This window comes from Grampus griseus (genome assembly GCF_964374135.1).
Source record: "Grampus griseus genome assembly, chromosome: 2".
NCBI classification, from domain to species: domain Eukaryota; kingdom Metazoa; phylum Chordata; class Mammalia; order Artiodactyla; family Delphinidae; genus Grampus; species Grampus griseus.
The window spans coordinates 64,521,017-64,593,105 of NC_139018.1; the positions used below are offsets into that span (position 1 = coordinate 64,521,017).

At 42.9% G+C, this 72,089-nt stretch overlaps 1 protein-coding gene across 1 annotated transcript; it reads left to right on the forward strand.

Annotated features, from left to right (window-relative positions):
• The first annotated feature begins 18,857 nt into the window (after positions 1-18,857).
• EGLN3 (egl-9 family hypoxia inducible factor 3) lies at positions 18,858-47,257 on the forward strand. The gene is made up of 5 exons (XM_082647592.1): positions 18,858-19,515; positions 41,028-41,147; positions 42,744-42,880; positions 44,640-44,713; positions 45,581-47,257. Exons 1-5 carry the CDS (start codon positions 19,159-19,161, stop codon positions 45,610-45,612), a joined length of 720 nt encoding a protein of 239 aa, XP_082503718.1. The 5' UTR covers positions 18,858-19,158; the 3' UTR covers positions 45,613-47,257.
• The last annotated feature ends 24,832 nt before the right edge of the window (positions 47,258-72,089 follow it).

The following is a 72,089-nucleotide window of genomic DNA, read 5'->3' on the forward strand; positions in this document are numbered from 1 at the left end:
GAAGGGGGCTGGTCTTGAACAGGCTAGTCACTGGGGTGGGAGAGAGCCAGGTGAGGATGTGTCTTAAGGTAGGTAAATCTGAAGAGGAGATGACAGGCAGTTGAGGGAGTTCCTGCTAATGCCTTCAGATTTTACTGTGAGACAAAGTTGGTTATGAGAGAGAGCAAGAGAGGTTAGGGGTAGGGTCATCAGGTCTAGTAAGTAAAAATAGAGGACATGTTAAATATTGCATGGGACATACTCACCCTAAATTGTATTCATTGTTTATCTAAAATTCCAATTTAACTGGGCATTCTATATTTTGTCTCACAGTCCTAGGTGGGGCCTTAAGAGAAAAGTGCAGCTCTGGAATCGTCATTGAGAGGATGAGCGAGCTGACCAAAGATTAGTACAAGGAGGGCTTAATTGAGGTTAGAAATCAGAAACCTCCTGGTGGTGGTTGAGGTGTTTCTCTAACGGAGCTCCGACGCTCGGGTACATTGGTATTCATACAGCCTATGATTACAAAAACGAGATATAAAGTATATGATAAAAGATGGAATTCAGCTAGCTTTCTCTTCTTTTTATGCCCACTATTTGTGCTTTCAGTAAAACCAAGGCAGCAGAAATTTTAAAAAGAAAGATGTGCTGATTATAGATTGGCATCCAAATCACAGAATATATTAACATAAGAATATTTTATTCTATGCTTCCCAAACATGCCATAATATATTCACCCAAAGAAATAAATCCCAAGCTGCACAAGCAAATTATAAACAAATGATAGAAGATGAAGCTTCCTCTCAAAAGAGGCTAAAGAACAGATAATTTAGAAAGAACAGATTTTATTGGAACGTCAATAGTTTTCATGACACAGATACTTAAACTACTCGTTTTCAACATACCCATATAAAGAAAATTATAAAAGGATTTTTTTTTTAAAGAAAGGATAATTTGACAGATGGAGTCTTTTTATGGGATCAGTAGAAGTGATAAAATTGAATAAATTACCAAGATTTTATCTCCATTTCTGTAATTCTCCCTAAAGATTTAGAGATGGCAGATTGAATCAACTGGGAAATAAATTTGCATGTTTATAACATGTCTAAAATAGGAATTAAAGACAAGAACTTCTATCCTGTTTTCAAGAGTGGTTTGTCTTGAGGAAACCTGCTTGTATGAGATCACACATTTCCTAACCAAGTATCAAGGCTCCTAGAAAGGACCTGCACCGCCAAGGTTACACAAACCCGGGTTCGGTGAACAATTTACCGTCTGTTATTATAATCATTGTCAAAGGACGAATAATAATAATGGAGAACTAAAAAATATTGGGGCAACTCAAAACATGAACTAAATTCTATGTAATTTTATATGTGAGATGATTGTCTTATGACCAGGCTAGACTAGATTTTATAATGTAAACTGAGCAAATCATTAAAAATTTAGGATGAAAAAAAAAAAAAATTTAGGATGCTTTATGCTTGTGTATCTAATTGTTCTGCAATGTGTTTAAAGCAGGACAACCCCCATGTCCAACTAAATCCATAGTGGGTAAAAAAAAAAGGATTTTAGGGTTTATTTTCCTATTGGGTGTTTTTCCTCTGTGTAGGCTCCCAATTCCAAATTTGCCTGGTTGCTCTGTGTGGATGAGAGATGTGTTGAGAGAATGTGTCCCCAGGGAAATAAGAAATTGGAAAGAAATCAGTGCCTCTAAACTAAGCACATTGATGTCTTCCTTTGAGGAAACATTAAGATGTCATTTGGATAAAACATGGCTCTAGAACAAACACGTTGTTGACCTGCTCTAGAGCGAAGCTGAGAACACAGTAGTAGGTGCGTTTTTCTTTTCCTTCTGCCAAGAGCAGAGCACATCTGCCAGCCCAGTTCACCTGGCTGAGGGCACATCCTACCCTCACCTGGAGACCTCCTGGTCTCTTCTTGGGCTGCCCAGCCAATGTCTTGCTGTAGCAGGGGACACTCGCTTCTTTATTGATGGCGTGGAAGGAGTGAGGCCTTGGAATCATACTGGGTATAAATCCCTATGCCATCACTCACCAACCATGTGACTTTGGGGAAGTCACTTTTCTGAGCCTCAGTTTCCACAGCTGTAAAACAAGGATGATAATTTGTAATTTGCAGAGCTGCCATGAAATTAAATGAAGCAGAATGTGTACAGGCCGTAGACGTTTCTGGCCTTCCTAGCGAAGGCACTGGCTCAGTATAAACGCCTCTAACCCCTCTTCCCCCCAAGTCCCCCACTGGGTTGCTTCAGTTCTGGTGCCAGGTTCTGAGAACAGCCTAATTCACCCTCCTTTTCTTTTTTTTCCTTCTCATCTCAGTGTCACCTCCTACCCTGGCCCCTCTCCAAATCCGGGGTCACGTGACATTGTCTGCCTCAAGCTTTGGGGATGTTCCTAGGCTAGGAATCTCAAGGGTGTCTTCTCTCTTTCCTTGTCCCTCTACACCTACTCCCCGACATTCTGACTTAGTGATCCCATCCATATTTGTGGCTTTACCTCATCTATAGGGAAGGCTCTCAAATCCATTTCATGCCCTGACTCCTCAGGCTAGGCTCTGCCCTCCCTGTTCCTAGATCTCAAGCATAGCACAGGGAGATCAGCTCGGTGCTTTGTGACCACCTAGAGGGGTGGGATGGGGAGGGTGGGAGGGAGGGAGATGCAAGAGGGAAGAGATATGGGAACATATGTATAGCTGATTCACTTTGTTATAAAGCAGAAACTAACACACCATTGTAAAGCAATTATATTCCAATAAAGATGTTAAAAAAAAAAAGGGGAAACTCTACCATCTGCACTTAGCCATTTTGCAGACGCAGCCTGTGAAGGCATGTTAACATCACCTGTTTATTGAGCACCTAGTGGGTCCATGTCTCTGCACCCGGATACAACATAGGAGGGAAAAGATGTGGTTCTTGTCCTCAGAGACTCCTGGGTCAAAGAGGGTTCCAGTGCCAAGTACGTGCACAGCATAGCTATAAACAGGTACCACTGGAAATAGAAAGTGATTTCCATGTAAACACTGTGTCACTGTGGCTTTTAATGCTATCAGTGGAGCCAAGAATAAACCATTGGCAGTACTATCACATGGGAGAAGATAATGGAAAGAAAGAAAGGAGGAAGGAAGGAAAAGAAGAAAGAGAAAGAAAAGAAAGGAAGGAAAGGAGAAAGAAAGGAAGGAAGGAGGGGAGGGAGGGAGGGAAAGAAAAGGAAAGGAAAGGAAGGATTTAAGAACAGAAAAGGAGAGAAGCCGTGAGAAAAGTGAAAAGCAGGGGTCTGTACAATGAATGTCTCCTAGTGGAACTCCCATATAATGCTGAGTTTCCTCTACAGTGTTTGCACCCAGGTGTGTTACACTTCTGCCTGAAAAATTCCAGGGACGGGAAACTCACCCATAAATACTCTTGGAGCCCATTCCATTGTGGACAGTGATAATTATTAGAATGTTCATCTAATAATGTAGAACCTAGCATTGCCTCCCTATCACTGTTTTCATTGGTTTTGGTTCCCCTCGCGTTCCTAAAGCCAAGCCACACTTCCCTCCCTGGGCTTCACAGCCTTCACCATCTGGGCCCTGTCTAGTTCTCCCACTTTATCGTGTGCTATTTCCTCCTTCGGCGCTGTTTGCTGGGGCTCCTTTCATTTCTAACACACCAAGCGCGTTCCTGCCTGAGAGCCTTCCGACCAGAGCTCTGTCTCCTGCTCTCTGCGTGAAATTTAGGCTTCAGCTCGAGTGCCACCTCTCTAGAGGAGCCTTCCCTACCAGCATAGCTAAAATAGCCCCCTCTGGGAGGCTAAATTTGATGACATTTAAAAAAAAACCCCAAAACCCTGATGACACAGCACCTATAAGCTAAGTCAAAAGCCAATAAAAAAATCTGGGAAAATATTTGCATATTAGGTATTACATGGCTAATTTGTTATTACATGGCCTTTAAAACAGAAAGGCTTTCTACAGTTCAGTAAGATAAACACCAGTTGGGCTATTGGTCTAATATGAAAAAAATGGGCAAAGGATATGAACAGTTCACGAAACAAACAACCAACATATGCTGCTCAAACATTTATAAAAGTACTCAAACTCACCTATGGTAAAAAAAAACGAAAAGAGAGAGAGATACTTTTTTTATCTATCAGATTGGCAAAGATAATATTGTATCAGCAAGGTTATGGCAACAGTAACCCTCATATCCTGCTGGTAAGAGTGTAAACTGGAAAAATTTTTATAGAGGGTGATATGATAATATTTATCTAAGTTACAAATGCACAAACCCTTTCATCCAGTGGTTTTTACTCCTAGAAATTTGCCCTACAGTTATGCTCCCGAGTGTGGAAATTGATATGGGTACAAAGGTACTCATGGCAGTGTTGCATGTAATAGCAAGAGGCTGGAAACAATACGTGGATCAATCAACTGGGGAATGGATAAGTAAATTACAGTGCATTCATACAGTAAAATAGTACGCAGTTATTAACAAGAATACGGCACATGGGTGGCACTAAGGTGCATTGAGTGTATTTTGTATTGGCTTGCAGGCATTTTTTATTTGTTTTTTTTTTGTTTTTTTTTTTTTGTACGCGGGCCTCTCACTGTTGTGGTCTTTCCCGTTGCGGAGCACAGGCTCCGGACGCGCAGGCTCAGCGGCCATGGCTCACGGGCCCAGCCGCTCCGTGGCATGTGGGATCTTCCCGGACTGGGGCACAATCCCGCATCCCCTCCATCGGCAGGCGGACTCTCAACCACTGTGCCACCAGGGAAGCCCTTGTTTTGTTTTTTTTAAAGAGAGCCCCTAAAATTGTATCAGCTTCAGGCCCTACGAAACCGGGATATTCCCCTGCAACACAGTGGGGAAACAGACACATTCCTGTCAATGACAGAGGTTTGCTCCACAGTGCTGGGAGGGGGAGGAGGATATGGAGGGATATAGGGGTGCGTGGGGATGGATCAGAGTGTGAAAAAGTTCCACAGGTGTCTACTATATATAAAATAGATAAACAACAAGGATCTACTGGATAGCACAGGGAACAATATTCAATATCTTATAATAACATACAATGCAAAGAATCTGAAAAAGAATATATATATATATATATCTGAATCACTTTGCCGTACACCTAAAACTAACACAACGTTGTAAATCAACTATACTTCAATGAAAAAAGAAGTTTCCCAGGTGATTCTGATATGCTCCACCCCTTTGACATTTACTACTACTCTGTGTTCAACCGCAAGTCCCCAGTGTTGTACAGCCCTTCCCATGTCCTAACTTCTTTTAATTTTTTAAAATTAAAAAAAATATATTTATTTTTTGGCTGAGCCATGCAGCATGCAGTATCTTAGTTCCCTGACCAGAGATCGAACCCGTGCCCCATTTATTTATAATAAATAAATATTATTATATTGGGTCATCACTGCTTGCGGGCTTTCTCTAGTTGCGGCGAGCGGGGGCTACTCTTTGTTGCAGTGACTTCTCAGGCTTCTCGTTGCAGTGACTTCTCTTGTTGCGGAGCACAGGCTCTAGGCGCATGGGCTTCCGTAGTTGTGGCACACGAGCTCAGTAGTTGTAGCTCACGGGCTCTAGAGCACAGGTTCAGTAGTTGTGGCGCACGGGCTTAGTTGCCCCGCGGCATGTGGGATCTTCGCGGACCAGGGCTCGAACCTGTGTCCCCTGCTTTGGCAGGCGGATTCTTAACCACTGTGCCACCAGAGAAGCCCAGAAGCACGGAGTCTTGACCACTGAACCGCCAGGGAAGTCCCCCTAACTTCTCCTTAAGGCTTCAGAGCCACTCGCACTGTCAGATGAAGACTGACCTATGCAGCTAACGTTCAGGTGGCCTCCATCCATCTCATCGACCTCCCTGCCTTCGTCAGCCTAGTTCCCTCGGCCCTTGAGGTGACCGTAGGATGCTGGGACCAGCCATCCTAACTCCAGAGTGGCTTCCTTTCCCGGGCTCTTCTGACCTCTGATTTGAAACACAGCTACTATTCACCTCGTGTTTAACGATAAGATGGCAATATATCACCCGAAATTTCCAGATCATCCTCGAAGTCTGTCAGTTCTGGAGGCAAGACGCCTCTAAACAGTTCTCATCTTCTAAAAATCACATGGCTATCCACTTTCTGTTTGTCTCCTTTTTGCCAGTTGTCAGAGAAACACGTGCTGCTGCTTGGGAAGTTTGGAGAAATTTTGAGGAAGGTAGAGAGTAAACCAGGCTGGCAGGAAAGACCCCAGTTACATAAATCAAGCAGTAAAGTATATACATGGATATGTGTAGTTGTATATACATATATATGTGTGGTTATATATAGATAACTATAGTTTTTTTTAAAAGTGAAGGAGGCAGAGAACTCTGAAAAATAGAGGGCAGACTCAGAAATAGCTCCACTCTGTTTAGTAGGACATGATTCCTTTCACTTTCCTAAATGTCCTCCTCCCCTCCCCTCCCCCTCTCTTCCTCCCTCCCCCCCTCCTTCCATCCATCCTTCTAATGACTAAAAACAGCTAAAAACATTCTGTAAAGCTTTTTCATTATTAATATGATTATGAGGTGTATCTCAGCCTCTGTCTTCACCTGATTTGCCTTGAGCCTTATAAAATGAAGGCACTCTGGGCAGTCCCCACATGGAAGATTCTAATTCAAATCTACAATGATTTGAGGAAAGCAATTTATTTTTTTTAAAAAGTGAATTGAACCTTGAATACAGTTGTATTGAGAGTGAACAAAAGAGATATGGAAGAAGCCATCCACTCTCCATCAATCAAGGAAGTTTTGTCAGAAACTCCACCCTCCGTCACCCTCCACTTCCCTTCCTGGTAGGAGCCAACACCCAGAAGAAAGCAGATGTAGCCCTGCGGCTGACTCAGAACTCTCAGGTTAGAGAAGACGGGCCCTGCTGCGTGCATCACACGGGAGAGACGCAGGTCTGCTTTGGGTAAAGCCTCAGGCTCTTGAGGAAGGAAGCCAGGAAGGTGTATCAGCAAAGCCCCCGAAGATTCTGGGCCTGTGATGAGGACCACAGAGGGGACCCGGCACCAGAACTCTGACTTTAGCCTCCTAGGGAGCTCACCAGCTTGTCACCTGGAGAAACTGGCAAAAGACAGCAGCCTCCACAGTGCGTTCCTGATGGCCTGGACAGCTGGCAGAGGCCCTGGGGCACTTTCCTGATGTCTGGGAACAAAATGGGTACACGAGTGTTCCAGAGGTTCCTGTGAAGACCTGCAACTGGGCAGAAGTACATCAAAGGCCTCTCAAGACGATCGATTGGACAGGAAGTCTCAAAAGGCATCTTTTTTTTTTTTTACTGAAAAGTGGTGGACACTCTGCTGAAGGATGAGAGTTCTTTCAAGAGAAAAATAGGCTCATGTCGTTGTATTTGCTGAAGGGTTGGCCCTTTAGGAGACGTGATGCTTACCACTCCCTCTCAAGTCCGAGCCCCAGTGTCTCCCCACAACGATCTCCAAAGCCTCTACCTGCTCTCTCCGGTGCCCACCCTCCCATCACATTCTCCACACAGCTGCCAGAGCCATCTTTTTATTTTGGCTGTACCATGAGGCTTGTGGGATCTCAGTTCCCCGACCAGGGATTGAACCCTGGCCACAGCAGTGAAAGCCCAGAATCCTCAAATGAAAAGGAAAATGAAACCATGCTCCCTCCACAGCTGAAAATTCTCTAACAGCACTTGATATCATTTTATGAACATAAATGAACAAACAAAGCCCAGGGATCAGCAAAGATGTTCTGGAATGGACCACAAAGTAAGTATTTCAGGCTTTGTCCATTATGGTGTCTGCTGTGCTGTTGTCCCCCAAAAGATGGGCTGCGCTAGAGTGAAGCAAGCCAGTTATCCAGTGAAACAAAGGAGATGGTCACTCTCAAGGCTGTGAAAGCAGCCACAGAAACACATAAAGAACTGGCATGGGGCTCCCCTGGTGGCGCAGTGGTTGGGGGTCCACCTGCCGATGCAGGGGACACGGGTTCGTGCCCCGGTCCGGGAGGATCCCACGTGCCGTGGAGCGGCTGGGCCCGTGAGCCATGGCCGCTGGGCCTGTGCGTCCGGAGCCTGTGTCCGCAACGGGAGAGGCCACATCAGTGAGAGGTCCGCATACAGCAAAAACAAAAAAGAACTGGCATGGCCATGTTCCATGAAAACCATATTTGGCCCCCAGGCTGCATGCACCAGGTTCTCAGGTCAGAGTCTGCATTTGCTCATCCTCTTCCTGGAATCCTCTTTCTCAGATTTTTGCATAGATGGCTCCAAGTGCTAGCTGACTCAGTAAACAGATTAAATGTATATTTGGAAAATCAGCGAAGAAAGAGCTCTAAAAATGAGAAAATATTTTGGAATGAATTTGATTTTAGATATTTCCCCCAAAGTATTCAAGTAGTTCTTACAGGGGTGAGGGAAGCAGAACTTCATTGACATTCTTTGCACTTACTTTAAGCCTTGATTGGCTTTTTATATTTTTAGTTGCCTGGGGGGGGGGCGGGGGCTGGGAAGGAGGGAGGCCACCCTAATCTTGTCGTGTTTAAAGCCTCTAAAGTCTCAGTGTGCCCCTGCTGCCTCCTTTTGGTCACTGTGGCCTCAGGTCAAGTGTTGCCTTCTCAGGGAAGGTTTCTCCAACCAGTGACTTGCTGGTGCCTCTTCACCACCTATTACGTTCTGCTGTTGTGTTTTCTCACAGCACATAATCACTGTCTGCAATTATTGTGCTTTTTTTCCTTTAATTAATTTATTTTATTTATTTATTTATTATTTTTGCCTGTGTTGGGTCTTTGCTGCTGCACACGGGCTTTTCTCTGATTGTGGCGAGTGGGGGCTACTCCTTGCTGCGGTGCGCAGGCTTCTCACTATGATGGCTTCTCTTCTTGTGGAGCACGGGCTCTAGGAGCACGGGTTCAGTAGTTGTGGCTTGTGGGCTCTAGAGCGCAGGCTCAGTAGTTGTGGCACATGGGCTTAGGTGCTCCGCGGCATGTGGGATCTTCCCGGACTAGGGCTTGAACCCGTGTCCCCTGCATTGGCAGGCGGATTCCCAACCACTGTGCCACCAGGGAAGCCCCTATTGTGCTTTTTTATGTGCGTCCTTGTTGACTGTCTGTTTCCCTTTCGCATGTGGGCCTCAGAAGCCCAGGAATCCTGTCTGCCTTGTTTACTCTGCATCCTGCACCTAGTACAGTGTCTGGCACCTGGAAGGCATGCAAGAAAATATTTGTTGACTGACTCAGTGACTGAATGAAAGAGCTCAAAGCGTTTTACGTATGAGGTCTGATCCTAGTTGAAATTCTCTGCTTGTCCATCATAGAACCTTAAAAGTGACTTGGAACCCAGCTTGGATAACCGAATCAGCTTTAGCTAATGGACTTAAATCAATTTAGGCAAAAGCCAATCTGTCAACAGAAGAATTTGGACCAAATGAGATTTGGTAGAACATTTTGCTACTATATCATGGAAAGATTTCTCAGTTCTTTATCTTTTATCCATTTGGTCTGTTTTTCCAAAATGTTTGCTTTTTACTTTCTACTTCTTAGATTTTAATGAACTTTTGGCTTATTGTCTAGGGAAACATAATTTAAACATCCAACAATAAAAATTTTATTGAGAAAACCAGATTTCCTTGAGTTCTGTGCATGAATATAGAAACAGTTAAATATGCAGTGCATATATAACAGTTAAATATTGAGTGTATGGTGAACATCTGACTTGTGTCAGGCATTGTTTTGGGCACTAGGATTGCTGTGGTGAACCCATTCTGCCTTCAGACTCCTGGGAGGAATAGATGTAAAACAGATTCAAACCAAAAAAAAGTCAAGTTTTGATAGGCACTAAAAAGGAAATAAACAGGGAGCTGAGATGGGCGATGCCTCCTCTTGTTCGGGTGATAAGAAAGGCCTTATGGAAGAAGTAACATGGAGGAAATGATGAGAAGCTGCCTTTATGGAGGGTAGGGAAAAGTGAATTGCAAGGTGAAAATACCACATTATGCAGCGTTACTAAGGTAGGAAAGAGAGCTTGGCTTATTTCAAGAACAACAAAAAAAAGGGGTGTGACTGGATCACGGTGGGTAAAGAAGATGAGGCACAATGAACTCGTCGCTGGGGCTTCCTGGGCCACAGTAATGAGTTTGGATTTTAAGTGCAGGGGTTTCACAAAGCAGAGTGATGCCAGCTTATTTAAGCCTAAGGAAGATTGCTCTGGCTTCCATGTAGAGAACAGATTGATGTGGGGCAAGTGTAAAAGTGGGGAGCCCTGAGAGAAGGCTGTTGCAGTAATCCACTCGGGAGATGATGGCAGTCTGGAATGGTTGTGGCAGTGAGACTGGGAAGGAGGAGAAGTTGGAGGTACAACTTGGCAGTCGAATTGAGAGGCGTTGTTGGTGAGTCCAATGTAGGAACTGAGAGTAGGCATATCAGTCAGTGTCCAGCTGGGAGAACAGAAATCATTCCAGGTATTTCAAGTGGAGGGAATTTGACCTAAGGAATCACTTACAAAAGTGTGGGATAGGTTGGAGGAACCAAAAGGAGAGGATGCAGTGACCTAGAGATAAGTATCTTCAAGAAGTCTTGGACCACTCCTAAGGCTGGAGATAAAATAGAGAAGTGCTGATGTTTTCAGAGCCCAGGAGTACCTGGCAGCTGACACCGCGGGAAGCTGCAGATGCTGTCGGCACTGGCCACTGCCCCAACCGTGGATGCTGTTGCTGGAGCTGCTGAAGGCCACTGCCACAGCCACTGTCAGAAACTTGCTTTTAAAGGGGGGTGTCTCTCCCTCCCTCATTTTATCCAGTTTCCCACCAGTGCTTCGTACTGGCAGCATTTAACTCGGCCGGCTGGCAAGGGAGTCTGGGAGATGCAGTTCACAGGATCCCAGCCACCTCCAACAGAGCAGCACACAGAATGGCAGGGCCTGTACTTAGCACGAGCAAGCCAACGGCCAGCACATGGAAGAACTAAAGGTTTGTTTTAAGTAGGAAAAACAATCTATATTTTATAAAAAAGTATGTATTATATTTCTTTTTTTTTTTTAACAAAAGCAATATGTGCCCGTTAGAAAATACAGGAGGGACTTCTCTGATGACTCAGTGGTTAAGAATCCACCTGCCACTGCAGGGGACATGGGTTCGAGCCCTGGTCCGGGAAGATCCCACATGCTGCGGAGAAACTAAGCCCGTGTGCCGCAACTACTGAGCCTGCACTGTAGAGCCCGTAAGCCACAACTACTGAGCCCACGTGCCACAGCTACTGAAGCCCGCATGCCTAGAACCTGTGCTCCGCAACAAGAGAAGCCACTGCAATGAGAAGCCCACACACCGCAATGAAGAGTAACCCCCGCTCTCCGCAACTAAAGACCGCACACAGCAACGGAGACCCAGTGCAGCCATTAAATAAATAAATAAATAAATAAATAAGGAAAACAATACAACGTAAAAACTTCCATATTCCCACCTACCCAAAAACAATCATTAATAACATCTTGATCTCAATCTCTCTCAAAAAGGGACTCTAACTCTACATTCAGTTTTGTAACCCACTGCACTAAATGTTTGCAATCAAACATTTGCTGGACGTTTACTTCGTTACAACTAGCTCCCAGGGTTGAATATTTATGTTCTATAAACATTTTCGGATTATAAATGTAAAAAAGGAATTATTGCCTGAAGACAAATTTGCAGTTTAAGAAAACAGTTCATGAAGAATACAGTCGTAAACTCTAATTTGAATATTAGGAGATTATTTGCTTAGGTAGAAAGAGAAAATAATTCTTTTAAATATAAGGTAGAATGTCAGGTCTTTCTTTAGACTGTTCATTTCCTTTTTTTGGGAAGAAGAAAACAGTAGAATTTCAGAGCTGGAAATGGAGACGAGCTTTAGCTACAGAATACACTAGAACTCTCCTGCTGCGCATCTGCCTGGTCTCCATAGAGTCAGACTTCTTGAGGAAGCTGGTCCTCTGAAGTGTGCAGAAGGGGTGACACGGAGACAAGGTGGCTTTAAGAGTGGGTGGTAGGGCTTCCCTGGTGGCGCACTGGTTGGGAGTCCGCTTGCCGATGCGGGGGATGCGGGTTCGTGCCCCGGTCCGGGAGGATCCCACGTGCCGCGGAGCGGCTGGGCCCGTGGGCCATGGCCGCTGAGCCTGCGCGTCCGGAGCCTATGCTCCGCAACGGGAGAGGCCACAGCAGTGAGAGGCCCGCATACCAAAAAAAAAAAAAAAAAAAGAGTGGGTGCTAATTATTATGGCTACAGGGTGACCATGTCTCTGGTGTTATCTGTTAGAATCCTTTTGACAACTAGTAGCAGAAAACCGTGACTTAAATTGGCTTTAAAAATGAGGAAATGCATTATCTCACATAACTGGAAGTCCAGAGGTAGGACAGGCTACCGGAATAGTAAGATGAGCCGCTCAGTGATGTCACCAAGGTCCCAAGTTCTTGCCACACTCTGTTCTGCCTTCCTCCTGAGACTGGCTCCCTTCAGGGTGACTAGATGGCTGCCAGAGGCCACAGAGCTGCCTGCCCTTCTCCATGTTCAGCAAGAAAATTAGACCCTTCCCTTCAATACAAATTCTTTTCAAGCAGACCAGTGGTTCCCAGTACTGCTGCACATTAAAGTCACCAGGAGTGCTGTATCATTTATTTATTTATTGTGATTATTTCATTTGTACTTTATTATTTCATTTGTACTTTATTATTTATTAATTGATGATGATGATATATTATTTATTTGCTATTTTATTTTTTTAACTGCAATACCTAGGCCTTTTCTCTAGAAATATTAGTCTGAGGTAGGGCCCAGCTGGAGGTCATGTTTAGAAGCTCCCAGCTGATTTTCATGTACAGCCAGGGCAGAGAACCACTGGTTTAGGATGGTTTAGGTCACCTGCCCACCCCTAGACTAACAGTCACCAGGGAGGGTAATGCCATGAACTGATTGGCTTAGAAAAGTGGACCTCCAAGTGTGACACTCCCCACTGCCCCCGGCCCCAGTCTCGACCAGCAGAAACAGCTCCCAGGACCCCGTCAGAGATGTAGATTCTCGGGCCTCACCCAGGACTATGGACTCAGAAACTCCAGGGGTGGGACCCAGAAGTTTGTGTTTTAACAAGCTTGCCATGTGATTCTGATGGATACTAATGTTTGAGGCCCACGGCCTGAGATCAGTCAGGCTCCTCTCTGGAGCTTGGGAGGAGATAAATAGGAGAACAAAATCGAGGTCTGTTAGAACGGTGAACCCCAGGACCCCGAGCCTTTTAACATTCCCTCCTCCCGCCGACAGACCAGAACAGGGCGGGGGATCCGCCACCTGAACCCCCAGACGCCTAGCTGTACAGAGAGGCCTCCCACCTGTGCCACCAAGCCTTAGCCACAGCAACAGGCTTCGCAGTGGGCCAAGCTAAGATGGGAAGAAAGCACGTGCTGTAGGTATCCATTCCTTCCTACCCTGGGGAACCTGGAAGTTTCTGTAGGTGCTAAAGGGCTGAAAAGACAGGCCTGGTATATACTCTCCTGAAAACCCTTTGAACTAATTTCAACTACTGTACAATTTCAACAGGATCCTGGGGGGGAAAAAAAGGCCATTCAGTAAAAACAAAAGAAATCTGAACACGATAAGGACTTTAGTTAACAATAATGTCACAATATTGGTTCATAAATTGTGACGAGTGTAACCATATTAATATCTGATGTCAATAGGGGAAACTGGGTATGCGGCACATGGGGACTATGTATAAATCTTCACAACTTTCCTGTAAATCTAGAACTATTCTAAAATAAGGTTATTTTAAATACAGCATATTAAGATGTGAAATTCTAATGAATGAAAACACCTTTGGAAAAAGCTTTATAAAATTAAGCAAAAAGAGTTCTTTAAAATATTCCATATTAATCTAAATTTGACACTGTTGTATTTTTATGATCGGTACCATGTTTTTAGCCGGAGAGAATGCTTTTTAGACGTTTTCAGCTTAAACAAAAGTTGAATTGGAAAATACTAATGAATATTCCTGATATGTCATACTTCCTAGGACCTGCACACAGCAGAATTATCAAAGAGCAATTGAGAGAGGCTTAAACTTGTTCATATGCTTAGAAATAATTAAGAACCAATCAAGTCCCATTCTTTGCCATCCCCTTAGACTTGGAAAGGAGTAGGATGGCTGGACTCCACAGGGAATGGGACATAATCCCATGCCTCTCTCTCTCAACCCAATTCATAGCAGTGAGCGCAAGCATAAGTTCCCTCAGGCACTCTCCTCTTGTTTCACCAGCTCCATTTAAATGAAATGGACATCTTGTGTCCTGAGGGGTGAGTCTCGCAATGGAATCCGGTGGATTGAGGTGTGGCTCATTACTGACTACTACTCTCAACAGACTGTACATCACTGAATTTATGTGGGATTCCTGGAAACACTGCGCCATAATTGGAACGGAGCAAGGAGCAAATCCTAATTTGTAGCTTGGAAGGTTCCTACCAATGTAGTCAACTAAATAGTTCGTGGTAAATTTTGCTTATTGTCCTTCTACACTAAGTATCAGTAAGGAAACCAAGAGTTAAAATTGTCATTGCAGGTGAACGTGCTATAATTAAGGGTTATAATAAAAAAGAGTACTTAAGGGCAAAAACGTTGCTATGTCAAGCAAGTGGCTCAAAATGATCCCCACCCCACCCCCAATCTTATCTCATTTGGAATCTCTTAGATTTTGTCCAGCATTGTCCTACTCTCTCACTGTGTGAACTTGGACAAGTTCCTTAGCCTCTCTACTCCTCATTTTTGTCATCTTCACAATAGTGAAAATAATAATTCCTTGGTAGTGTTAGAAGAATTCATAGAAATAGTGTTTGTAATACTTTTAGCACAGTGCCTGGAATATATGGTGTTAAAAAAAGTGTTTGATAAATCAAAAAATAAGATCATCCTTGCCCACACTAAAGCCATTCAATGTAATGATAAACCTCTTGATAATATGGCATGGCAAAAAACAGAAAAGGATACTCAGATGCCAGCTTGGAGGGAGGGAAACTCTGGCACAGAAAGATGTTGAAGGGGTGAAAGAAATGTAGGTGGTTTTCATCGGAAATAAAAAAGGATGTGATGTGATGGAACTCTCCCAAATTACCAGTAAAAATGTAAAATGGTGCAGCTGCTGTGTAAAACAGTGTGGCAGTTCCTCAAAAAATTAAATGTAAAATTACTATATGACCCACTCCTAGGTATATACCCAAGAGAATTGAAAGCAGGCACTCAGGTACTTACACATACATGCTCTTAACAGCATTACTCACAATAACCAAAAGGTGGAAACAACCCAAATGTCCATCGGCTTATGATGGATAGATAAATGTCATATATCCATGCAATGGAATATTAGCCATAAAAAGGAATGATACATGCTACAACATGAATGGACCTGGAAAACATTATACTAAGTGAAATAAGCCAGACATACAAGGTTACATATCCTATGACTCCACTTACAGGGAATATCCAGAAAAGGTGAATCCACTGATACTAAAAGCAGATTGGTGGTTGCCAGGGGCTGGGGAAGTGGGGAGTAACTGCTTACTGGATACAGGGTTTTCTTTGGGAATGGTGAAAATGTTTCGGAACTGGAGAGAGGTGGTGGTTGCACAATATTGTGAATGTACTAAATGCCACTGAATTGCACACTACTTTTGGTGAATTTTACCTCATCCAAAACAAAAACACAAAAACCCCCATACATACATAAACAGGACAAGAGCTGAATGCTCTCTTGTTGTGGTTGAGAACACAAAAGCATTCCAGGCTTCCCCTTCCACTGACCAGAGATTCCTTTCTTAGGGAAGTTACCTAATGTCCAGCCCCTCTGGGCCCTGGTTTCCTCATCAGTAGGAAAATGAAGTTGGACCACCAGGATCCCTTCCGATTCAAATTCCAAGGCAAAGAAATTCAGCTTCCTTCTTTTACCCTCTCTCATCCACATGCTTGAAAAATAAAAATGACTGCATCTGTACTGCAGATATACATTGGAAGGCAATTTATTGAAATTAATTTACAGGGAAATTAATTTTAGTTATTAACAGGAAAAGTATTTTAATATTTATTGTGATAATGATGCAAATGAACGGGCAAGTAACTAGAACAAATGCACTTGAACCATTAGCTTGGTGTTTGCCACTCTGATGTTCAGACGCCTCTGAGCCCATGCATGGCTCCAGCCTGTCTGCACCCCTCGGTGTAATCACACACTGTGCTTTTTGCCAGTCACTGGATCTAAGGCTGCTCTGCCAGATGCAGTGCTGGCAGCCCCGGGTTGATTAGGAGGCCCTTGATTGATTAAAGGGTGTCCTTGCCAAGTAGGCAAGAACCAGTCCCTGGTTCTTCTAAGGGATGGTTCTTACTTAGAATACCTTTCTAAGCTGCCCAGGCTTTGCAACCAGAGTAATCTAGAACAATTGAAAGATTGCAGTCACTAAAACTTGCTCACAGACTATGGCTCTGGTGACACCTGAACTAATTGTAACTTTATTCTAAAATTATGGCAATATTATTTGAATAGCGAGCCAAATTTACCAGTCCTGGGATTTAAAGTCCTGGGTCCACATGTTCATTCTGGGAGGTGGGGATGTAATTTTGTGTATTTTATTGACCACTACCTCCTCCACCTTCTACTGCGGATTTCTGGTCCTCTGTAAATCCCCTTATTATTCCTAGGAGTGTCAGAACCTTCAGAAAATTTTCAGCCAGCTATCAAGTCTGTCATTTCCCCCCTTTTAAATTCAAGGATATCTACTTCTGAGGTCTACAACAAACCCCGAAGCTGCAAAAAACACAAGCCACTGCCTACCAGGGCCCACATTCAGGCGGCCTCGGACGGCTCTTCTCCTGCCCCTGAAGGAGATCACTGGATGGGGCAAGGTATTGTGGCTATGCACGGTTCCAGCACAAGTCGGGGAAGGGCCTTCCTCTCTTTTGGTATTGCAGCTCCATTTTACTCCTTGCAGCAAACGAACAGTCCCCAGGTTTCGAACCCAGTCCCCAGTCCCTGAACATCCACCATGGCTGGATAGGGAGGCAAAGCCAGGAGACAAGTATCCTACAGAATGCCTGACTGACCCCTTCACTGGCCCCTGAGGTTTTGCTCTGAGCCAGTGAGCCAGGATGCTCTGCCTGACACTCTCCCAGTGACTTCTCTCTGGGGAGGCTCCCCCCACCTCCTTTCATGCAAATAGACCCTTGGGCAGGCTTCGTACAAGCCCAGACATGCCCCAATCCCACGTGGAGGTTGTCATGGCTCAGGGTCAGACACCAGGTTCCTGGTACCTATTTATTAGTCACTTACTATGTGCTACGTGCTGGGGGTCCAAGGATGACGGGCTTCTGTCATCCAGGAGCTGCTGTGGGAATTTAGATGGCAGCTCCTCGATGCTGACCAATCAAGCCGTTACCCCAGTTGGTGCACCTCCTGCCGAAAGGTCATACCAAGGGTGCCCACTATCACCATCTCGGCAGAGGACCTCTTCCCTGTATAACTAGGAGTTTCACCAAGTTTCCCATGGACCACTTCTTCAGGTTCTTACTTGATGACCATGCGCCTCTGTCTGCTTCTTTCCATCAGTAGCAGCAGCGTGCCTTTCCTGTTCTGCTCTTTGTTCTTGACCCAGACTTCACTCCATTTCTCCTTTCATATTTCTCCTCTCAGATGAAGAAAAGAGAGGACTATGGGCAGGAGAATAAACGTGTAAACGCTGTAGGGGATTGTGTACAAAATGATACCTGAAAAACCTGTACATTCTCCTTCTTCTTCTTCACAAATGTTAATTGTACTTTTATCTTTTACTCAGTTTATTTAAACTAAAACACAGAGACAGCTCACCCATTTTTTTGTTGTTCAACTTTATATAAGCCCTAATGCATTGTAACTTACAACTTAATGTGAGAACTGTACATTCTTTTGTTCAACCTACATGAAGAGCCCAAGTGCAAACTGATGTAAAATTTAAAATGGCTTTGCACGCAATTTATGAATCTTTTTCTCTGGAGTCTGTTCTCTGGTGTTCGGTAGGAAAGGGAATTTAAAAAAAATTCATTAAGCAATCAGCTTACCTTTGGATAAGTAAAAAGTCTTGTGGGACATACCTGTGTTAGCTGTTACATGAGAATGTGGTGAATTTTGAAGGCAGACCTTCAGAACATCATATTTTAGTAGGAAACTTGAAAGATAAGTGGATGAAAACATTCAGCAAAGAAAAATACAGTATTTTTAGGATTCAGTGAGATATGACCCAGTATTTCTTCATTGTACGCACCCCCCTTCATTGAGCTCATGGGGCCTTGAAGATAGTAGGGGTCAGGGAGATGCTTGTTAATTTTATTTAAAATTGGATTCCTCCCAGTCTCTCAGTGTCTTTGCACCTCCCGACCTGGGTCAAACAGCAGAGGAAAGGGGAATAAGGTACCAGGTAAAGCTAAAACGAGACCATTGCTAAAATATTTGTTTGTTCCTGGGTTTATTATTTTATTCAAAAGCCTGGGAGGTGACCAGCCTAGAATGTGGCAGTAAACTGTGCTGTTAATCCATTTGCATTTTCGGAGTTGGGATACAGGTTTTCAAGTTTGTTATGGGATTTTATGCAAAACAATATGCAAATCGATGGCATTCTAAAAATGCCGTCTGTTCTCCAGCCCCTCTCCTGGTCACAAACAAGGGAGGCTGGCGCCGGGCTCGCCGGGCTCCTTGGGCAAGGGGTAAACCCTGCTGGGTGACGGGCCGGGGGGGAAGGGCTGTCCCGGAGGCGGTCCTGGGGCGGAGCCTGGGCGGGGCCCGTGACGCGCGGAGTCGGCCTGCTCAGGGGCTGGACCTCAGCCTCTCCCCGCCTGGGGCCGCCGCCGCGCCAGTGGTGGCTCCGCGTTTCCAAAAGGGGCCCTCCGACTCCTCGCTGGGCCAGTCCGGCGCTGAGTCGTGGAGCCCCGCACAGCTCCCGCTGGTCCCTGAACAGGATCCCTGCTCCCCAGAGTTGCGAGCAACTTTCCCCTCTCCCTGGTGCCGCGGTGGCTCGGGGACCGTGGCCGCCGCAGGTAGCTGAACTCCGGGCCACTCTCCTTGCGCCTCGGCTGAGCGCGCTCGCGGGTCGCTCTCTCTCCGGGTGCACGCTGGGGGTCCCCGAGCTCGGCTCTGCGGGCGAGATGCCCCTAGGACATATCATGAGGCTGGATCTGGAGAAGATCGCCCTGGAGTACATCGTGCCCTGTCTGCACGAGGTCGGCTTCTGCTACCTGGACAACTTCCTGGGCGAGGTGGTGGGTGACTGTGTCCTGGAGCGAGTCAAGCAGCTGCACTGCAACGGGGCCCTGCGGGACGGCCAGCTGGCCGGGCCCCGCGCCGGCGTCTCCAAGCGGCACCTGCGGGGCGACCAGATCACGTGGATCGGGGGCAACGAGGAAGGCTGCGAGGCCATCAGCTTCCTCTTGTCCCTCATCGACAGGCTGGTCCTGTATTGCGGGAGCCGGCTGGGCAAATACTACGTCAAGGAAAGGTCCAAGGTAGGACGCGCGCGGGTGCCCGGCCGCTGCTGCAGCCCGCGGGGACTGGGGACGTTTGGAGTCCGTGGTCTGTCGCCTTGGCAGGGCTGCAAGCCAACTTTAGTTTTTAACCAAGAAGCAAGAAGTCCGCCTGGTTCCCCCTACACCTCCCACTCCCCCGCCCCACGTTGGGACAGGTTATTAGAAACGTTATGTATGGTCCGAGACATGAGAACTCATGATCTTAAATGTCTACTTTCAAGTCACCTAATATTGCCCGTCAGCCCTTCATTGTGTTCAGAGGGGATTCCAGCGAAAGCACTTTTAGAGAATTCTAGAGACAGTGTCATTTCACAGTGTGGCATTTGGCTTGTGGAGTTTGGCAGGTGTGGGAAGAGTTTGACCTGTGAAGGAGTAAGGCTCATCACCATCACTTTCTAGTGTTGCCCTTGGCTTTCTGCGCCCAGGACATTATTTGATCATCCACTTGAGTTGAAAATTCTCTCCTGGTGCTGAGCCCCAGCCCCCTTTCCTAACTATCAATTGCTGGGGAGATCCACTGAGAACAACCAGTTAAGTGATCAGAAGAGGGTAGTCAAGTACCTCTGGAAAGAAACCATGTTTTTGTTCAGATGGCCAGCAGTCACTCCCTGGGTGGTAATTTTTCTTGGAAACATTTACAGGTAGATTGGCAGAAATATGGGAACGCGGAGTACCATGATATTTGTGCGTGTACGTTACGTTGGGATAGTCGAGCTACTCAGTATTTTCTACAAATGATAATCCAGCACGTTTTTCAGGGCAGTTCTGAGAGTGATTTCGTACCTCTTTTATTGTGGACTGGTCAAGGGGCACTCAGAACTGTAGACAAGTTTTACTTTAACACAGTGAGGCAAAACATACTAGCGTGAGAAGGAAGGTGAACATTCACCTATGTACTACTCTGTCACACTGTATGTAGTATTCCTCAATTTGTGATAAAACATACCATCGTTGTCTCATTTGTCCCGTAAACTAAGAGGAATACTTTTAATAAAGGGCAAGTGGTAAAGACTGGAAGTGTATAGAAATGAAGGGGTTGGATTGGGCGAGTGGAATAGAGAAGAGATTGCTGTATACCTTTCAAGCCAGGAGGACATGGTTAGAATATCTGAAAGCACTGTTTTTAATAGAGTGCAAATAAAGTAAATCTTAGAAGAAAATGCTGCTTCCTAAATTTTACTGTGATTAGGGGAAAATTCAGTTAGCCGGACTCTGTAGAAGATTGATGGTAAAGTGTTTCTTTACTCTTGTGGCATCGTTTTGGTGATGGAGTAGAAAGCCATTTGTCTTGATTAGTTTTGTTTTTGCACTTGTTTTTTAAATGACCGTACCTTTGGGATGGGGTCAGGAGGGGACCAGCTATCCTCAGTGTTGAAGAGGTGTACATAGCTTCAACCTAGAACAGCAGGTGGCTTCTTATCAGTTTTTTAGAGTTTCTTTTAAATTTTGGTGTTAGGAAATTCACCCCTAGCATTCTAGGAACAGAATTTGCTCTGAGGGAGGGAGATCAGAATTCGTTGATAGAGGTCACTAACATATTTGAAAGTTAAGTTTTTTTGGGTTTTGTTCTTATTTTAGCTTTGACTTAATGGACAATGATAGGGTTTTAAGCTAGAATTTAACTCCACAAATTGAATGAAAAACACTGTGTACGTCTGGGTAAGGAAAACTAAAAGATCTCTAGAGATGATTTTTCAATTATGGGTTATCATCTGGGTAGAACAAATAACTTTTCAGTTAACCCTTTCAGAAGGTGACTGTGAATTGAAAAGAGAAAATTCATCTTTTGTCCACTGAAGAGACATCTGCCCGTACCTTGGTTTCCAGCTTTCTTTTAGTGGTTTGGCACAAAGTTCTTTATTTCTGCCCTTTAGAAAAATCACCTCTAAATTGGGATATTCCTTGGGCAGCTAAAACCAAATGTAAACCAGGCTTGAGCAAACAATTATTATATGTACTCAAAAAAAAAAAGTTTGGTTTGTTTGTATAAAGAAGTCTCCTTAGGAATGTCTTGTAGCCCTGGGTCTCTTACTTGAAGTTCATTATTAAAGCATTGTAGAAACATATTCCATTTCTATATGATTTATATTAGTTCCACCTTAATTTAACCTTATTTACTTCTCTTCCCTCAACTGAGTGCCTTACTCTGTGCTGTTTCCCAGAGTAGTGATACGGACCCAGTTTCCTGCTCCATCCTCGAAGCAGGTATTCAGTAAAAACTAAATTATTAAAAGGTAGAATTTGTACATTTATTTTAAACATTTATTTGTAACTTTTTATTATGGAAATTTTCAAACATATATAAATGTAGAGAGGCTAGTATAATGAGCTCCTATCACCCATTTTCAACAATTGCCAATATATACATTTACATATTTTCGACCAGTTTTTTTTTAGGTACTTTACCTTTCTTGGTGTTATGCTTGTTAATCCTAATGAAATACTTTTTTTCCCTGAACTTTTAAAGGTCATTGAAGCAGGTAATAATGCTCTTTATCTCAATGAAACAATCGCAGAGGCATTGGAAATAGAATAGGAATATAGTGGACCTAAAATTGAAATTGTGGAAGGGTATGGAAAGAAATATTAAAGTGTTCCCCTCCCTGCCACAAAAGGTGTTAACTGATCAGAATTTATCTACCTCCGCTTTGTTGGAGAAAAATCCAAGGGTGTTGAGGACTCTGGGGCAGATGTTTCTATGATATACAGCAGTATGGTGCCCCCTAACTTCAAGCACAATCATTGCTTTCAGGCTATGAAAAGATTTCTTATCTGTTACTCCCTATTGGAGAACTTAGATCATATCCAAGATAAATATTGGTCCTAATTTGCTCCTTTTGCTTTGGCTGCCTAGATCTTGGACATGGCTGTTTTCCAGAGAATGTGTAATTTATAGGACCCAGAGTGCCTCTGCTTGCAGCAGAAGTTACTAACTCTAATAATAATAACTACCTTTTAATGAGCCGTTGGCTCCGCCTGGTACTGTGCTAAGCACTTTTCAGACACTGTCTGACAGTCTTCAGAACCATAATCTTCGGCAAATTGAGTAATGAAATCATTTGTCCAAGGACACGAAGTCAGCAGTAAATGCAGTTTGTCATAGGGGTTAGGGTCTTGGACTTGGGGTGACTAACCTTGTGGCCACAGGTAAGTTGCACAGTTTTCACCAAAGGTGAAATGAGAGAGAATACCTTAAAGCTTTGGCGGGGGAAGGAGCATGAAATAAGCCAGTGTACATAAAATTCTTAGCAGAATTCTGAGCCTTCATAAATGTTCTAAGAGGAGATTTGGGAGTCTAACCCAGGTCTGTCTGAGCCCAGAGTTTGTGTTGTTGACTCTTAGGCTCCTACTTACCCTCCTTTCCTTCCCTTGGCAAATGTTCACTCAGCATGGGGTACCGTGCAGGGGTGGGGATACAAAGGTGGACAGGCATCGGCCCTGCCCCCTAGAGCTTACATTCACGTGTACTTTTGAACTGTAGGATCCTCTAGCGCACACTTGATGATCCTCAAGCTTAAAAAAGAAAAAAGACAAAACCCAAACATTGAAGTGGGTCAGTTAAGTACACCTGAAGAAGAGAATGGAATGCTGTGCTAATGTTTTCCTACTGTTATTTGCAGGAAAAGCATTTGTTAACCAGCTTGGTTGTTAGGATCCCCAACTGGAGTAGCTGTGGATGATTGGGTTATGGGGGTTGTATCAGCAGGTCAATCCTCCCCTGGAAACTGTACAGGGAAATGATGAAACAGCAGTACGTTGTAGATAACAGAAAATATGTTACAAATGGTGGATTTGTTCCTTTGCTGCTAGAACAAGAACAGTTTTGGCCCTTCCTTCTCCTGTGATATCAGGAATATTCATGACTCGATGGAGCTTAGCATGGTTGTGAACAACTTTAGACAAACCTGGGGTAATGAATTTCAGAGATCAGGATCTCTCTCAGGACCCAAGTGCAAGAAATGCAAGTGGGGTTCACAGAAGCCTGAAACCATGAACCAGGAACTAGAAAGTCCTTAACGTCCAGGAGAGCTGGTGTGTTAGTTCTTTTCTCTGGTGCTCTATGGCCCCCATCTTTGCTTCTCTGCTTGTACTCTTTATTTCTAGCCCTCTCTACCTTCCGTCCAGCTTTTGAGCGCACAGCTCAAGATGGCTACCCCACAGTGGCCATCTCAGCCTCAGTTTGAGTTCAACAGAGACTTGACTAACATTCTAGAATCCCTGTTTTCATCCCCCCTGAGAGAGGACCTGTCAACCTTGGGTGGGGATGGTTTGGGAGGGCATGTGGAATCATACATCACAAATACAGTTGCCAGGGCCCATGAGAGGTGCAGTTCTTAGAGCATGGGGTTTGGGGACTAGGCATCATACATGGTGTCTCTGCAATTAAAGTCTTAAAAATTTATCTGTGAATAAGGTATTTTAGGGCTTCCCTGGTGGCGCAGTGGTTAAGAATCCGCCTGCCAATGCAGGCGACACGGGTTCGAGCTCTGGTCCAGGAAGATCCCACATGCCGCGTAGCAACTAAGCCCACGCGCCGCATCTCCTGAAGCCCACACACCGCATCTACTGAAGCCCGCGCGCTCTAGAGCCTGTGCTCTGCAACAAGAGAAGCCACCGTAATGAGAAGCCTGCGCACCGCAACAAAGCGTAGCCCCCGCTCGCTGCAACTAGAGAAAGCCCGCGCACAGCAATGAAGACCCAGTGCAGCCAAAAATAAATTAATTAATTAAAAAAAATAAGGTATTTTAGGGGGAGGAGTTTGAAGCACTGGAACATCTTTCTATAAGGATGTGAGAATTCTTAATAAAAGGTTTTGTATTTTAGCTCTTGGAAGAAGGAAATAATTTACAGAATACAGCCTCAGTGACAGTGAAGCAAGTTTCTCCATAGGGTGAGTTTTCATAGTGTTCTTTGTCTATTTTGTTGAATGACACTTGGGAACAAAGAAAAGAAGGTGCATATGTGTGTTTCCTTTATAATTTCTTTTGTTCAATTTTGGGCCACTGGCCACTCCACCACGACCTTGTCTGCTTGCAGTGAAGCGGGAAATCGGGGGTATCAATTTAATTTATTCATTCACAAATCATTAAATGCCTTGCACTGCGGTAGATCTGTACATGGATGGGAGAAAGGAGGTGGAAAGGGATGATAAAGGCACCTAAAGAAGTAAGCTGAAAGTTGAGTGGCGTGAAATGGTTGTCACCAACTTTGTTTTCTCTTTTTCTGGTTAAACAGACCAGTTTTACACTGATTAGTCATTTTTGTTTCTCTTCTTTGGGCTTTGTCCAAGTTCTCTGTTTACTTAACATGAAGTGACTAAAATAAGTGACCACAACTATTAGGACTTTAATAATAAAGGTTTTTGGAGCTAGGGAGGTATCAGAAATTGCATTTGTCCAATTCCTCAATCATTCAGCAATTAGGTGGTTTTTGTATTTGGAGCAATGAGGTCTTGCATAGGTCCTTGAGGAGAGATTGGAGTAGGTCTTGGGCTTGAGCAAAGTGCTTTAATAGAGAAGGGGCTACCTTGGTTGGGGTTGCTTCATAAGTCAGGTGGACTGGGAGACACGGTCGGTAGGTTAAGTCAGCTGCATCAGTGTCTTATTTGGGAATTTTTTTTTTTAAGGAAAAGAGGAAAGTTGCTCTACTTTATTAACTACTTTAAGCTAAAGAAAACTAGGGCTAGGATGTATGTAGCTTCTTAAAATCAATCATGGTTCTTTAATTTACCAGGAATATCTTAAAACAGTTGCTTATCTCATTTGTCCATCTGGCTCTTTTTTTGAAGAAATTAGAATATGTTCACCGTTTTCAGAATTATTTATGTGGAAAATAGGTGTTAAAATTCAGATGGCCAGTGGTTTATAATTTTTAAATATAATTCTGACTTAAAATTGATTAGCACCCATTCTTAGGTGGGAATTAAGTAGCCAATCTGTGCACTCGACTTGTGGGTATCATGAATTATTTCCCTTTCTGACCTTACTCAGCTCAAGCAAAATTTGTAAATTCTTCCCTGATTCCCAACTCTGGCTAGAAAATTTTCAGATTTTATAAATAACAGGCAGTCTTGGAGTTGCGTGTTACAAATCTATACTGAAAACGCACCGTGTCTGGGAGACTTCTCTGATGAGCTTAAAACTAGGGGTGGAGTTTAACCCATGATAAGCAGGTCGCATCTGAGAAGCATCCTAGCACTTGAGGATAAAGTTCAGAGGGCATCTCGCCTTTGGACCATGTTTGCTCAGTTTGGCAAGACCTCTGATTTTGACTCACCTTTGTGGCCTCCAGTAAATTAAATGACAGTTTGACCCATGTCTACTGAACACCAAGGAGCAGCTTGCAGGTTAGCACTACGGAGAAGGTTATTAACTCTTCGTTAATTATTATAGCTACAGACTTGATAATTCCTTTGTAGCAGCACTTTGTAGCTGTTAACTAATATTGCTCTAAGAAATGAGTGTCATTTTTCTCCAGTGTTTGTCAAATGCCCATGTCCTGACAGTAATGATAGTTCAGAGGTATTCTGCTGGGCAACTGCCAGGGGTGCCCAGTGGGTAGCTGAATCCAGAGACACTGGAATTGTAAATTCGACAGACAAATCATTTTATGATGCCAGACCGAGGAATTTGGCTTTGGCAGATTGCCAGGAGCCGTTGCTTTGGCTCAGATTCAGAACTATGTGTCTGTTTGCCAGGCAAGATTAGTTAGCTTGGTTCTTTATACGTAGAAATTTGTACCCTGTTTCCCTCGATTATTTCAATCTTAAACCAATATGGCTCTTACCTTAATTTTGTATCTTCTTTTGATATTGATTTATAGGTGAGTCCCTATTCTTGTTTTTGGTGAGCTGGTAGTGACTGAGTGTCATTTTTACCCCCTGCCTCTGCCCAGTCCCAGCCTTACAGACCCATGGGTTTGTAGCTGTGTAATGCAGGCTTTCACATCTTGTGTTGGTTTCATTTGGTTCCTACTTACTGAGTGTCCTCCATGTTCAGTACAATGTTAATACCTCCTTAAATCAAACTAATTTTATTTTTATTTTTTATACTTTTTTTTTTTGCGATACGCGGGCCTCTCACTGTTGTGGCCTCTCCCGTTGCGGAGCACAGGCTCCGGACGTGCAGGCTCAGCGGCCATGGCTCACGGGCCCAGCCGCTCTGCGGCATGGGGGATCTTCCCGGACCGGGGCACAAACCCGTGTCCCCTGCATCGGCAGGCGGACTCTCAACCACTGCACCACCAGGGAAGCCCTTTATTTTTATACAATTTTTAAAGGTTACTTTCCATTTACAGTTACTACGAAATATTGGCTATATTCCCCATGTTGTACAATATGTCCTTGAACCTGTCTTACACCCAATAGTTTGTACCTCCTACTCCCCCACTCCCATTTTGGCCCTGCCCCCCTCCCCGCTGGTGACCACTAGTTTGTTCTCTGTATCTGTGAGTCTGCTTTTGTTTTGTTATATTTGTCCACTTGTTGTATTTTTTAGATTTCACATACAAGTGATTCATATGGTATTTGTCTTTTTCCATCTGACTTATCTCACTTAGCATAATGCCCTCCAAGTCCATCCATGTTACTGCAAATGGCAAAATTTCGTTCATTATTATGGCTGAGTAGTATTCCATTGTATATATACCACATCTTCTTTATCCATTCATCTGTGGATGGACAGTTGGGTTGCTTCCATATATTGGCTGTTGTAAAGAATGCTGCTATGAACGTTGAGGTTCATGTATCTTTTCAAAGTAGTATTTTCATTTTCTTTGGACATATACCCAGGAGTGGAATTGCTGGGTCATATGGTAGTTCTATTTTTAGTCAAACCAATTTTTCATTCTTTTGGAGATGCAATGATCACTGTTTCTCAAGTTCTGGAGTAAATGTACCTATCTCATATTAACTTTTATTTTTGTTTCCAAAATGAAGCCAAAATAATATCACCATATAAAAATAATTCCAAAATACAGAGATTCAAAGAATATGATAGTAGTCTTGATTATTTGCCAGTGGGAAGAAGACAAATGGAAAAACACAATTCCAGGTGGCAGTGACATCTAGTTTTGGTTCTCTTAGGGCAACTTGAAGTTGTTTTGAAGTATTCAGGATAATACTCTTCTTTCTGAACATTGCTTGGAAGTAAAGAGACACTGTTTTAAACAGTCTGAACATTTGGGGGGAGCTTGCTCTGTGTTCTCCAGACAAATAGATCACAGATCCTGCCTGTGCCCCTCCCTCCACATCCCCTCCCAGTTCTACTTATCTGTCTAGTCAAACCTGAGGGACTATTACTTAGAAATCTCAATACCTCACACAAAGTTGGCAGTGAGTCTTGTTTTTTTTTTTTTTTTGGATGGCTTCTTTCCTATTTATATTGTTTTGCAGTTTAATTTGATTGTTTGGAGTAGGTAAACAAAACTGTTTTAAACGTTGAAGGTTCATTCAGGAACGTGCAATATTATTGCTCAAAATTTGGCTCTTTTGTGCTGTTTTGGCTTTTTGAGGGTTTTTTTTAGGCTCCCTGTGGAACCTTAAGTTTTGTCTTTTTTTAAAAAACTAAATTTTGTTTCTCTTTCACAGTAGAAATCCTTGAGGAGGGAAGTATTTTAAAGATACCTACTTTAATCAGAAATCACCTGCTCTGGGCTTCCCTGGTGGCGCAGTGGTTGAGAGTCCACCTGCCGACGCAGGGGACACGGGTTCGTGCCCCGGTCCGGGAAGATCCCACATGCCGCGGAGCGGCTGGGTCCGTGAACCATGGCCGCTGAACCTGCGCGTCCGGAGCCTGTGCTCCGCAACGGGAGAGGCCACAGCAGTGAGAGGCCTGCGTACAGCAAAAAAAAAAAAAAAAAAAGAGAGCAATCACCTGCCCTTGGTTCTTGTTCTCCTTGTGATCCATTTTAATGAGCTTTGCCGGTGTTAAGCAGTGTAAAACCCAACGCTAATCAAGCAGTCTCCATGCTTAAAAAAACAAAACCAAAAACACACCCAACCGTGCTCTCTCCCCATTGTCCACCGTATATGTTGTGAATTTAGCGTGCCATTTAAGACCCTCCACGTCTGACCCCATCTGACCTTTCTACATTTAATCTCCCACTGACAGCCTTCCTTCCCTCCAGATCCCTGAAGTGCTAGAAACGGATTTGCCGGGCAAACCAAGCTTCCTCATTGTCTTCTCCTCAAAAATCCATCCTCCTGCCTTCTCCGTGAAGTTCCCTTCTGCTTCCTAGAACTCTGTGGGTGGCTCAACCCGGGCCACCCCAGTAGATTTATTTCTTTGCTGCTTACCCTGCCTGCCCCTTATGTACCTATAAATTCTTTGAAGGCAGAGACTATTAAGGTTGATATATATTTTTAGTGCCTCCAGTAGTCCTTTACTGTTGACTTAATTTCATCTTTAAAAGGAACTTTGATTTTAAGGATGTCAGGGTGTCAAAAAAAATAGCTATAAATATATATATATATATTTTTTAGAAATTTCATGTAATGTCTGAAACATTTATATTAACGTATTTCCATACAAATAACCTAAAGAAAGTTTAGTATTTGTTGGTTTTTTTTGTTTGTTTGGTTTTTTATACTGCAGGTTCTTATTAGTCATCAATTTTATACACAGCAGTGTACACATGTCAATCCCAGTCTCCCAATTCAGCACACCACCATCCCCACCCCACCGCGGTTTCCCCCCCTTGGTGTCCATACATTTGTTCTCTACATCTGTGTCTTAACTTCTGCCCTGCAAACCGGTTCATCTGTACCATTTTTCTAGGTTCCACATACATGCGTTAATATACGATATTTGTTTTTCTCTTTCTGACTTACTTCACTCTGTATGACAGTGTCTAGATCCATCCACGTCTCAACAAATGACTCAGTTTCGTTCCTTTTTATGGCTGAGTATATATATACCACATTCCGTTGTATATATGTACCACAACTTCTTCATCCATTCGTGCTATAAATATTTTGTTAGGCCAAAAAAGAAAAAAGAGAAAGAAAGGTTTTACAACTTCTTCCCTAATTTGGTGCTAAAGGGTTTAACTATTTTATTACATTAACAGGCTGTGAGGGACCATCTCAAAGGAGGGACTTTGGCTTTGTAAGGTTTTTTTTTCTTAGTTCTGATACTCTATGCTTGGCCCTAGAAAGTACCAAGTCACATCAGATCCTGGCAGCTCATACTTAGAGGTCTGCCTCAGAGAAGCCCGGGACCATGAGACTAGGACCCTGGCTTCTGGTCCTTGCTCAGACCCTGGCAGGCAGCATCTCAGGACCTTAATCTCCACTTCTTTAGGAACAAGGTCGATTTTTATTTTTGTATTTGAACTTAATTTGGTCAGTACCTTATTAGGCACTGGGGTGGACGTTTTACATTTTATTTTGTCTCGCTGTGATCTTTGGCAAGTCAGTTCTCTGAGCCTCACTGTCATCTATAACATGGGTCCAATAATATAAATCTACCTCCATATGATAAGGAATTCAATGAAAATTGAGACTATAATTTTATTTGAGAGGGCAAATAGGTGCTTTCAGTGCCTCTGATTGGATTCCTGAAGAAGAGATCTGACTCTATCCACAGTCACACACCCCAGCGCTGACAGGACAGTAATCCTCAACAATGCTACAGAGTTGCACTTGGAATGTTTCCTGCCAGTTTCAGGAATCGCGATGCAGAGGCTGTGCCAGAAACTGCCCTATAGGAATTCCTCTCACTTCCTGCTCTACCCACCACCGCCTGTTCTCCAAGGTAACTAGTGCAGGTGACTAATTCTAATTCCCCTTGACCTTTTATTATTTAGGGTGAGGCATTGCACGAAGACTCTTGCTTTGCCACAGCAGCAGCAGCAGCATCTGGGAACATGCTGTAAATGCATGTTCTTGAGCTTCTCCCCAAACCCAGTGAATCAGAAGCTCACAAGTCCTCCAGGCAATTCTCATACAGGCTGAAGTTTGAGAACCACAGAATAAAATGAATATGAGGAGGCTAAATGGGGATGGTGCTCTATCTTCTTAGAGTTTCTCTATCAGTGAGAAAATCAGCGTTCCATCAGTTGATCAGATCTGAGCTTATTGAGCGCTAAAACTAAAACATGCAAGTGTTTTTGTTTCATTTGGGAAATTTTTGAGAAAAACACATTAACATGTTAAGTACACACACACACACACACACACAACACACACAATTTTTCTATTATTTTTTCCAATAAAAGTTAATTTTCCAGGGGCTTCCCTGCTGGCACAGTGGTTGAGAGTCCGCCTGCCGATGCAGGGGACACGGGTTCGTGCCCCGGTCCGGGAGGATCCCACATGCCGCGGAGCGGCTGGGCCCGTGAGCCATGGCCGCTGAGCCTGTGCGTCCGGAGCCTGTGCTCCACAACGGGAGAGGTCACAACAGTGAGAGGCCCGCGTACCGCCAAAAAAAAAAAAAAAAAAGTTAATTTTCCAGAACCAGAATTGGAGTATAATTTGGAACTGTTTCTCTCCTGTTGCGTTGAATGGAGGGGAACAATCTTTGTTAATATCTGCGCAGTATTGCTCCCCTGTATCCTACAGCCTGGCAAGGAGTGCAAGCTCAAGGCACCAGGGAGAACAAGAAAGCATCATAGTGATTTGGGGTGAGAACAAACTGGAAAAGAGCAGATGATTCTGTCAGTATTGAGTATCTGTTATGCGCTCACTGAACACCACAGAAGCCTAGGGTTTTCTGACCCTCTAGGGTAAGATGGCTGAGGTGTGGGACTCTTTGGGGAAGGAAAGCCGAAAACCGAATCCAGCTTGACTGTAATCGAAGGTTTTACTGGGTAGAGATTGGAGAGTAGCTGGCACTTGCCTTTTCCTACTTCTGCGTGGAGGGCTTTGGTTGCCCAGTTAATATCGTTTGCGCCTCTATTTGATAAGCCATGATAATCGTCTGAGAATCCTTTGTTGTGTTATCTTGAAGGAAGACAATTTCATTCGTGGTCACTCTGGAAATAATTGCACCTGTTTTCAGTGAACAACTTTTTCCTGATATTGTAGAAGCAGTGTTTAGCAGTGGGAAGACCATGCTTGGTTCTATAATGTCCCGTTAAGTTACTTTTTGTCTCTCCCAATTTCCACGTTCGTAAAATGGGGCTCCTCTTGGAGCCCCATCTTGAAGGGACATAGGTACAATTATATTCACCATCGCTGCCCCCTAGACTCAGAGCCAGGCAACTCCTTTATTTCTAGCCCCCTTGCTGCTCCCCAAAGTATTTTATACATTTCTCTCAGAAGAACCTTTTACTTTTCATGTGTCTGAGTGGTCCTCTAGATATCACCCCTCCTGTAAGCCATAGTGGGTCTGTATCCAGCGTATTCTAATTCACTTGATATTAGAAAGTTCTGTACTCAGTGAATTCTAATTAATGTGGTAGTAGTGGAGTTAAGAATCTCCTGAATAAGCTTTGCACCTGAGTAAGGAAAATTTGTCTCATCCCTGGGATTCCTCGGAGTTTACCAGGTGCCTTCCCAAGGGAAATACACTTTTGTATTTCCTTTAAAGTTTTTTCTTAATTGGTCATTTGCTTTCTGACTTTGAAAAAGTCTGAAAACCTTGGCTGGTGTTCACCTGAGCGAAAAGGAAAGGTCCTGGAGAGGCTGACTTCCTTCCACAGACCCCGAGGTAAGGGGAAGAGCAGCCTGGGGAGAAGACGGATCACTGACCAACTGCATCCCAGTCAGATATGGGGCTACAGAGCTTAGAGTTGGCTTGAGTTTGTCCTGCAGTGGGAATAACCAATCAAAGGCACCTTGGACAACTAGTGTTTCGCTGCAGGACTGTCAGTTTCCTTTGCTCTCGGCTTTTGTTGAAATACAACCCCACCTGCACCCTACCCCCTACCCCCTTGACTGCCCTGGAGCTTTTAGTTCACAGACTCAACACCAAGGACACTCTATTTTTCTTTCTTTCTTTTTGCATTTTGTGATTTTCTATCACTATGGCAAGGGTGATAGGTGAGGGTGAGAAGTCAAATACTTCAAGAAGAACCGAAGATCTTAGTTCTCTCAAAAAAGAGGTGAACCGGTTAATGTTAGACAAAGGATAAGCTGCGCGGGTAAAGCGTGAGGTCACTCTGCGGCCAGACTAACTGGCTTTGAAAAGGCCGGGTACCTAAACTCCTCGTGCCTCGGTTTCCTCATTTGTAAAATGGAGATAATAATGGTTCCTGCCTCATGGAGCTGTTATGAATATTGAATGAGGTAATATTTGGGAGGCACATAGAACAGTGTCAGGCACGTACACATGTTTGTTCAGTAAATAAATGTGCCTCCCGAGTTTCATGAGTTCTAGTTCTGACTTGCTGTGTGTCATTCCTTTCGTTCAGCAGATATATTTTTCTAAGTGCTGAAATCCAAATGTGAATGTAAGATCTGGTTTCCTAGAAAGTTCTTTAACTTTTTCTTTTTCCAACATAGTTACCTTGTCCCACGTTAAGACTCCTCAGAGCGACTGGGAATTGCAAGTAAAGTGTTTCCTGGTTTCTCTTAAGAACGTTGCTTCAAGGCATTTTTCTTGACATGTTTTGATTGGTAACTATATATTTTTTGTATATTACTCAATAAAATCTTGTCTTACCAACTGTATTTAAGTTATCATGGCTTCCCTCAAGTATTTTAGGATTCATTCCAGATGAGAATTTAAAGCCGACCATATTTAATTCTCTGACAATCCTGTGGTCACAGACATTCTTTGTTTCTATTCGGCTCAAGCCTTTAGAGAGCTACATGTAAAGTTTTATTTACTGATAAGTCTGTTTCTCACATCAAAGGAAGTTAAACGTCCCTACCCCCATATTGCCGTAAGGATTACTCTTGAATTTGTTTTTCTATAGGAATAAGGTAACTTCTAGGTCAATATGATAACTTCCAGGGTTAATGACTTCTACCGAAGACTTGTGGGCAGGGTGACTCAGGGCAGGTGACCGCTGCTCACCTTCCCCTTAACCCGGAAATTAAATGAGAGAATATGTGTAAATTGCCACCTGAAATGCTCCCTGGCTTCATGGGTCTTCCGGAAATGGCAGTTGTTAACGATTTGAGGAAAGGCAGCGGAATGGATACGGTTAAATGCCTGTGTTAATGTCCCCAACCCAGGGCCTGGCTGACTTCTGCGGATTTCATAATTGCAAGGAAGCCCTTACTGAGTACATTTCTCTGGTGACTGGGGTAGTGATGGGGGAGGGCTTTCCCGTGCCGGTTCCCTCCGCGGGCTGCCGGGCTGTGTGCTCGGGTGTGGGCCGGCTGCCACCCTCACGCAGCGCACGTAGCCCTGTCACTCAGCCGTCACCCCGCTGGCCGGGAGCCAGGCCTCTGCGGGAAGCGCCGCCTTCCCAAACCCAAACAGCCTGTATTGCTGTGTCGATGTTCCGGGGCCTGTTTACTGTGCTTAATTGCAGGACTCTGCTTGAATCCCCTCCAAGGAGAGGAATTAAGCAGAATTCGAATAGGAGTGACAATAGTCTCTTAAATTCCTGGCCTCTGAGAGTTTCAGTGGCTTCTGGGGAAGGGTGATTCATTCAAGTTCAGGGTGATTTACTCAGGTTCATGCACGAAGTACAGGATCCCCTGAAATAGAATCTTGATCTCGTTCAGTTAGACCTTCCAAGGCCGTGAATCCTTTGTGACCTTATGCATGCGTGTGTGTGTGTGTGTGTGTGTGTGCATCTATGCATATTTCTGAGAGTGGGTGTGGGAGCCCAGCTCTTTAATGTAAGAATCTCAAGGAGCTAAGAGAACTGAGTAGAAGGTTTCAGAGTCTTGATAGTTGTTGATAGTTGGTTGAATGATCCCAAAGTTAGGATCAAGTTCATAGTAAAGAGGGGCATTGATGAAAAAGGTCTCCCCGAGGACAGGTTTTCAGGTGAATATGGTAAATTCCCTGCCCTTCTAGGCAGGATGCTCTTGCCTGATCAGGAGGAACCAGCAGGCCTACTTCACCAGAGCAACTGAGAGTTGCTTATATCAATAACTTCTGATTTTTCATTTTCAGAATTACTGAAGCTCCTGCATTTCAGCAAAGTTCAGGTATGGGGGCATAATGATTATTGCTCTAAATTGGAGGTGAGGTTATATGTGGCAGAGTTCTGGGTACGTGGGTTCAGGGAGAGGAATTTTTAGTGTGGATTTAGGGCGCACGAGGAAGGCAGAAGTTCCCAGGATAGAAACAGAATAGTAGAAGACATTTTAGTGAAAAACTTGGGGTTCGTTTTCAAGATTACTTACCTGATGGATATTAACTGTCTGATGTTCTGAATCTTCTGAATTGTGTGGTCAGATGCTGAAACTTTGGGAAGGGGAACGTGGTAGCTGGACACAACTCTTGCTTTTGCCCACCAAAAGCATACTTCCCATTTCTCCCTCATTTCGTTACATCAGTCTTTAACTAGGGCACTAGGAGGAAGGAACTAGCTAGGCTTGCTCTTAACTAACAAGACAGATAACAAGCAAGATGCCAAGATAACTAGTGACAGTTTGCACACTTGTTTCCTTAAAGTGCCTACATTATCTCCAGCTAATTTCTTTATGCCAATCTAGATGACATGAGAATGAATATAAAGACTCTAAAGCCCTTTTTCTGCTTATGAGCTGTTCATCATCACACTGAGAGCTTGCCTTGTTGTAAGAGGCTGGCCGCAAGGTGAACTCGTGTTTAGTGACATTTTCTTGAAACTGTTGAAGAAAGCTTTGCATAGTTGCAACTATGTTGTAAAGATGCGTTGTAAATATTGTAGGAATTTAAGTGATTTAGGTAATATATATATATTTTTTTAAATTTTTATTGAAATATAGTTGATTTACAATATTATGTTAGTTTCAAGTGTACAGCAAAGTGATTCTCTTACACACACATACACACACACACACATATTCTTTTTTAGATTCTCTTCCATTATAGGTTCTTACAAGATATTGAGTAGAGTTCCCTGTGCTATGCAGTGCGTGCTTGTTGGTTATCTATTTTATATATAGTCGTGTGTATATTTTAATCCTAGACTCCTAATTTATCCCCCACCCCTTTCCCCTTTGGTAACCATAAGTTTGTTTTCTATGTCTATGAGTCTATCTCTGTTTGGTAAATAAGTTCATTTGTATCATTTTTTTAAGATTCCACATGGAAGTGATATCATAGGATTTTTGTCCGATTTAGGTAATATAAACCGGACCCATTTCTGACCAGAAAACTTCAGCTTTTCCATTTGCTTAGCTGTTTTTCCAGGCTAAACAAGGTGCATGGCCTTGTGTATTTCTTCTCAAGTCTTTACACATCTAATACTCTATGTGGTTAGTGTCTTATGGTAAAGAGAGGAGGGATCCTGGGCCCCCATTGCTATATCCAGAGCGGATGTGGGGGAAGGACTTGAGGGGAGAGAGGTTTGGCAGAGGCCTGTGCAATGTGGATGGCACTGAAGGATGAAGGATACATCTGAGCCTGGTAAAGAGAAATGGGGAAGGTGCCTCCTTGTAGCTCAGGAAGTAACACAGAGTAGCTTGATCTCTTGGGAGAGCCTCAGCCAGTGATCTCAAAATCCAGCCTGATATGTTTTTTTGTGGCCCTGATTTAACAATCGGGATAAAAAGTATACAGGAGAGTTTACATACAAATCCGGTTCAGTTCCCTGCTACTGTCCTAAAATCTGAAGATTTTGTAACACCGGCCCCTCATTGCCAAGGTTAGAAAAGTCCCTAGTTGTAGTTAGCATAGTACACACTCTAGAGTTTTGACACATATATACCTGGTTGGCTTCAATTTTTTATGTTACTTGCAAGGGCCACAGGCTATATGAGTTTGCCAGCCCTGGGTTCAAAGCTACAAAGCACTTAGGTAGGATCGGATCCCTGAAGGGGAGACATTCTGAAGCCCCAGTGGAGGGGAAGACAAAAACATGCACATCATCAGTTTTACAAATAGCTGACATTAAGCAGCATTTAGTGTGTGCCAGGCCTTGCACTGTTTTACACGGATTATCACCGTCAATCCTCATAAACCCATTTTTCAGATGAGAAAACTGAGGTGTGAAGAGGTTAAGTACAGGTTATTCTGTGTTTAGGTTACATTTTATTAAAATATGCTTTGCTAGGGACCGTTCGTAATTCAATACAAATCCTTACCAAGATTGGCTGGTATTTCTGCTTCACAGTTAGAGGGGCCTAGCATTTGGCCGTGGACCAAAATACCAGTTTAAAGGTCACTCAGCCTGGCAGCTTTGAAGTTATGCTATTCTTGACAAATCTTTAAAAATGGTTTCATATTTATTGCAAATTTGGTAAGTAAAATAAGACTTGATTACTATTTTAATTTGCTGAGTTAAACTTTATGTAAAACGTCACTCTCTTTTTTAAGATCAAGTCATACTAGTGACTGACGCTGAAGTCATGAGTGATGTAAAATACGTTTCTATGAAACATCTATGTTGTTGATGGTTTTTAGAGAAGTGGTGAATCTGAGTGGAGGCTGGGATGGGACAGATGTGTCCCCTTCCCACCCATGAATGACAGTGGAGGTCAATGATGCCAGCTTTTTGAAATGGTGTATATATGCGATCAAACTTGTTTCAATTAAGAACATTCTGTTTAGGCACTGGGATGGAAATCCTGGACTTTCCTTTTTCAACTTTACCTTTGGGATTGATGAGATATGGCTTTTTATGAAGCCAACTCAGTAATACCCCTTAACAGAAACTGTTTTCTTTTCCACCTGTGGCATTTGGGGAGCAGATTTTGTTACTTGGGTTTGGCTGTCAAAGTTCTATATGTCTGGGGCTTCCCTGGTGGTGCAGTGGTTGAGAGTCCGTCTGCCGATGCAGGGGACACGGGTTCGTGCCCCGGTCCGGGAAGATCCCACGTGCCGCGGAGTGGCTGGGCCCGTGAGTCATGGCCGCTGAGCCTGCGCGTCCGGAGCCTGTGCTCCGCAACGGGAGAGGCCACAACAGTGAGAGGCCCGCGTACCGCAAAAAAAAAAAAAAAAGTTCTATAGGTCTGTGTACATTTTCAAAGAATCCTTACACATTTACTGCCTGAACGTGGCCGCCTAGGTATCCAGAGCACGTATCTCTGGTCTAGAGCCAGTTTGGGAGCTTGGGAGGGGTTCACCCCTCTCCACTCATTTCCTTTTGCTACACAGCTATGGAGAAGCCTCTGGGCATGGTGCAGGGGGTGGGGGGTGTCCACGATGGGGCCGTAGGAAGGGATGGTGAATACATAAGGGGACATGTGGATTTATCTGCCCATCCAAGAATAGAAGTATAGGACTAAATTGTATGTGCTATTGCAGGTCACACTAACATGTTATTAAACTTGTATAAATTTCAAATATTAATCTAGTCCGTAAGTTCTGGCAAATAAAAAGTCGGCGATAAGTGAGACTTCCTCCTGATGGGTGTCGGTGTTATTGCACAGTGTGTTTGTCACGTGATCATTGAAGTACTCTGGTGATGTTCTTATTGTCCTGGAGCGTTCTCCTCCTCTGTACGCTCTAACTCCCTTGCTGGCTTGATGAGGTTTGGATAGCAGCTCTGTAGAACTAACTGATCGGTTTCCGGGGTTTGTTTCTGCCCCGTGCATGATTTGGCATAGAAACGCATGACGTTATTGAAGTGAGCCTTGCTTCTCAGCGCATCCTTAGCCTCCTGGTTTTAGACTGTGTCAAAACCCAACAGATACTGGGAATGTGCCCAAGCCAAGACCCATCTCCTGTGGCTCTTGTCCAGAAAACACTGATAAAATTGGCCTGTGTAGTTTCAACAGGCCCACTGAGGCTCACAATGATTTGCTTGCATTGTTTTGAACTTGATGCTATGGTTTCAGGAACCAGGAGAGAAGGTGAAGATTCACTCTGGCCAGAAAAATTCTCTATATTTGTCTCCCTTAAGCAATCTGATACTTTGCTGACACTTAGGAGTTCTGTCCTAATGATAAGTCCCCTGGAATGTGCTAGCTCCTTCTCTACGGGTGGGTTTTATAGATGCAGCAGTACATACAAAAGGATGTACTTTTTTGAGTTTGTATCTCATTTTATCAGTATTTGATCTAAGCTGAGTCCTGAGGCAGTTAAGCACTTCCGAATGCCCTGAAGAACTCTGTTGCTGCTTCTGGGGTTGATGCTTAGATAGAGTCTGAGATCTTCTTGGACCATCGGAGGCTGGGTAACCCAAGCCATTTTTTACAGGGAAGAAACCAAGCCTGGGATCACATGATTAGTTGCAGAGTAAATTAGATGGCAGACATCCAGACCACTGACCTTTTCCTTAGAGTAAAGCTGTTTAAGAATATAAGATCATGTAGCATTTTTTTTGAATTGTATTTTATTTATTTTTTATACAGCAGGTTCTTATTAGTTATCTATTTTATGCATTTTAGTGTATACACGTCAATCCCAATCTCCCAATTCATCCCACCACCACCACCTCCCCCCGCCACTTTCCCCCCTTGGTGCCCATACGTTTGTTCTCTACATCTGTGTCTCTGTTTCTGCCCGATTACGTAGCACTGATGGAGTACTTTTTCTTCTTTTCAGAGCTTCACAGTGGGGAGAAGCTGAGTTGGTAGGGAATTCAGCCTATAATTGTTTGTGGCTTAAGTGACTTTCATTATTGGCTCAGTGGTGGCTCTTATAATCCTAATAGCTGCTTCCAGGGATGGGTAATTCCCTAGTCATTATAGGCGACTTCATTTATCTCTTCTTCCCCAGCTAGGCTCATTATTTCTGTCTGCTACCAATCACCTTTCCCCAAGCCATCCTTTGCTTGGTGGTACCAACATTTGTTAAATCTCGATTGGAGTAGCCTCAGAATTCCACCTCTGAAAGATGTTCAGGCTCACAGCCTAACTTCAGCTCTAAGATGACATTGCATTGACATTTTAGGCATTCAAAGGCAGGATATGGGGATTGCTAGCTGCATAGGGATATAATGCTTGAGAGATATGGTGATTTAAGCCTTAAGATCCACGTAAAGCCAAGTTACTATTCAGCCTTATTTTTGTTCTAGTATGCAAGAAGCCTTTCAAGTACATGCCTAGCTCATGTCTTCGTGTTACCACTGGGAGTGACTTGGCACCCATGGTTTTGAAGCTGATTCATTGAGCCACTAGTGTTATTAGTTTGGACTCTACCTGACTGGTTATTTTACCAGTGAAACAGTCTTGCCATTTATGAAGGAAAATGTGAACTGGATCGCTACATGTACGTTTGAAGATATGCTTTAAAATGACAAAAATCTCTATTGATCTAGGCAGAAAGTAAACTTACTGTTTAGAGGAAAGAGCTGTTTGCTATTCATTCATTTATCAAATTTTAAAACAAAACAAAACACAAAAAGGGAATTCCCTGGCGGTCCAGTGGTTAGGACTCCGTGCTGTCGCTGCTGAGGGCCTGGGTTCAATCCCTGGTTGGGGAATTAAGATCCCACAAGCCCCGCGGTACTCCCCTCCCCTCCAAGAAAAAAATCAGATTTAATCAGATACCTTCTGTGCGTCAGGAACTGTTCTAGACACTAAGAATACATCAGCAAACAAAACAGAAAAAATATCCTTTTTCTCATCTTGTGTTGACAATATCTTCCCTGCATGTATCTCATCCCTACAAAGATATTTTAGAAATAAGGCAGTGTCCTGTGAAAAGAACTGGCTTTTTACACTTTGTCTAATTTTTTCTACTCTTTGCTATAAATTTTCCAGGGAACAATTAGAGATTTGTTACCCTCTTCATAGTAATTCCCTAATAGTAATTGTTAGTAGGATTTTTAGTTTGGCTTCCTGCTTTATTTCTCCACCTGACTGATACAGGTAGCGCCTGGGCAAAAGGAAGAGAATTTCAGGTTATCATTTAATTTGATAATTGTCAGGAGGAAGAAGACAAGCATTGAAAAATGCATTAAGATGTGTCTGTGGCTTTTTCTATGAACTGGATCTGACTATCATCTATGCTGACAAGTCGGGACACAGCTTCCATTGACCCTCCCCTCTTCTTTCTATCCTAAGCATTTTATTGAACAAGCCTAACCTTTTTCTCCTTCGTCATTGGTTCCTGTCTCTTTGTAAATGCAAGTATCTTTAGCCATTGATTCAGTGATTCAGGGGCACTTGTCAATAATGCATAATCCCTAAACTCCAAACCTAGTGATTATGATTTTGTGGCTCTAGGGTGGGAACCCAGAACCTGCTTTTTCAAAAAGAAAGATTGAAGAAAGGCGGGGCATCCTAATGACAACCATAGATACTGTCCAAAATGTTCTAGAATTGTGGGAATATTGTTGAACTACTTTCCACTGGGCTGAGCCATAAGGTATAACCTGGCCGTTAATCACATACGCTGAAGGGTCCAAATTCATGTACTGTACGTGAAGTGAAGAAGCCAACAGTCAACTATGTCATGTGGCACCCAAGGAGACTGTGTTACTCAGCTGTTCACTGGTGGGAGAAGATTGGTTCAGCTTTGTTAACCAGCTTCCCTGGGATTTCTCCATAGGCGATGGTGGCTTGCTACCCAGGAAATGGAACAGGTTATGTTCGACATGTGGACAACCCCAGCGGTGACGGCCGCTGCATCACCTGCATCTACTATCTGAACAAGAACTGGGATGCCAAGGTACTTGGAATAATGGGAGTAGAGTGAGGGGTTAGGAACTATAGGAAAAGAATTCAGATGACTTAGAGGAAAGTTTGCAGTTCATAATCCCCACTGATGAATCCTTTCTATTTCATATTTTTTCTTTTTTCCTCTTACGGTGTTAGTACTAAAGTGGATGAGATGAAAATAATAGATATGAAGTTAATTTGATGGGAGTGGGTGGGTAGGGCCATTATTAGGTTATAGGTTATAATTTGATGGTTGATGAAGAGAAAATAATTTATAATTTTAGGAATGGGGATCAATTTCTTTAGTCTAATCCAGAGCTGATAGGATTCTTGAGTCTCAATGTGGAATAAGATACATACTTTTCCCTGCCAGGAGCAACACTGAGAGAATTTCACAAAAATAGAACTGTAGGATATTAAACTATCCCCAAGTGAGGTTTCCCACACAGTCCTCCCTCTTGGAGTAAAATGTCTCCCTGGTGGCCTCTTGCCATGGTTTACTATGGTTTGTGAATGCCAAAGGTTTCATGGCTTATTTTTATATTTTTGAACATATATATAGATAGAGATATGAAGTCTGGTTCCACACTGACAAACATTTGTCTGGAATATGTATGCTTTCTGAAAGCTGGGGATGATTTAGGAGTCTGAGAAGTTGGAGGACTTTTCAGGCTTATTTGGCTTTTGAACCTTCTGCAACTCCTTTCACTATTCATTAGGCCAGATACTTGCTGTCATAAAGCAAGGATATTTTATCTGGGGTCAGAAAAACTAAGCCTGGGAAACCAGTGAATTAGTGACAAGGTTTGTGTCGGCTCCCTATTGGTAACGTGACTGAAATATATCCCTTAGTTGTCCTTTGAAATCTTGAAAGGTAGCGTTATAGGCAAGAGGGTAAAGTTGTCAGATCAGTGATGATAAATCACAAAGTATGAAATCATTCAAAAAATAGTTGAGTGCCTGCTAGCGCCGGGCGTTGTGCTGTGAGGAAACGTCGACCTGTGAGGTCTGAATTCTACCTTGACGTGGTTATTCTAGTAGGACAGCTTGGGTGTACATGTAAAAAAAAGTAATTCAAGGAAGAGAGTGATATATGTCATGAAAGATAAGGTCGTCTGAGAGTTCAGAAAAAAGAGCATGTAACTTTCAACTGATGAAATCGGATAGGAGATAGGGGAGCTCAAAAGAAAGCTGTAAATTCTAATTGAAGGGGAGGTTATTGTGTGGTCCCTATCCTAGGGAGCTGTTAATATTAGACTGAACTCTGTGAAATTGCTGGGGGGAGGGGCGGGAGGGGGTTATAGGTCAGAAACAGCTGAATATTGGCAATTCTGTATGATTTGACCTAGTAGTACTCCATGTTGTATCCATGGACTCCGTGATTATGAGGGTGGGAAGGCTTCATTTGGTGGGAAGTGAATAAGGAGATATGTCTAGCCAAATTTGAAATAACATTTAATACAAAGGATGAGGCTGAAGTAAAAATTTGGGAGTAACATGCGCTTGGAGTGGCGGCTGGAAGATGGCTTTGTTTCTAGATGAGGCTGACGTATCATTGATAATGACTATGTGTGAGGCAATAATCTCCCTTCTTTGTGGCCCTCAGCTACATGGTGGGGTCCTGCGGATATTTCCAGAAGGGAAATCGTTCATAGCGGATGTGGAGCCCATTTTTGACAGACTCTTGTTCTTCTGGTCAGACCGCAGGAACCCACATGAAGTCCAGCCTTCCTATGCAACCAGGTAACGGCCAGGGCCACGATTCCTCTTGAGAAGCTCCGTGTACAAACGCCCAGAGAATTCTCTAAACTTGTGTTCTATGCAGATGAGGGACCAACCACCCCCCAAAGCTCCTAGCAAACCTGTTTGAAGTCAATAAAAATTAAAGGAGAAATTTGGGGTTCTCTAGTACACAAACCTAACATCAGTTTGAACTATTAACAAATTGTTTTCCATTAGGTGAGCATCTTGGATTCCGAATTTCCCAGAGCATTTTTCTCTTCTCTCCTTTCTTCCCCCTACCCCCTTTAAAAAAAAAACCTAACGTTGAACCACCCCTGGAGAATGTTGGCTGCCACATAACAGGAATTCTGTCTGGTTAGCTCTGGATGAGTTTACAAGTTGCCAGTTGCAAGCAGAGAAAGAACCTCGAGAAGAGAAAGAGGAATTTGTAACACAACATTGTAAATCAACTCTACTCCGATACAAATTTAAAAGAAAAAAAAAAAAAGAAAGAGGAATTTGTTCTGATTTCTTTTCCTTTTTACCCTTTCCTGAGCTTAAAATTAGATTGGGCTTACTATACCCATCATGTCCCAACAATTGGATTTTTCAGACTTCTTTCTTTAGATCATGCATGGGGAGATTTTCAGAGTAACTGAACAATTTAGTATTGTTTACTATTAATCTGAAAACCCTTGATGTAATCTTAATTTCAGATTCTGCCTCTCATTTGCCTTTGTTTTATGGCCAAAGCAGGTGGTATTGGAGCTCTGTGGGGTGCAGCCTGAATTGGGAATAGCAGTTGGGCGCAGGGAGGAGAGAGGTTGGGTAGAAAGGTAATGCCTAAACCTTAACAAGACTGATTACATCAAAATCGCAGGTGTTAACAGCTTAAGGTTTATGTGGCCCCTTCCAGAAATCACAGATCTGAGCCCCACATAGAGTTGCGTATGAAATACCAAACTGGGATGTGCCCTGGGTGAGCAGGTAACTGATTCTACCAGCAAAGCCTGCTTGTGGCTTCTTTAATGTTGTACAATAATTGGACCCTGTCATTTGTGCAGAATTCCCTCGTTCTTCCTAAGTTCCTTTATGACCAGGGTCACAGGGGAAACATTAGCACATGCTGATGGGAAGCCTTTGGAAAAAGTCAGGTGCTATAGAAATTCCATTAACTAGTAATAATAATAAAATGCAACTTTTTGAAAACTCATGCATGAAATTACTCCTATTATAGTCTGTCCCGTAGATGGGACGCAGTAGAAAGCTTGAGGCCGTTGCATCGTTGCCTCAATGTCCAAAACTAAAGAAAAAAGCCAGGAGTTTTACGTGTCCCGTCATTTGATAAGTTATTCTTCAAAGCTTCACTCCTTTGTGCTCTCCCCATCAACTTAGGTCTCTCAGTCTTTAGCAGAATGACTCCCTTCTAGCCCTTTCTGTGTAGATCATCTTAACCTGTTACATTATTTGTCAAATTTCCTTTCCTGCCTGCTAGAGCCTGAGCTCCTTGAGTAAGAGGCTGATGTATTCACATGACCATTTGAATTCCCATCGCCCAGGAGAATGCCTGGAGCATACATGGAATTCCTTAAATGTTTTATCACATTTAAATAGACTTGAAACCAGAGAAGTTTATTTTAAATTAAAATTGGGATGGACCTCTGATAATAGGAAAAGTTTTAAATGTTGGCTTTACAAATGACTGTTATGTGAAATTCATAGTATTTATTTTTGGTAGTATTTTTAAACCTCTTTTCTAATATCTACTTATCTTTCACAGATATGCCATGACTGTTTGGTACTTTGATGCTGAAGAAAGGGCAGAAGCCAAAAAGAAATTCAGGAATTTAACTAGTATGTGTTTGATAATTTTCTGTGACTTTTGACCAAGTCAATCCTTGACTTTTATTCGAGATTTTTATGTATATTCTAATATACTCTGTTCAGTCTCAGCCGTATATATATGCAGGACTGCATATATATATATGATGACAGCCTGATGGACTTAATTCTGAAACCCTGGCCTTAGCTCTTCTGGAAAAATCAGAAAAAATGCAAAGGACATCCCCTGTGACTGTCACTGATCGTGTGACAGTTTATAATAGATGGGAAACAGTTAACTTTTGATCATTAATGTTTGTCCGTCAAACATAACGTTAAATTTTGCCCATGATTTTGGCACATTGCAAAGGAAATACAGTGGATCCCAACAACGACGGTTAATTTGTTATATTGGTACGGGACTGTGACTCTCACTAAAAAAACTGGGCTCATGTAATATAAACTGAATATGACGTAAGGTCATTCCTGTCCCCTCCAACCAGTATTGTAAAGCAGCGTTTCCGAAAATACATTGTATTGAAAGCCAAGTCAGTTTGCGGGAAGGTAAAATTCCTGGTCCCCAAATGTGGGAAATGTTACATACTGTATCTCTTTCTTGAAGAGTCACAGTGCTTGTGGGCATATTAATCAAGAAAAATTAATCTAAGAAATCTTAAAGATGTATGTAACATTGCCTAACCCATGATCCATTTGGACTGTCTACCTAGCAAATCCCAAAGAAAACACATTTTGCTAAGCCCTGTCAGGAGGCACTCTGCTCAACTTTGTTCTGTAAGATGGGAAGCATTTGCTGGAGGCTTTTGGGGTGACGTTTGTGACATGAAAGTCATCAGATCTGGTTCCTTACCCTCTTCATTTTCTTTTCTCTTCCCAACCCAGGGAAAACTGAACCTGCCCTCACTGAGGAGTGACCCTGATCTGAAATCCGCTGGCCTCATTCATTTTAGTAACAGTTCCTGAATTCACTTTTAAGAGTTGAGATCCAAAGAAGGCCACTTCTTTAGTGACTCGGTGATGAGAACCCCCCTATTGCTTGCATCATTCACATCCCTGTCTTGCGTACGGTACTTTGTGTTTTCTTGCCAAGACTCCATCTACCTTCAGACACTCTCTTTGCCAGATGAACTCATTTGCTAACTCCAGAAATACCTGCAGACGACCTAGCTGGCCAGCGGTTTCATTGTCAGATTTGGTAATCCTGGGTATCAAAGCAAGAACCTGGAAACACAGGCGAGGGACTGAATCTTACTTGCACTTTATGTACACTTCCTGATTTGAAAGGAGGAGGTTTGCAAAGAAGTTAGACGGTGACAGATGCCACAGAGAGGCATCACTGAAGCCTTAACAGCAGGAAACAGAAAGTTGTGTCATCTGAACAATTTCCAGATGTTTTTAATCCAGGGCTGTTGGGGTTTCTGGAGGATTATCACAACCTAATGACGTTATTACCTCTAGAAAGGGCTGCTGTCATAGTCATCAATTTCTAAATATCCTGTGGGTGGACACTCCTTTTTCCTGGTCCTGCAAACTGGACTTGCTGCCTCTGCCCCATTTTGCTGAAAATAGGACTTTCTGATCAAAGATGACAACACCATTTATTTTCTATTTTCACTTCTGACTTAGAGAACCTCATTCATTCATTGTTCTGGTTGCTTTGTTGAAATGAAATCTGAATTTAAATCAAGGGGAAAAAATCTTCCTGGTAGTTTAGAGCCAACAGCCTCTGATAATGGTGTCAAAAGACCTGGGTCTACTGATATACAATAAACGTGTGCATCTTGAATGATTTAAGATTGGAGATGGAGTTGGAAATGTGGGCATTCCTGTTTTTCAGTTTTCCTTTCTAATGAGCTCACCCTTCTTCTTTAACAAAATAAGAAAATCACAAAAACTAGGGCACTGTATTTTAAAAAGGAAATGGAAATAAAACAAAAAATCCTGAAAAGCTGCTTGAGTTCTTCCACATTTTCTGACCCTAGTAGCCTCTTTTCAACAGATTTGACTTCAGATCCACTGTGGTTGGCAGTGTGGCCAGAATCATGGAATTTGCTAGAACTGTGGGAAGCTCTGCTCCTACAGTAAGCACAGATTCCGCTGCCTCAAGAACTCTCTATTGAGCTCCTGTTTTATGCAAGTTACTTTTCTTAGTTTTCAACTCCATTTTCATATTTTTTAAATCCTTGTAATTTCTTGTTTGAAAATCCCATGAACATTAAGGGGCCAGAAATATTTTCTTTGGTCACTGACAGATACATAGACTTTCCAGGAAAGAAGCATATTTTTGTGTGTGTGTGTCTGGTTTGGAAAATTTCCAGATAAGACTTGTCTTCATTCTCACGACTGCTCTGTTTTTTTTCTGTAGTACTCATCACCTCCTAACTTACTGTGTAATTTACTTATTTATTATGTTCATTGTCTGGTATCCTTCCTCTAGAGTGTAAGCACAATGAAGACAGGGATTTTTGTATGTTTTTAATCAATGGAATGTATTCCCAGCACCTAAAATAGTGCCTGGCACATAGTAAGGGCTCAGTAAATACTTGTTGAATAAACTCACTCTCTTGCTGTAGCATTTTTTTTTTTTTTTTTCGGTACGCGGGCCTCTCACTGTTGTGGCCTTTCCCGTTGCAGAGCACAGGCTACGGACGCGCAGGCTCAGCGGCCATGGCTCACGGGCCTAGCTGCTCCGCGGCATGTGGGATCTTCCCGGACCGGGGCACGAACCCGTGTCCCCTGCATCGGCAGACGGACTCTCAACCACTGCACCACCAGGGAAGCCCCATTTTTTTGTTTTTTAATTTATTTATTTTATTTATTTTGTTTTGGCTGCGTTAGGTCTCTGTTGCTGCGCGCGGGCTTTTCTCTAGTGGCGGCAGGCGGGGACTGCTCTTCGTTGCAGTGCGAGGGCTTCTCATTGCAGTGGCTTCTCTTGTTGTGGAGCACGGGCTCTAGGCACCCGGGCTTCAGTAGTTGTGGCACATGAGCTCAGTAGTTGTGGCGCATGGGCTTAGTTGCTTTGCGGCATATAGGATCTTCCCAGACCAGGGCTCGAACCCGTGTCCCCTGCATTGGCAGGCGGACTCCCAACCGCTGCACCACCAGGGAAGCCCCTGTCGTCACGTTTTAATGGTTTGATTCATTTCCTCCATCTTGGGCAGGAAGGGCTCGCTAGAAGTTTTGCACATACGTCTTTCTCTTATTGTTGACCTGTAAATTTAGGCTAAGAAAACTAGAAAGCTTTGGTCACAGTGTCCTCTCCTGTCTGTTTGCCTCTTTGAAGAGGTCATTGACAACAATGAATCTGAAGATTGAACCAAGAGGATTCTGCCCTCTGTGTCCAGGGACCGTGGGAGTAACATAAGAGTAGCTTCATATAGGACAGACTACATTCCTCCTTCAGAACAATTTCAAAACACTTCAGCAAGAGAGAATGGAAGAAGGTTATTTATTAGGGATTTTATATTCCCTAAAATGGTAGCTAAGTTTTTTTCATGATTACTAATGTCATGAGAATGATAATGATGATATTCTGAAGGAATATCATGTTGTTCCAATAGTATGTCTTGTATCTTTCATTTTAGTCAATATTTTGACTTGCCAGAAGATCAGACCTCGTAGGCCTTGCTTATTCCTTCCAGACAAAGGTCCTATAACCTAATAAACTATATATCAAGTCAATTTTTAATGCACTGATTCTTTTCATGGCTGAATTTGAGTCCTGAAAAATACAACTAATAGTGACTGCTTTTTGCTCCTCTCTGTGACAGCACACTTAGGGGACGACTTAGCCCTGATGAAGAAACATTATTTAGCAAATAATCGGATCAATTTCTTTTATATTCCTGGCAATGACATGTTAAGAGCCTACCTCAGTGTTACGTCACCTACATAGTGCAGAGTCCTTGGCAGGAGATTAAATTTTGAACCAAAGATCCAATTTCATGGAAATAAAAAGTGTTACCTAAGTGCATTAAATAGGTCTTCAGTGGAGTAGTTAATACCAATTAAATTGCTGGGCTGTCTGGATCATGAATTATCCATTCAGATATGATTTGGGTTTTCTTCTTTAAATCAGGTTTTTTAGAGGCTGGGTCATCCTAATTTCTTTTGGCCCTATGGTCTTGAAATTTCCTGTGATTTAGGAAGCAGTGATGGGAAATGCCATGCTGGGTCAGCAGTTTATATAAAATAGGGGTTTGGACATGTCAGGTACTTTTATATTTGATCAACTATGAGGACAAGCCCAAGGAATGTACTTGGTAAAGTTATTTTAAATAAAAGTAATACAAAATTGACTTAGCTTCAGTCTTGACTCTTTTGAATGGCATGAAAAGAATACTGGTTAGCCAGATGGTTAGAGACTATTGTCAAAACAGAATGGAAATAAATAGTTCTTTTCAAGATGAAGCTGGTTATAGTTGAACTCTTGGCTAATATATGCTGGTTTATGTTTAAGACCCAGTCTGGCTTCAGATCGACTCTACTCCCATCCAAAAGTGATTTTTTAATATGTTGCTATCTTTCCTTGTTGATAGGTTAGATCCTTTGAGATCCTGGACTTACTGTGGCTTATCTTCTCTTTACATTTGCAAGGCCAAGGTCAGAGGTTCGTGTCCTGATGTAGTGCAGTCGGTAAGATGACTCTGCATACTCAGAGAATAAGCTCTATGCCAGGCTTGTGCTACGCGCCCTCACATGTTTATTCCTTGCAGCTTTGAGACAGCTCTTCCTCTTTTCAGATGAGGAAACAGACTCAGAGCAATTAGATGGCTTGTCAGACATTACATGGTGAAGGAATAGCACACTCAAGACTTCCAGCTCCTCAGTATTTGCTGTCTTTGCTGTCTCCTTCCTGCAGAGGAGATGCCAGACAAAAGCAGGAATGAGTCGAGTTGGAAGAGGGGAATCTTTAAGTGCTTGCCGCCTGATGTCTTTACATGAGGTTTGGGTTATCAACGAGGGTCTCATGCCCAGTATCCTGAAGGAATATCAGTTATTCAGTAGAAACCACATGAGCAGAAAACATCAGTGTCATAGTTGAATACTCCCTTGTCTTTGCAATGGGATCTCTGCTGTATGCCTCCCAGGATCGTGGAGGAAGTATGGGCGACATTGGCCTCCCGGCTAACCCTGGGCAGGAGCTGTATGGAGCGCGCCATTCTCCATAGAGCAGGGTTAAGCATTGTGGACCATCTGGAAGAAAAACAGATTGGGACTTCCTGGGTGTGGTTTGGAGGCCTCCCGGCAGGCCACAGTGCATGGGGACATTTGGACAGCGTCCAAGCTGCTGCCCTCATGTCCCTATGTTGATGCCCTCTGAGGGGAGGAAAGAAAACTTTTTTCTTTTTAATACACCTAACTTTCCAGTTTGGGCTTCAGGCGGAGATGACGGTGTGGTTCTATTACTGACAGTTCTCCATCTGATACGTGGAAACCAAGAGAGGAGGCTAGGCAAGGCTCTGTCATCACCTCTAAGTGACACTGAGTGGAGATGTAGAAACATTTTTAATTCTCCAAAGCACTTGGACAGTCTCTTATCTAATCATTTTAAGGTGGCTTGTAGAAGGATGTCATTTTAATTTCTTTAAACACACAGCTTTTTTGCTTATTTAAATGCTCTGGAAGACTATGAATGTTGAAAAAGCACCAGATTTCTTTCTTTTTTGTTGTTTTTGTTTTTTTTTTGCAGTACGCGGGCCCCCTCACTGTTGTGGCCTCTCCCGTTGCGGAGCACAGGCTCTGGACGCGCAGGCTTGGTGGCCATGGCTCACGGGCCCAGCCGCTCCGCGGCACGTGGGATCTTCCCGGACCGGGGCACGAACCCGCGTCCCCTGCATCGGCAGGCGGACGCTCAACCACTGCGCCACCAGGGAAGCCCAGATTTCTTTCTTGAATTCTGTTCGTTTGACCTTTGATAAACTTAGTACTTAGAAAAGTCAGCTTTTTTGGAAGAAGTTGCTGCTTGTGCTCCGAAGTGCTGAGATTTTTCAGAAATTTTATAAGACCATTCTGCGATTCTTTTTTTAAGGTTAGAGAAACATCTCAGATAGGGAATGGCAGTTGTGTTTTACTGTCACAATTTTGCATACAGATTTAAGATCAGTTGTGGAACAAAATTCATTGTTTACATTGGGTCATTAAAAATTCATTCAACAGGTAGTCTTTGTCTTGTGCCTATTTCTTGAAGGAAAAACGGCATATCCTTTATGACGGATGCAGGCGGATCCGTCATAAGGTAGAAGATTTGGGACTTCATTTATCATTCGTAATGGCAGTTAAATGGGAATGGGGTCTGGGTGTGGTAGGCCTGTTTTGAAGAGAGCTTTGGGAGCAGCCCAAATTCATGGCAGATCTCAAGATAAGCTATTGAGGGTGGGGTGGGGGTTTGGTTGGGGGCGGGTTCCTAGCAGCCAAGGGCTGGCTGCTTGCTGCCAGCTTCCTTCATCCTCAACCCAATTTAAGCATTTGCTAACTCTCTGGATTTTGAAAAATTCACTGGGACAGGTTACCTGCCAGAAAAATGCTGAGAAGTAGGAATTCCCCTAGAGTGTTTTCCAAAGACCTATTATTTTTCTGAAAAGGTAACAAATGCACATGCGGAGAGCAAACAGTTTGAAAAAGGTATAGAGGGAAAAAAAATGTCTCTCTCCACCAGAATCAGCCCCTCGGCCAGTTTCTTCTGTATCGCTGGAGGGTGACGCCTGTCCTGGAAGGTCAGCACCTCCTGAAGAGCCCTCCTCCCGCAGGATTGGCACGTTTGCTTGGTCATTTCCTCCTATTTTTATGCTTATTCATCCTGTGGCCTATGTTCTCCTTGACATGCAGATTTTTTTTTCCATCCTCCTGTGGGAAGAGATAACATTTTCAGGACTTAATTCTCATCTGATAAATTTTATTTTTAACCAACCTCTACATCCTTTCTTCTTTGCTTCTTATTTTCATGGGCCCCCTGCAATTCTTGGCCTTTTCTGGCTTTCTCAGAAGGTGGGAGCAAAATGTCTGGGTACATATATTGCACCAAAGTTTTTTGGCTTAGCTACCAATGTCAGGGAAACTTTTCCTCGGCACAGGTTCTGTTTTCAACTGGACAATCCACTTTTACCTCCTGCTTCCTCTCTGGGCTGTCTGTCTGTAGATTTCCTTTTGTCAGTAAATTAATATGATCTTGATGAAGGAAACATGCTTTAAAAACAAGACAGGGCTTCCCTGGTGGCGCAGTGGTAAGAATCTGCCTGCCAATGCAGGGGACACGGGTTTGAGCCCTGGTCTGGGAGGATCCCACATGCCGTGGAGCAGCTAAGCCCATGCGCCACAACTCCTGAGCCTGCTCTCTAGAGCCCGCGAGGCACAACTACTGAGCTCGCGTGTCACAACTACTGAAGCCCACGTGCCACAACTACTGAAGCCCGGGAGCCTAGAGCCCGCGTACCACAACTGTTGGGGCCTGTGAGCCTAGAGCCCGTGCTCCGCAACAGGAGAGGCCACCGCGATGAGAAGCCCGTGCACCACAACGAAGAGTAGCCCCCGCTCGCCGCAACTAGAGAAAGCCCGCGCGGAGCAACGGAGACCCAACGCAGCCAAAAATAAATAATAAAATAAATAAATTTATAAAAAAGAAAAAAAAAACAAGACAGCTGTGACTTGCAGTGATTAGCGTGGAGTCTCCCATCGGCAGTGGCCTTGCAGCCACCTAAGGCTTCCACAGTGTGATAAAGCCATGACTTGACAGGGTGATTCTTGGATTGAGATGAATGAAAGCAGCTAGTGTCCACCCGATTGAAGGGAAAGGTTTTATTTGGCTTGGTATGTTTTTTTGTCCTGAGCCCTCTGACTGAGGCTTTCCCAGACAAGTGTGTTAGCAGTAACTGTGACCTTAGCTACGTAAGCATATATACATTCTTTTTCTTCTTTTTGACTTTTGACCCCCCCTCCCCAGATATGACTAAATATGGTTATGGCTAAAAGTTTTCCAACTAACACTAGGGGGAAGTGGAAGTTTTGAACCTGGGGAGGGCAGTGGAGTTTGCGTTCCCCAGAGAGGGTTGTGCATGGGAATGCCGTTCCAGACTTGAACTTCATGGCCTCCGACTGCATTTTGTTCTCCACGGAGCAGTTGTCTCTCAAGTACCTCTTGGCTCTGTGGTGCATTATGTATACGGTCACTATGCTTTTCCTATAACACTGTAATAGGCGCTTGGAAACAAAAGCTAAAAAAAAACCCCAAAAGGTCTGTGATGTAGCTTCACAGGATGAAAGAATTATCAAAGGACTGAAGAATACTACTAATAAAATGTGACCGCTTAATCATGGAATACCAGCCAGGGGCCCAGGAAGCTATGGATGACACCTACAAATTAGGGTCATTGGAGGAGAGTTAAATAAAAGGACTTTTCACCAAGGTGCGGAGCAGGTAGGGAAACCATAAGAGACAGCGCGGTACCCAACACTCCAAAGCAGGTGGTAACCACCCCAGGCACCAAGGCTTGCAGGAAGGAAAGGGAAGGAAACAGTAACCAGAAACAGAGAGGCTCCCTGACAGGAGCTGGGACCTTTGCTGAAGGAACCCAGCCGGCCCATGGGACCCTGCAAGAAGGGAGCCGGGGTAGTAAACATCCCACCCTCTTGCTTTTCCCTCGTCAGAACTGCTGGAGTGCACTCTTGGCTAAGCACATCTAGAAGTCACCAGTCAACTGCCCACTGACAGAGACACAGGTGAGGTCAGGCTTTTGTGGCTCAGGACAGGGCCGTAACAGTAGGGAGTGTGGAGAGGCAAAACGAAGAGATCAACACAATAGTGTCTGGACTTCTACATGATCCAGCCCCACCTCCCCCTCACAGCCTATCTCTCACTACACTAGCATTTTTCTGTTTTGCAAACAAGTCGAGTTTGTCTCTGCCTCAGGGCCTTTGCACTTGTTCCTTCTGCCTAGAGTGGTCTGCTCCCACCGTTTTGTGTGGATGATGATGGGTCCCTAAAGAGGATCTCCACTCAGTGTTCCTCTACCTCACCTTCCAGTCATTCTATCTCATGGTCTAGTTTTATTTTTACCTTTAAGAGAGTAACGGAACAGTTGTATGTTAAAATGTCAATCTTTACTGGAAGTTGTATTCTTTGCAACTGTTTAAGCTTAAGATGAAAACCAGATATCAGCTTTCAAATATGCAGGGGGTACTTATGTTTATGAATTTCGCTGGGGGTGTGTAAAAGTGTTTGGACATCACTGAGAAAGCCTGAGTGTTCCCCAAGGGCCATTTGAAGGAGTGAGTTGCCCTCCTCCTCTACCGGGAGGCTGTGTGCTTGTGCTTTTTACCACGGCCACCAGCACTGTTATTTCTTTATTTACAGGGACCTACAAAATCTCCCCCACGAGCTTCGAGGGAGATTTTCTCCCTTCTCTGATGGCCACATCCTTACTCATGCTAACTCATGTGCATATGCAGAGCAACCAAAATTTGAAGTGACTTTTTTAGCTCCACCTGCGGATTTGGTTTGCACGCCAGACCGGGGGCGATTCCCTCATCTTTCCTAAGGGCCCCACTCCACTCCTCTCTGGCCCCATCGAACAGGGAGTGAGGCTTGCCGAGCCAAGCCTGGAGGGGAGCAATTTGAAGACTGTGCCACCCTGATAATTTACAGTGAGCGTTTAAGACATTATTTCATTTAGGGAAGGGCGTGAAGCCATTCTCCATGGCCTCCCTCCAACTCCCGTGACTCGCCCGACTCCGGCTGGCCACCGGCACACACCTGCTGGCGTCTGAAGGGGCAGACCTCCCTTCTGACGAGTGGGACCTGGGCCACACACCACTGTCAAGAATTTTCAGGGCCACCCCTCCTTTTGAGGGCAGCCTCATCAGTTTGGTCTGGAGGCCGGGATTTTGTTCCAAGGTCTGCTGCTAAATGAGGGCCCCCATGCTCATCCTCCAGAGAGCACTCCAGCAGGAAGTGCTCTGGTGGGGTCTGGATTCCAGAGGAAATGTCGTGGGCGTCCAAGAACAGCCCACAAACAGGGCAAGGCTCACTGGACTAGCGCAGGAGCCATGAGAGCAGTCAGGAGTGAGGAAACTCTCTCTCTCTTCCACTCTTTCTCAGCTGAAGAGTTTCCTGACACCCTAGTCATACAACTTTCCTGCTGTGTGACTCTCCACTTACGGAACTTTCCAGCTGCTTTCAGTTTTCCAATTCCCAAGGAAAGAGTATGATTTGCAAAGCTCATCTTTTAGGGCCAGACCAGAAATCTGGACTGACTGCCCTGGGGGCAGGTGTTCACTAGAGTTATGGATGGAGGGGATGGGGTAGAATCCCTATAGGGCTGCTTTGGGCTGCTTCTCTCAGAAGGGCCCTGGGCAGGGCAGGCCCCTCCAGGTCACACAGAGCCAATGTGGGCTCTTTCGGGTTTTGTGAAAAACAAGTCAATTAATTCCAGGTGACATTTAAAAGGTGAAAGCTATGTTTTACTAAAAATATACCAAAACGGTGGTAGGCTGTTGATTGGCGTCTTCACACGTGCACTCACTTGTGAAGCAGATTCGCCGTTTGCCATCCAGGCTCTGAGAGCCAGGGCTGCAGGAACCAGGGTTCAGTCAGGCCACGGAGGAGAGGCCGGGCTCGGGGAGCGTGGAGGAGGGGTGCAGGTGTGGCGTCTGCTGGGTGGCTGCAGCTGGAGGCACTCCTCCTCATTTTACAACGTCCCCCAAGGGGGGGGGGGCTCTGCCTCCTGTTTCACTTGACTCCTTGGTAAGAGGCAAGCGGTGGGTGAGTAACGGCTGACCCTGCCGGAGCACTTAGAGCTGGACAAGTTAGCTCATATCTCTAAACCCACAAAGGAGCCTGGTCTTGGGGGTGACCTAGACAAATGAAAGTCACAGTATTCTGAAGTTTCATCCTCACGGAGAATAACCACAGCACGGCCATTTCTTTTCCTATTAGATTACGTCTAGCTGCGTCTTTAAAAAAAAGACTGTTTACTGTGGGTCCCAGTACTGTTTGCCCTGAACCTCAGCCAGGTGCTTCTCCTGCCCTCATTAGTGTGCGTGCACGTGAGGGAGCCATAAACAGGTATTTGGAGGCTGCGTTAGCCACGCCCACCATCTCGAAGGAGCAGCGTTCGTGACCTTTAACCACCCATAAGGGCCGAGTTCCTTCACAGCTGCTGATCGTTTTCTAAACAAACAGCCAAGCTCGGGCTTGGAGGCACCCTTAAAGAGCAGCTCATCCTCCCTCAGAAGCTTGACTTTCTCCCCGCTCGTCGCCAGTTCTGCCTTTCTTTCCTGCAAAACCACTGTCACCACACTTGAGCCAGACTCCGTATCCACTGCCCACAGGGTAGTGGTTATACACTCGCCCAAGGTCTGGACCCACGACTAGTTCTTGTTGTAGTGTTTCCAAGCTCGGAAAATGTACCGCTCTGAGATCGGGGAAGGAGTCTCTAGCTACAAAGGTGAGCCACTCGGGTTTGACATTCTTGGGTCAATGGTGTTGCTTCTGGGGTGAAAAAAGCCGCACAGATGGGCAGGGAATGCTGTCAGCCCCTTTGGGAATGAGGGTTCAGGGCACTGTGCCAGGTAAAGAGCTCCCGCAGCCGTGGGACTGGTTGAAGGAAAAGGAGGTGCAACGGACAGCAAGTAAGTTAGACGGTTACCAATTTACTACCTCTCAGCTCCATGCTACCCTTCAATATCCTCCTTGAAAATGGAGCCAGACTCTGCCATCCGGAACAGTGCTAAATTTGTCAGTAGAGGGTGCTGGAGGGACATTGTAGGAGGAAGGGAGTGCCTTCCAGTGTGCAGTGTGCCCCACGTTTGCCAGCGTTAAGTGTAGGACACTGAGTGGTGCTCACCCTCTAGCAAGTTGTAATGCTGGTCCCCAGCCCGTGTGCTCTGCCTGTGACACCTGACCGCCAGCCTCATTTTGGACCAGCTTTGGCCCCGGGCATCTAGAGCTTCTCCACCTTGCAGTGGGCTGCAGCCTTGTCTCTGGAAGGAGATCTGAATCTCAGCCTAGGAAAGTTTGTTCTTTCCTTGGCTGTTCTCCCTCAGTCCTAGGGTATTCTTGCTTTATTAGTGTGTACTCCCTGTAAATAGTTCTTTATATTAACCATCCCCGTATGGTTGCAAATGTTCAAATTCCTGTGTAGTTTCTGTCTCTGTCTGGACCCTATCAGAGAATTGATAGCGGGGGCTTCCCTGGTGGCGCAGGGGTTGAGAGTCTGCCTGCCGATGCAGGGGACACGGGTTCGTGCCCCGGTCCGTGAGGATTCCACATGCCGCGGAGCGGCTGGGCCCGTGAGCCATGGCCGCTGAGCCTGCGCGTCCGGAGCCTGTGCTCCGCAACGGGAGAGGCCACAACAGTGAGAGGCCCGCGTACCGCAAAAAAAAAAAAAAAAAAAAAAAAGCTATTGATAGCGGAAGTGGTCCCAGTAGATAGATGTCCCCCTCCCCACTCCAACCACACACACGAATAGTATTTGGGGATTTGTCTGAGCTTAAGTGCAGTGCTCAGCTCCTTGCCAGTGGGAAATGGGATGCTGGTACTGTAGCGGCACCACAGTTAATCAAGCTATCACCTGTGATTCGTTATGATGCAATCTCAATGGAAGCAAATGCCTTGGAATCCCAAGAAACTGCCGGACTGTTAATGGCAGTCATGATAACAACGATGTGGGGTGGATTGTCCTGAGGGTACTAGAGTATTTACGAAGAGAATATGACAAGGTCAGGTCCTTTAACTCTCAGCTCAAGTCGTGGTCTGACTATAGAATGTCACAGAGCTTCTCTTAAGCCCTTACAAGGATTATTTCTTACAGCCACAGGGCTGATAATCGCTGAAATGTTATAGAAAATTTAATTGTGTGGGTTGTTGAATTATGATTATTAAATTCACAGTGATGCCAAGTTTCTTATGTTAAAATTTAGGGCATTGACTAGGAAAGAATGGGATTCTGCAACTTGGAAGAGAAACATCTTGTTAGATTCTGATAAAATAACAATCTTGAAACCCCAAGTCACCCCAGGATTCCTTTGCCAGTGGAACTATCTTGCCCTCTGGTATCTGAAGAGACTAGCCTTCCTTTGCGCGAAAACCCCATGCTAGCCTCATCTGGGGCAGATGCTTTGAAAGGGGATGCTTGTTCTCCTCAAGACGCACCAAAACCAGTCCTTGTTGCCATTAGCCCTGTAACTAGGGTCAATTCTCTGCATGCTCCAGGGACAGGGATATACTAACACCTGGGAAGAAACAACTTACACACTACACACACTGTAAGGCTTTGCTAATCTATCAGGAGAAACCTGCAGAATATATAGGAGTGGATTTTAAGAGTGTTAGACCTACTGTGGTTATGGATTTTCCTCTTCTTATATTTTTACAAGGTTTTTGCTTTATGTACTTTGAAATTCTGGGGATAATGGACAGCTGTTTGTCACTCTTATGATTTCTGTGGATTGTAATTCTTTAAAAATAAAAACATCCCTCACTGTTGTCTCTTAGCAGTTGTTTCCTTGTGCGCTATTTTGTCAGATTAATACTATGCTACACTTTTTCTTTTAGTTAGCATTTTCTGAGATTTTTTTTCATCCCTTTATGTTCAATCTTCTGCTGTCATTTTATTTTAGGAGTATCTCTTGTAAATAGCTCATAGCCATAGCTTTGCTTTCCCTCACACAAGGCATCTGTTACTGTCATGTGTTGGATTGACGCGTTGTTTTACCATGCTTCTTGTTTTCTGTTTGTTTTGTTCCTTGCCTGTTTTTGATCAATTTCTTGTTTGCTTTTGTTCTTGTTTTTTACTCTGGTGGTCTAGAAACTAAAGTGTTTTTCTACTAGCTAACCTTAAATTTTTGATGTGTATATAAGTATTTTTCTACGTTCTAGAGGTAACCAGAATCTATAGCTTCCTCTTGCACAAAATAATGTTTGCATGCTTTCACTTCCTCCTTCCTCTATTCCATCTATCTCTCATATTAAGATAATCTCATAATATTTCTAGGGTTATTATTTTTCCCTGTAATAAAGAGTTTCTGGAGAATTTCTTTTTCATTTTTGTTTGATTTTTTTTGAATTTTATTTTATTTTTTTATACAGCAGGTTCTTATTATCCATTTTATACATATTAGTGTATATATGTCAATCCCAGTCTCCCAATTCATCCCACCACCGCCCCACCCCAACGCCCCCCGCCGCTTTCCCCCCTTGGTGTCCATACATTTGTTCTCTACATCTGTGTCTCAATTTCTGCCCTGCAAACCGGTTCATCTGTACCATTTTTCTAGGTTCCACATATATGCGTTAATATACGATATTTGTTTTTCCCTTTCTGACTTACTTCGGTGACAGTCTCTAGCTCCATCCACGCCTCTACAAATGACCCAATTTCGTTCCTTTTTATGGCTGAGTAATATTCCATTGTATATATATACCACATCTTCTTTATCCATTCATCTGTCGATGGGCATTTAGGTTGCTTCCATGACCTGGCTATTGTAAATAGTGCTGCAATGAACACTGAGGTGCATGTGTCCTTTGGAATTATGGTTTTCTCTGGGTATATGCCCAGTAATGGAATTGCTGGGTCATATGGTAATTCTATTTTTAGTTTTTTAAGGAACCTCCATACTGTTCTCCATAGTGGCTGTATCAATTTACATTCCCACCAACAGTGCAAGAGGGTTCCCTTTCCTGCATACTCTCTCCAGCATTTGTTCTTTGTAGATTTTCTGATGATGCCCATTCTAACTGGTGTGAGGTGATACCTCATTGTAGTTTTGATTTGCATTTCTCTAATAATTAGTGATGTTGAGCAGCTTTTCATGTGCTTCTTGGCCATCTGTATATCTTCTTTGGAGAAATGTCTAAGGTCTTCTGCCCATTTTAGGATTGGGTTGTTTGTTTTTTTGATATTGAGCTACATGAGCTGTTTGTATATTTTGGAGATTAATCCTCTGTCCGTTGATTCGTTTGCAAATATTTTCTCTCATTCTGAGGGTTGTCTTTTCATCTTGTTTGTAGTTTCCTTTGCTTTGCAAAAGCTTTTAAGTTTCATTAGGTCCCATTAGTTTAGTTTTGTGTTTATTTCCATTACTCTAGGAGGTGGATCAAAAAAGATCTTGCTGTGATTTATGTCAAAGAGTGTTCTTCCTATGTGTTCCTCAAGAGTTTTATTATAGTCTCCGGTCTTGTATTTAGGTGTCTAATCCATTTTCAGTTTATTTTTGTGTATGGTGTTAGGGAGTGTTCTAATTTCATTATTTTTCATGTAGCTGTCCAGTTTTCCCAGCACCACTTATTGAAGAGGCTGTCTCTTCTCCATCGTATATTCTTACCTGCTTTGTCATAGATTAGTTGACAATATGTGTGGGGATTTATCTTTGGCTTTCTATCCTGTTCCATTGATCTATATCTCTGTTTTTGTGCCAGTACCATAATGTCTTGATTACTGTGGCTTTGTAGTATCATCTGAAGTCAGGGAGTCTGATTCCTCCAGCTTCGTTTTTTTCCCTCAAGACTGCTTTGGCTATTTGGGGTCTTTAGTTTCTCCATACAAATTTTAAGACTTTTTGTTCTAGTTCTGTAAAAAATGGCATTGGTAATTTGATAGGGATTTCATTGAATCTGTAGATTGCTTTGGGTAGTATAGTCATTTTCACAATGTTGATTCTTCCAATCCAAGAACATGGTATATCTCTCTATCTGTTTGTATCATCTTTCATTTCTTTCATCAGTGTCTTACGGTTTTCTGCATACAGGTCTTTTCTTTCCCTAGGTAGGTTAATTCCTAGGAGTTTTATTCTTTTTGTTGCAGTGGTAAATGGGAGTGTTTCCTTAATTTCTCTTTCATATTTTTCATCATTAGTGTATAGGAATGCAAGAGATTTCTGTGCATTAATTTTGTATCCTGCAACTTTACCAAATTCATTGCTTAGCTCTAGTTGTTTTCTGGTGGCATCTTTAGGATTCTCTGTGTATAGTATCATGTCATCTGCAAAGAGTGACAGTTTTGCTTCTTCTTTTCCAATTTGTATTCCTTTTATTTTTTTTCCTCTCTGATTGCCATGCCTAGGACTTCCAAAACTATGTTGAATAATCGTGGTGAGAGTGGACATCCTTGTCTTTTTCCTGATCTTAGAGGAAATGCTTTCAGTTTTTCACAATTGAGAATGATATTTGCTATGGGTTTGTTGTATATGACCTTTATTATGCTGAGGTACATTCCCTCTTTGCCCACTTTCTGGAGAGTTTTTATCATAAATGGGTGTTGAATTTTGTCAAAAGCTTTTTCTGCATCTATTGAGATGATCATATGGTTTTTATTCTTCAGTTTGTCAATATGGTGTATCACATTGATTGATTTGCATATATTGAAGAATCCTTGCATCCCTGGGATAAATCCCACTTGATCATGGTGTATGATCCTTTCAATGTGTTGTTGGATTCTGTTTGCTAGTATTTTGTTGAGGATTTTTGCATCTCTATTCATCAGTGATATTGGTCTGTAATTTTCTTTTTCTGTAGTATTTTTGTCTGGTTTTGGTATCAGGGTGATGGTGGCCTCGTAGAATGAGTTTGGGAGTGTTCCTTCCTCTGCAATTCTTGGAGGTGTTTGAGAAGGATGGGTGTCAGCACTTCTCTACATGTTTGATAGAATTCCCCTGTGAAGCCATCTGGTCCTGGACTTTTATTTGTTGGAAGATTTTTAATCACAGTTTCAGTTTCATTACTTGTGACTGGTCTGTTCATATTTTCTATTTCTTCCTGGTTCAGTCTTGGAAGGTTATACCTTTCTAAGAATTTGTCCATTTCTTCCAGGTTGTCCATTTTATTGGCATAGAGTTGCTTGTAGTAGTCTCTTAGGATGCTTTGTATTTCTGCAGTGCCAGTTGTTACTTCTCCTTTTTCATTTCTAATTTTATTGATTGAGTCCTCTCCCTCTTTTTCTTGATGAGTCTGGGTAATGGTTTATCAATTTTATTTATCTTCTCAAAGAACCAGCTTTTAGTTGTATTGATCTTTGCTATTGTTTCCTTTGTTTCTATTTCATTTATTTCTGCTCTGATCTTTATGATTTCTTTCCTTCTGCCAGTTTTGGGTTTTGTTTGTTCTTCTTTTCCTAGTTCCTTTAGGTGTAACTTTAGATTGTTTATTTGAGATTTTTCTTGTTTCTTGAGGTAGGCTTGTATTGTTTTAAACTTCCCTCTTAGAACTGCTTTTGCTGCATTCCATAGGTTTTGGGTTGTCGTGTTTTCATTGTCATTTGTCTCTAGGTATTTTTTGATTTCCTCTTTGGTTTCTACAGTGATCTCTTGGTTATTTAGTAACATACTGTTTAGCCTCCATGTGTTTGTGTTTTTTGCGTTTTTTCCCTGTAATTGATTTCTAATCTCATAGCATTGTGATCAGAAAAGATGCTTGATATGGTTTCAATTTTCTTAAATTTACTGAGGCTTGATTTGTGACCCAAGATGTGATCTGTCCTGGAGAATGTTCCGTGCACACTTGAGAAGAAAGTGTAATCTGCCCCTTTTGGATGGAATATCCTATAAATATCAATTAAATCTATCTGGTGTATTGTGTCATTTAAAGCTTGTGTTTCCTTAGTAATTTTCTGTTTGGATGATCTATCCATTGGTGTAAGTGAGGTGTTAAAGTTCCCCACTATTATTGTGTTACTGTCAATTTCCTCTTACAGCTGTTAGCAGTTGCCTTATGTATTGAGGTGCTCTTATGTGGGGAGCATATATATTTATAATTCTCATATCTTCTTCTTGGATTGATCCCTTGATCATTATATAGTGTCCTTCCTTGTCTCTTGTAACATTCTTTATTTTAAAGTCTATTTTATCTGATATGAGTATTGCTACTCCAGCTTTCTTCTGATTTCCATTTGCATGGAATATCTTTTTCCATCCCCTCACTTTCAGTCTGTATGTGTCCCTAGGTCTGAAGTGGGTCTCTTGTAGACAGCATATATATGGGTCTTGTTTTTGTATCCATTCAGCGACCCTGTGTCTCTTGGTTGGAGCATTTAATCCGTTCACGTTTAAGGTAATTATCATATATATGTTCCTATTACGATTTTCTTAATTGTTTTGGGTTTGTTTGTGTAGGTCCTTTTCTTCTCTTGTGTTCCCCATTTAGAAAATTTCCTTTAACATTTGTTGTAAAGCCAGTTTAGTGGTGCTGAATTCTCTTAGGTTTTGTTTGTCTGTAAAGCTTTTGATTTCTCCATCGAATCTGAATGAGATCCTTGCTGGGTAGAGTAATCTTGGTTGTAGGTTCTTCCCATTCATCGCTTTAAATATGTCATGCCACTCCCTTCTGGCTTGTAGAGTTTGTGTTGAGAAATCAGCTGTTAACCTTATGGGAGTTCCCTTGTATGTTGTCTTTTTTCCCTTGCTGCATTCAATAATTCTTCTTTGTCTTTAATTTTTACCAGTTTGATTACTGTGTGTCTCGGCATGTTTCTCCTTGGGCTTATCCTGCCTGGGACTCTCTGTGCTTCCTGGACTTGGGTGGCTATTTCCTTTCCCATGTTAGGGAAGTTTTTGACTATGATCTCTTCAAATATCTTCTCAGGTCCTTTCTCTCTCTCTTTTCCTTCTGGGACCCCTATGATGCGAATGGTGTTGCATTTAATGTTGTCCCAGAGGTCTCTTAGGCTGTCTTCATTTCTTTTCATTCTTTGTTCTTTATTCTGTTCTGCAGCAGTGAATTCCACCATTCTGTCCTCCAGGTCACTTATCCGTTCTTCTGCCTCAGTTATTCTGCTATTGATTCTTTCTAGTGTATTTTTCACTTCAGTTATTGTATTGCATCTCTGTTCGTTTGTTCTTTCATTCTTCTAGGTCTTTGTTAAACATTTCTTGCATCTTCTCGATCTTTGCCTCCATTCTTTTTCCGAGGTCCTGGATCATCTTCACTATCATTATTCTGAATTCTTTTTCTGGAAGGTTGCATATCTCCACTTCATTTGGTTGTTTTTCTGAGGTTTTATCTTGTTCCTTCATCTGGTACATAACTCTCTGCCTTTTCATCTTGTCTATCTTTCTGTGAATGTGGTTTTTGTTCCACAGTCTGCAGGATTATAGTTCTTCTTGCTTCTGCTGTCTGCCCTCTGGTGGATGAGACTGTCTAAGAGGGTTGAGCAAGTTTCCTGATGTGAGGGACTGGTGGTGGGTAGAGCTGGGTGTTGCTCTGGTGGGCAGAGCTCAGTAAAACTTTAATCCACTTGTCTGCTGATGGGTGGGGCTGGGTTTCCTCCCTGTTGGTTGTTTGGCCTGAGATGACCCAACACTGGAGCCTACCCGGGCTCTTTGGTGGGGCTAATGGCCGACTCTGGGAGGGCTCACACCAAGGAGTACTTCCCAGAAGTTCTGCTTCCAGTGTCCTTGTCCTCACAGTGAGACACAGCCACCCCCTGCTTCTGCAGGATACCCTCCAACACTAACAGGTAGGTCTGGTTCAGTCTCCCCTGAGGTCACTGCTCCTTTCCCTGGGTCCCGATGCACACACTACTTGGTGTGTGCCCTCCAAGAGTGGAGTCTCTGTTTCCCCCAGCCCTGTTGAAGTCCCACAGTCAAATCCCGCTAGCCTTCAAAGTCTGATTCTCTAGGAATTCCTCCTCCCATTGCCGGACTCCCAGGTTGGGAAGCCTGATGTGGGGCTCAGAACCTTCACTCCAGTGGGTGGACTTCTGTGGTAGAAGTGTTCTCCAGTTTGTGAGTCACCCACCCAGCAGTTATGGGACTTGATTTTATTGTGATTGCGCCCCTCCTACCGTCTCTTTGAGGCTTCTCCTTTGTCTTTGGATGTGGTGTATCCTTTTTGGTGAGTTCCAGTGTCTTCCTGTCAACGATTGTTCAGCAGTTAGTTGTGATTCTGGTGCTCTTGCAAGAGGAAGTGGGAGCACGTCCTTCTAGTCTGCCATCTTGAACCAATCTGTTTAATTGCTTTCTTGATTGCCATTGTTTTTTGTACTCCATGTCTTCCTTTTGGATTCTTTTTTTTTTTTTTTTTTTCTTTAGCAAGAGATATCCTTTAGTATTTCAGAAGGTGTTTGTGGCTGCTAAACTTTGGGTCCTTGCATGTCTGGATTTTTTTCCTCGTTTGAATTCCACTTTGGCCGCTTAGTCTATCAATTACAGAGATTTAGGTTAAAGTCTTTCACTATGAATGTAGATTTTTCTATTTCTTCTTGTAGTTGTATCAATTTTGGTTTATATATTGAAGACCTCATTCAATGTAAACGTTTTAGGGATTTTTTAATCACTTCTTTGTGATTTGAACTTTTTGAAAAATCATTATGAGACAACTCTTTTTTTCTGGTAATGCTTTTTGTTTAAAATTGGTTTTATCTGATATTTATAGAGCCACCTGAGCTTTCTTTTTTTAATCTCCTTTATTTTCAATCTTTTAGTATCTTTGGGTTTAAATGTAGCTTTACACTGCATATACTAGTTGGATTTTCTCCCTTTACCTAGTATAACAGTATTTGTCTTTTAGATAAATAAATCTTAGTTATATTTTCCCCAAACTTTATTATTTTTAAAAAGTTTAAGTCTACGGAAAACTCACAAGAATAATAAACATCAATTCGATTCACCAATTATTAACACTTTGCTACACTCTGTGAATATGTGTATATACAAATGCATATGTATATCATTCATTTTTACACGTATGTATTTATATATGTATACATACACACACATGTACTTCTAACTGGATGAGAGTTGAGCCTTTATCTCTTAAGAACAGGGACATTCTCCTACCACAGTATAATTATCCTCTCCAAAATTTAACATTAATGCAATATTATCATTTAATATACAGTCCACATTCAGATATGCCCAGGTGTCCCACTAAAGTATTTAACAATTTTTCTTCCATGCAGGACCCAGTTAAGGGTCATGAACCACACTTAGTTTTCTCTGTAGGTAGAACAGGTCCCCAGGCTTTTGGGGTTTTTTCATTTTTTTTCTCTTTCCTTTTTCTTTTTCTTCTTTCTTTTCTCCTTTTTAAAGGATCCACCTCAGTTATTTTGCAGGACATCCTTCTGCATATTTGCATCTATCTGACTCTTCCTCGCCTCACAATCAGGCCCAGGTAAACATTTTTTTTTGTTAGGGGTGCCCCATGCCGTGTTCTCCTCAGTGTGGTGTGTGAGGGGTGCATGACACAGTTCCATTATTACTGATACTGTTTGAACACTTGGTTAAGGTGGGTGTCTGTCAAATTTCTCCACATTCTGCTCCCTAACAATCTCTTACCCCATATTTTATCATCCACTGGTGATTTCTACTAATGTAAAATAATGATTTTCTATTTCTCTTATTCCTCCTACACCTGTTAGTTGGTACCTGCTCTAAGGAAAACTTTCCCTTCGCTCCTCTTGCCCCATCCTTTTTAAAGGAAAGGGATTTTGGAACCAGTGTGGATTTATGAATTATTTTTATTCAGCATTACAATCTATTCCTGTCACCATTTGTTTTGAAGTTTAAATTCTCCCATATTTGGCCATTGTGAGCTCCTTTAAGTTTCTGAGTCACGGGATCCTGTGTGTTTTTGATAGTTCCCATAAGTTTTGAGCACTTTTTAACTCTCTGCTACCAGATCTTCCAGGCTTCCTTTTTACTTTCCCTGTCTCCGTCCTGAAGTCAGGCATTTCTCCAAGACGTCCTGCTGTTCCTTTGTAGTGGGGAATAGTATTCAAAACTAAGATCTGGATGCTAAGTGTGCTCCTTGGTACAGAGATGTGATTGCTTCCAGGCCCTTTCCGTGGAAAGAGCTTGAGAAATCTCAAGTTTATACTGACAATGTCTCCATTTTCATCCTAACACCACAGGGTTTCTTCTGTCCTGCCCACACTGGCTATTTGTACTCCTCTCCTCCCACAATGAAAACCTGCGTTCCCAACAGTATATTTACTCAGTCAGGCAGTAAACTAAAAATATTTCATAAGTGATTCATCAACAACAAACTTACTTACGTTTAAGATTTCTTTTTGTTCTAAGACTGAACTATATTACATTGGGTGTGTACTGTCAGAGTACTGTGGTCAGAAATTATTATTATTTTTTCCTTCTGGGTAATTATGTATCAGTGTGATATGGTTTTGTTTCTATCTGCCTTCAATGTTAGAGTTTTCCTCATTTCTTGTTTCAATTTATTTTTTGAATATATAAAAGATTAACATGGTTCAAAAGTCAAAATTCTATAAAAAGGTCTGCTTAAAAGTCTCATTCCCTTCTCTATTCCTCCCACCCTGTGGATACCAACCTCTACACCCTTGTAGACCACTGATTTTATTTCTCATTTGTCCTTTCTGTTTAATTTTGTAATAATAAATGTGTGTATTCTTATTTTTTTCTCACACAAAATGTGACATAATTTTTGCATCTTGCTTTTTCACTTAAGAATATATCCTGAAAATCACCCTATGTCAACTCATAGGGATTTTCTTTATTCTTTTATTCTTACATTTCAAATCGATTAAAATATGAATTTAATTGTTTTATTTGGGCTTAAATCTGACATCTTATTTTGTGCTTTGTTCTTACCCTATCTTGTTGCACTCTTTTCTTTCATGCATCTCTTAAATTATTTTATAATTGCATTTTTCCTCTACGAGATTACACATTATACATTCTTTTTTTTAATCCCTTTTAGATCTTATCCTAAAAATTACAACACGTATCAATGTTTAAAGTTAATTGATAACTACTCTCCTCTGGAAAATGCAATGACCTTTCTATGTGTAAAACCCACACAACCTAGTTTATGCATTCAGTGTTTATTTAGATGAATTCACAAATCCTTCTCACATCTCTGATCTTCACTTTGGGTCATATTTGCTACCTAGCATCTGTTAGATTTTCCTTTATTTAGGTGATAAATTCTGTTTTTGTTTTCTCAAAGTGTCTTTATTTCACCTTCATTCTAGAAATATTTCAACTGGAAATGGAATTCTAGCTTAACAGCAATCTTCAACATACAAAGAGGAAAGACCATTCTATTGTTTTCTGTCTTCTTACTATTAGTTCGACACTCCTTTTAAGAAAATCTGTTGCTTTTTCTTGGACTTCATTTAAGGGTTATCTTCCTTGTCTTTGGTTATCAGTAGTTTTACTATGATGTGTGTAAGTGTGGACTTATTTTTACTTATTCTGATTGGAGTTCATTGAACTTCTTGAATCTGGATTGGTTTGGTAAATTCTCAGCCACCATCTCTTCAAATATGTTTGTCCCACTCTCTTCTTCCTTGGGGATCCCAACTGAATACCCTTGATCTCACATCTGTACTTCCTATTTGCTACCAGCTTTTCTGCGTTTTCTGTTTGTCTCTTCAGGCTACATTCTGGATAACTTGTTTTGATTTTTATCCCTGTTCATGAACGTGCTTGATTTGCTATTAACTTATCCACTGAGTTAACTTTAGTTATCACATTTTTAAATTCTAGAAGTTCTATTTGGTTCTCTTTCTCACTTGCAAGATCACCTGGTAAAAGTCTCCTGTTCCCTGCAGATGGAACATATCTTATATATTTCACTAAGCATAGTAAGCAGAATGCTTTTATCATCAGTCTGAATCCTTTGTAGACCTGTTTGTGTCCGTGTGTGCACATGCACACATGCCTGATTCTGCTTTTCTCCTTCATGGTAACATCTTTAGTGTGCATCTTCATCATTGATTCTTGACTATTGTACTTGGAACTATCTCTAGGAAGAAGTGGAGAACTAGAACACAGCTACAGGTCCTCCAGAGAGCTTCTGCTTGAGTTTGCTTCTGCTTGGCACCAGAAAGCAATTCTAATCCAGGACCACCCTAATCTTAGTTTAAGACTTTACGTCTGGGTCCATTTAGGATGTAAGATCTCACAGAAAACCTCCATTCCTTTGGTTCATCCTCACCTTTGGGCCCCAGGCTTACTGAGGGGAGAGTCTCCCACTAGACATCCCACCTGGTATGAGTCTGAGCTTTGATTTGTGTCCCATTTGCAGCCAAAATTCATTCACATGCAAGTTCAAGTCTAGTGGGAGCAGCAGATCCCCTCAGGACAAAAGTGGCTTCTGCGCTCATTTATCTCTGGAGTTCCTTTTGTTCTGGTTATTTCTAACTATGGTGTTAGCTCCTCTTACTTTTAAGAAATATGTCTGCCTTTCTTTTATTTTTTAACACTTTACCCATAGATTTTAGTTTTTGTTTGTTTGTTGTTTTGCGGGGGGGGTGGTTTTGGCTGTGCTGCATGGCTTGTGGGATCCTAGTTCCCCAGCCAGGGATCGAACCCGGGACCCTGGGCAATGAAAGCACCAAGTCCTAACCACTGGACCACCAGGTAATTCCCTTAGTGGTTTTGTGTGTGTGTGTGTGTGTGTGTGTGTGTTGTTTTCAAGAGGGCTTGCCCAAATATCCTAGCCCATTATTACAGAGAATCTGAAGTCTTATGATTTCTTCTGACAAAGTATTTCTGCCTACTTTAACTTTTGGAAGGTGGGTGTTTGTCAGTTTTTGGTCTGCGAATAACCGTTTCTTGTTTTCCAGCCATTCTGTGCCAGGCACCATATCAGGTGTTTTATAATTAGTTCTTACAGCAACCCCAGGAAATGGTAGCGTCGGTGGTGGCTATTGTTTTCCCACCAAGGTCATAAAGCTATCAGGTGGTCAAGCCATAGCCTGAAGCTGAGATCTGACGCCACAGCCTGGGCTCTTAAACACATTATCCTAAAGGCCCCCATTTATAGCAATTTAGCAAGTTACTGTAATCAAAGTCATTAGGGACTAATCACTTAGAACTCAATTTTGACTCAATATGCACAGAAGTAATTTTAACTCAATATGCACAGATGGTGTAATACTTGTGGCATTGCTAGTCAGAGCCATGATTCACACCAGTCCTTAGCTTGTGTCAATGTATATACACGGCTCTGCATGTCTTACCTAAACATCATCCACGTAGACACTGGTAAATCCTTGGCCAACGTAATACCATTTACATTTTTTTTTTCCTTCTCTCACTCTGTACCCTAGTTTTTAGCACAGGAGGAGACAACAGGATCATTTGCTAAAGCCTGCCACCTTGTTGCAATCTTGTGTTAAATAACCTATTTTTTAATATAAAAAGCTATTAAGGGTATGACAATGTTCATTGCAGCACTAATTACAATAGCCAGGTCATGGAAGCAATCTACATGCCCATTGACAGACAAATGGATAAAGAAGATGTGGTACATATATACAATGGAATATTACTCAGCCATAAAAAGAAACGAAACTGGGTCATTTGTAGAGAGGTGGATGGAGCTAGAGAGTGTCATACAGAGTGAAGTGAGTCAGAAACAGAAAAACAAATATCGTATATTAATGCATATATATGGAACCTAGAAAAATGGTACAGATGCACCGGTTTGCAGGGCAGAAATAGAAACACAGATGTAGAGAACAAACGTATGGACACCAAGGGGGGAAACTGGTGGGGGAAGTGGTGGTGGTGGGATGAATTGGGAAATTGGGATTGACATGTATACACTAATACGTATAAAATAGATAGCTAATAAGAAGCTGCTGTATATAAAATAAAATTCAAAAGAAAAGCTATTAAGGTATGAAATAAATAAAAGGTATGACTTTTCCTCTTTATGGCTTTGGCCGTTCCCATGGGTTTTTATATGAAATTACACGGTATAGTGGTTAAGGATGTATGCTTTAGAACCAGGCTGCCTGGGTTCATATCCTACTTCTGCCACTAACTATCTATATAATCTTAGGCAAGCTTTTTGACATCTATGAGCCTCAGTTTCCTCACCTGGAAAATGGAGATCAGGGCATCTACCTCTTAGTGTTATTATGAAGATTAAGCGTAAAGTGGTTAGTGTTTGACACACAAGTTACAATCTTATGCTTAGTAAGTTTTTCATTATTGCTGAATAACCTCTAACTTTAGGTTGGTTTTTTTTTTGAAAATTTGTTAAAATTTTCAAGTTTTTTTGAGTCTGTTTGTGTGTGTACATATATATTAGATATATATATATACACACACTATTTGTGTGTATATATACACTGTTTTTTTACTTATTTTTAGTTTTTATTGCATATTATAATCCTAAAAGTATTTTAGTAATCTAATGCCTAACAAATTTTGTCCCAGACACATTTGAAAATGTCTATTTTCTAAAGAATACAATGTTATTTGTGTACCTATAGATGTCTATTAAACCGTATTTGTTAATGTTAATTTTCTATACTTTTTAGTCTGATGCTGAAAACCCAGCCTCTATGCACTGGTGCCGAGCCAAATCTCATCTCAGAGACAGTGTTTTGGGTGAAGCACAAAAGAATAGTTTTATTGCTTTGCCAGGCAAAAGGGGACACAGAGGGCTCCTGCCCTCCATAACTGTGTGTCCCCACCTGGGAGGATTTGGTGGAGTTTTTACAGCAGTAGTTCAAGGGCAAGGTTGCTGATAAGATTAGGGTGTGCACTCCTTTACTCTGGTCTCAGGTAATCTCCTAATGAGCTACTCTGGTTCCTTTAATCTGGCCTCTGGTGGTCTTCTCTGGAATGAAGAATGCTAACTCCATTTGTTGGGGGTTTTAGTTCTGTAAAGAGCTCAAACATTGTTATGTGCATCCCTTGAGGCAGAACCAGGACCCTGCCCCAAGGCTGCCGCTCTTGTTTCTTGGCTGTTCCTCCCTTGTCTCTGCATCCCCTCCCTTCCCTGATTAGCAACTGTTTGAATCTCCCCTTTGGGACTCAGGGAAGGTCATGGAGGCTGGAGTCTGTTCCCTACAAACAAGGAATAGGGGACATGGAGAGGCTTCCATGTCCAGGAGCCCCACAGGGTCCTGCTTGGTTTCAAGTCTACCTGATCTGAAAATCAGAAATTCTCCACAGTATCTCCAGATACATGTATTTTGGATTTAGTCTCCCCTGTGATGCGCCCCCCACCCCCCCCCGCGCCTTTTTTTAAGGACTGCTCTGATGTTAGGTAGTTAGTGAATTCTTCTCATTTCTGCGCAGTGAAATACTTTTCTATTCAACTGTCTCTTTCCTCTCCTTTCCCTTATTGCTGTTTTCTCAGAATCCCTGAGAGTCAGATTTTGGCTTAAGATTAGGAAGCTCCTTCTGGAAGCTGGAGGAGCCCATGATGGTGGGAGCCAGCTGTGCTGCCATCACTGGATTGACACCAGCAGAAACAGGGACTGTTCTGTCAAGATGCTGGAGTGAGAAGGCTATGGAAACTGATGCTATTAAGCTTACTCATGCTTATTTTTAAACCACAATATTCCTTTGGCTTCCAATAATACAACTTTCCTCTTCCTCCTGGCAGCCTGAGGAGAAAGCCCCAAGAACCAGCCGGATATACGCTTCTACATGAAAAGACCTGAAGAGGTAAGAACGC

Coding starts and splice junctions, on each gene's coding strand:
- EGLN3 (XM_082647592.1), top strand. CDS start 19,159: ATGCCCCTAGGACATATCATGAGGCTGGATCTGGAGAAGATCGCCCTG. Junction 42,881..44,639: donor CAGCCTTCCTATGCAACCAG/GTAACGGCCAGG, acceptor TATCTTTCACAG/ATATGCCATGACTGTTTGGT. Junction 44,714..45,580: donor GAAATTCAGGAATTTAACTA/GTATGTGTTTGA, acceptor TTCCCAACCCAG/GGAAAACTGAACCTGCCCTC.